This window comes from Triticum urartu, chromosome 3A, assembly GCF_056163025.1.
Source record: "Triticum urartu cultivar PI428250 chromosome 3A, HENAU_Tu73, whole genome shotgun sequence".
NCBI classification, from domain to species: Eukaryota; Viridiplantae; Streptophyta; class Magnoliopsida; order Poales; family Poaceae; genus Triticum; species Triticum urartu.
In genome coordinates, this window is record NC_141875.1 from 686,861,269 (window position 1) to 686,933,357 (window position 72,089).

A 72,089-nucleotide genomic window follows, 5' to 3' on the forward strand; every position below is an offset into this window, starting at 1 on the left:
GTCGAGAAGCTGACACCGGTGTGTGACGTGGTAGTTTGCTTGCTCGACCTGGGCTGTCAGTGCTATGCCAACAACTCGGAGGCAACAACTCTTCACTACCTCCCTCCTCGCGAATACTTGTCGCGGGTATCCTTTTACATCCCATGCATTTTTTTCAAAATGTTGTGTCTCCGCATGCCTCCCATTCATATTTCATAACGAATTGCATCAATCAAACTTATTGTTGATCTTCATTGATCCCTCACTCAGGAGCCTCGACCTTTTTTTTCGATAAAAGGGCCACATGGCCCCCATTTTCATTAAGAAAATAGAAGTCTAGATACAACCACCACACCACTTTTTCCATCAGACCTGATGCATCACCTCATCAACTGATAAGAAACCTACATCCTAGACATATAACCATATCTATAGGATGCCAAATCACCCACTACCGGAGAGAGAACAGACTTTTAAATATCTTTTACAAATTGCACATCGGCCAAAACAATAGGCAAATCTAAAACCAGAACATACTACAGAACCGCCCAATTTCAGGTAGACACAAAACCCAGTCTTAGAGCAGAAGGATTCCACCCATATGTTCTTCTGTAGACTTCATTTGCTACCCGAGATAGCCTCTTGGAAACCTCCCTAAGCATTTTTTGCACACCTTTTCTCTGTAGAATCATCCATGAATCCAACAAAGAACACAGGGTAAATATTACATTGATAGGATTTGAAAGGAAAACACGTTAAAAACAGGATTTGTTCCTTGTTTTCCAAATTGTCCATATCAAAGCAGCAGCACCAATAGAAACAATAGCCCTATCCTTTCTAGAATAGGATGGTATCCAGTTTTGACAAAGATCAAAGAAAGATAAAGGTAATTTCGGGTTACCTAGTGTACCACATATCACATTCCATAAAAACCTAGCACAAGAGCACGAAAAGAATAGATGATCAATGCTCTCAGAAACGCCACAAAACTCGCAGAAATTTGGTGCTTTCCACCCTCGTCTAGATAAGTTATCCTTGGTTAGGATCCTCCCTTTGATCACTAACCATAAGGAGCCTCGACCTCGATCTTGTTTCTTTGCTTGCTAGTACTTTCTATCCTAAGAACATAGCTAGAGGATACCAGGATACTAAAGAAAGAAGTGTGTCCTTTATAAAGTCCGATCATGCTTACACCAAGGGAAGTTGGTGAGCGTATTACCTATCTATACATTAATTTTTTGACCAACTATTAGAGCCTACTTTTTACTCAAGCTATAACTTTCCTTTCGGTTACACATTAGTGCTCTGCAATATTGTCTCGGCTTTCTCTAGCCTCCACACTCAACACCGATTTGCCAGGCTTGTGGGAGATGTGTGTTCAGAGCTTGTACGTACTGAAAACCTGAATCATGCTCAACATTATAGCCTTGTACATCATCGGAAATTTGTGAAAGGAGCAATCTACTCGAATCTTCAGTGACATCACCTCCCACCACTTGCAACCACATGTGTCCATATTGCAAAGGAATTATCATCCATGTTGTAGTGGCATAATAGCCTAATGCTATATTTCTTCATTGTAACTTCAGTTTTCCCTTTTGATACCTGCTAGGTTGGTTTAAATCTTATATCTACATGAATTTACTTCAATCTAAAATCAACATATCATCTAGCACAATAGAAAGCCTTGACATCATGTTGCTTCAGTTTAATGTTTGACTGTGAGATCTAGTGAAAATATGACCATCCATTCCATAACCATCCAGGTTTTATTTGTTTCTCAACGCATGCTACATTGCCTCTCCATGAGTTTGAAAATATAATTCTAGCTTTTGGATTTCATTCCCAACAAAAGGCTATTATACTATCTCACAGCAACCTTTTAGTACTTTTCTCCATTTCAGACAGGTCGTGTCATCTTATTTCTAAGATTCTACAGCAAAACACGCTCCTAGTGCTTTGGCATGTCATCTTTAGTGCCACAGTTGCAGGGAAATAGGTCTTATTTGTGTTTCATTTCAAAGTATTAGAATGTAGGCTTCCAACGCATTTTAAGATATGATTGTGCGTGCTCTAGTGAAAATCTTAATCTAACATTCCAAAACCTTACATATTTTTTCCCAAATGAATGATGCATTACCTATCCATGACTTATATCTGACTGTGTGCTGTTGTGAAAATCTGAATCAGCTATTCCAAGACCTCTCAGATTTTGTTTGTTCCTAAATGCATGTTCCATTGCCTCCCCATGAGTTTGAATCTAGATTTTGGATTTTATTCCCTACTGCAAAGTATTGTACTATCTCGAGGCAAAAAAATTAGTATCCTTCTCCATTCAAAATCAGGATTTCTGCACAATAGTTGATAATTATATATAGACTTTTTATATAAATATACATAGGAATCAGGCAGCACTGAAATGATAGCACTGGCCATGCCGCTGTGCAGTACGATGATGCTCCGGGATACTTGTATCCTTTAGTATGCTGTTTTCTCGATTTCAATGAAAATAAAGAAAATATTTCTGGGATATCATCAAGACTGACTTTTTGGAGTTGTTCAATTATTTTCATGCCGACCGACTAGACCTATTCAAACTTAATTTTGGCGAGATTGTCTTGTTGCCAAAGATTAAAGAGGCCGAACGGATCCAACAGTTCAGACCTATATGCCTCCTTAATGTTAGCTTCAAAATTTTCACCAAAGTGGCTACGAATAGATTAAACCGGTAGCTGACCATGTTGTCCGGCCATCTCAAATGGCATTCATGCAAGGAAGAAATATACTCGATGGTGTAGTAATTTTTGCATGAGACCGTTCATGAGATGCATTGGAAAAACATGAGTGGAGTAGTATTCAAGATCGACCTTGAAAATTCATATGACAAGGTCAAATGGTCTTTCCTCCAACAGGCACTAAGAATGGAAGGTTTCTCAGAGAAATGGCGCCAGTGGATCCAAAATTTTGTAACTGGAGGTAGTGTAGCCATCAAAATCAATGATGATGTAGGCCATTACTTTCAGACAAAAAAAGGACTACGACAGGGTGACTACATGTCTCCAATATTATATAACATTGTCGCTGACATGCTGGCTATTCTGATTGAGCGCGCCAAGCAGGACGGCCAGGTTGCCGAAGTAGTGCCACACCTTGTGGATGGTGGCCTCTCTATTCTGCTATATGCCGATGACATAATTCTTTTTATGAAAAATGACCTGGACAAGGCTCGAAACCTGAAACTCTTACTTTCAGTGTTTGAGCAAATGCCGGGTCGCAAAATTAACTTCCATAAAAGTGAACTTTTCTTCTTTGGAGATGCTGCTGAGACGGCTACCGATTATGCTGACCTGTTTGGTTGCGCACATGGGCAAATCCTGATTAAATATCTGGGAATACCTATTCACTATCGGCGTCTCATCATTGCGGAGTGGAAACATGTAGAGGAGCGTTTAGAGAAATGGTTGAGCAGTTAGAAAGGCAAGATGCTCTCAGTTGGAGGACGGCTGGTTTTGATTAAGTTTGTCCTCACAATTATGGTTCTCTATATGATTTCTTTTTTCCAACTCCCAAAAGGGGTGCTGCAAAGACTGGACTATTTTAGATCCAGATTCTTTTGACAAGGAGATGGTGAAAAGAAAAAGTATAGGCTGGCCAAATGGAGCGTGGTTTGTAGGCCGAAAGACCAAGGTGGCCTTGGAATTCATGACCTGCAGGTCAAGAATGTGTCCCTACTTAGTAAATGGTTGTTCAAACTTCTTACTGACGATCGTGTTTGGCAAACCATGTTGCACAACAAGTATCTAGACCAAAAGGCAGTGGCTCAGGCCTATTGGAAATCTGGCAACTCGCACTTTTGGGCTGGCCTAATGGCAGCAAAGAAACATCTCTTTCGCTTTGGGTCTTCCACGATAAAGAACGGATGCTACTACCGTACTTTCCAGAGGATTAGCTTCCAAGGGTATTTATCCAGCAGTAGATCCTTTAGATTCAACCTCGACTATGGTCGGAAATTAGTTTCTGGGAAGAAATATGGCTAGGCAATTCCAGTCTCCAAGAACAATACCCAACCTTATACACCATTGCTCGCGATAAAAATAATACTATTGCGCACGTGCTCAGTTCGTTTTCGCCGAATATTTCGTTCAGGCGGGACTTGATTGGCCCCTGACTTATGTCATGGCATAATATTTTATCCCGACTGGATTCGATTAACTTGACACACGGCAGGGATGTTTTTTGCTGGAACCTTACTACATCGGGGTCTTTCACAGTAGACTCTATGTATCGTGCGCTAATGCATTCTGAGGTACCAGTGAGTAATAACAAGAAAATTTGAAAGTCAAATATTCCACTAAAAGTTAAAATCTTCATGTGGTATCTTCGTAGGGTTGTTGTGCTACCCAAAGACAACCTTGCACGATGCAACTGGCCAGGAAGTAAGCAGTGTTGCATTTGTGCTCACGACAAGACAATCAAGCACCTCTCTTTCCAATGCAAGTTTGCACGTTCTACATGGTCAGTCATTCAAATAGCATCAAATTTGTATCCGCCCACAAGCGTTGCTAATATATTTGGCCATTGGTTGAAAGGTATTTCAAATAAGTTCAAAATGCTAATAAGGGTGGGAGCGTATGTCTTACTTTGGTCGCTTTGGCTATGCAGAAATGATTTCATTTTAAGGACAAAAATGCTTCTCCTCAACAAGTTATTTTCCGTTGTACGCACTTGCTTTGTATGTGGTCTACGCTACAGCGACCGGAGCACCAACCGTTATTCAAGACGGTGTGTACGCGGTTGGAGCAGGCGGCTATGGAGGTTTTTTCCCAACATTGGTGGCATCATAACCTATGAATTGATCTACCTCCATTTTTGACATAGGCATAGTGTCGGTCCGTAGGACTCTACTGTTGTTGACTTATCATTTTTGTTACTTATCCTTTTGATAGACTTTTGTTGTTTGGCTGTGTGCATCCTAATTATGCAGAGGCCGGGTGATACTTATGATGTTTTGTATCCGTTTGATGCTATATTTTAAGTTAATAAAAGCGCCCTTTATCGAAAAATAGGGATATTTGGAAGATAGAGCTTGTATACATACGGGGAGAAAGATAGGGCCGTGGCCTCTGGCAGTGAACAAGATTTTATTCTAACTTCACCGCACTATTTTATCTCCTAGAATGCTTGGAAATCAGTTCCATTCAGTTGTTTCTACGCCCTTTCACATTGTGACACATTACGTGTTCCCATATGCCTCCCATTCACAGTGTATGGTCGTATTGCACCATAACAAACCATCGTAACTGTCACTGCTTACATCTGCTAGGTTGGTGAGAGCATTAGAAACCATAGTTTCACCCCGCAAAAAAGAAAAGAAAAAAAAAAGAAACCATAGGTTTTTTAAAAAAAAAACCATCCCACACTCTCTCTCGTGTGTCGCCCTCCGTAGCTCGGACATCGCCATATCTGTCCCAGATGATGAATCCCCACTTGCCTATATCTGATTATGCATTAGAAGATTCGTCACACTTAACCTTGAGTCTGTCACCATCAGGGTTTCTTCCAGACAGCCTCGACTTGTTTGTCCCTAGAAAGCACAGACACGCCAGATATTGTCAAATTGTTGTCCTGATACGGCAGGATACGCCGCGAAACACGATTTTTGCAGTATCCCCAAAAGTCAAATTAAAAAAAATACAAGGATACGCCGGGACACGTTTGGGATACGGCCCTGCCCAGAAAACAGCCTCGGCATAAGGAAGAGGTGCTCCCTGCCTCCTAGGTCTCACAGAAGGAGCGGCCACCTCCTGGATCGTCGCCGCCGCCACCTGGACTCGCCGCCGCCGCCGGCGACGCCTAGATTGGGCCGGCGACCGTCCCCTCCAGCACCAGAAGCAGCAATCTCTCCTCGCAGCCGCAGATAACCCAGCAGCCTCTCGTCATTCCTCAGCCTCTTCCACTTTTAATCTTCAGATTTATTCCACTAAGCTATTGGATCTAGATGCTTGCTAGCTTGCTGCTCTTTGCTTGTGCGGCAGCTGTTCTGTTTGCTATCTGTCATAAAAGCAACTTAGTATTATCAAAAGGCAAAAGCCATCATATATACATGTAAAGGGAAGGCCAAAGGCCGAAATGCAAAAGGCCAAAGGCCACCATAAATATAACTCTAACACCCTCCCCCCCTTCCCCCTCAAACTCATGGTGGATCCACAACACTGAGTTTGAAGAGGTAAAATCCATATTGTGCTCTAGTCTGGGCCTTCGTGAAGAAGTCCGCCAGCTGTAACTCGGAAGGCACATACTGAAGAGCAATAACATGGTCTTGTACACCAGTGCGCACAAAGAAAGTATCAACACCAATATGCTTGGTAAGCTCATGCTTCACTGGGTCCCGCGCAATACTGATAGCACATGTACTGTCTGACAATAGTGTAGTAGGTGTAGTAACAGTAACACCAAAATCCTCAAGTAACCAGTGTAACCAAGTCACCTCTGCCGTGAGAAGAGCCATAGCTCGTAACTCAGCCTCTGCACTCGAACGGGAAACTGCAGTCTGTTTCTTCGTCTTCCAGGCAATGAGAGAACCACCAAGAAAGACAGAGTAAGCAGAAAGTAAACGGCGATCCGAATAATCACTAGCCCAGGTAGCATCCGAATAGGCCTGGAGCATTAACGAGCCGGAACGAGGAAAGAAGAGACGGTGAGAAATCGTGCCACGAAGATATCGTAGAACACGAAGAAGGTGACTATAGTGAACCGAGGTGGGAGAAGAAACAAACTGACTTAGGATATGAACAGGATAGAAGATATTCGGACGAGTGACAGCGAGATAGACAAGACTCCCAACAAGATGACGATAACGAGTCGGATCAAACAAGGGCTCACCATCAGAAGCACAAAGGAGAACATTAAGCTCCATAGGAGTCTCAACAGTGCGCTCATCGGTAAGAGCCACACGAGCAAGAAGATCCTGGATATACTTTTCTTGGGAAATAAAAAAGCCATCAGAGGTGGAGGAAATCTCAATCCCAAGAAAGTAACAAAGAGGACCAAGATCAGACATAGAAACTGCTCGCTGAGACGGGCCTTGACAAAGGCAATGTACTCAAGATCATCGCCGGTGATGATCATGTCATCAACATATAGAAGAAGAAGAGTGCGACCACGAGTAGAAAGGTGGATAAACAACGCTTGATCATGGGCACTGGGCGAAAAACCAGCTGCAGTGACCACTGAGGCAAAACGCTCAAACCAAGCGCGGGGGGCTTACTTAAGGCCATAGAGAAAGCGACGAAGACGACAAACCGTGCCATCAGGAACTGAATACCCAGGTGGTGGATGCATATAAACTTCCTCACGCAACTCATCATTAAGAAAGGCATTCTTAACATCAAGCTGAGACACGGACCAATGGCGAACAGAGGCCACGGCGAGAAGTGTGCGAACAGTGGTCATATGGGCCACGGGAGCAAAAGTCTCATCGTAATCACGACCATGCTCATGTTGAAAGCCACGAGCCACAAGACGAGCTTTATAATGCTCAAGAGAACCATCAGAGCGAGTCTTAATCTTATAGACCCACTTACAAGTGATGGGATGAACACGGGAAGGAAGAGAAACCAGATCCCACGTGTCGGTGCGCTCAAGGGCAGCGATCTCTTCTGCCGTGGCAAACTGCCATTTAGGATGAACAATAGCATCTCAATAAAAAGTCGTCTCAACAACAGTCGAAAGACCATAGCGAGAAGGAGAATACCGATCAGGGGGCGGACAAGGCCGAGAACGAAGACCATAAGTCGGCTGAGAGGAGGAAGATGACACATCAGAAGTAGAGGGTACATCAGTAGACTCATCCACAACACGTCGATGACAAGTATAATGGAAAGGAAAGGAGAGGAGAGGTGGAATCACTGGAGGTGGAGACGGGGAATGTATCGGTGATGAGAGTGGAGAAGAGGAAGGTGTCGGTGATGAAGGTGGAGAGGCATGCGATGAGGAAGGAGAAGAAATCATAGGAGAGGACAGCGTCAGATCTGCAACACCGGGACAAGTAGTAGGAATACTGGGCATAGAGGGAGGGGTATCCGGAAACGTAAGAAAAGAGATGTCCTCCATGGAAAAAGCCGGGGAGGATGGACGCGGGTAGAAGGAACAAGACTCATCAAAAGTGACATCCCGGGAAATACGCATCTGGCGACCCACAGGATCCCAACACCGATAGCCCTTATGCTCATCACTGTATCCGGGAAAGACACACTCAACAGACTGAGCGATCAGTTTGGTGCGTTCACGAGGGGCAAGCAAAACATAGCAAACACAACCGAACAAACGAAGCACCGAATAATCAGGAGAGCGACCAGAAAGACGCTCAAGAGGAATACAGCCCTGTAGAGCAGCAGATGGCTGAAGGTTGATGAGATAGGTGGAAGTGGTAACAGCCTCAGCCCAGAAGTGAGGCGGGAGAGAGGCGGCGATCATCATCGCACGCGCCGTCTCAAGAAGTTGACGATGCTTGCGTTCAGCCACACCATTCTGAGCATGAGCACCAGGACAAGAGAATTGAGCAAGAGTAGCCTGCTCAGCAAGGAATCCTCGCAGCGCATGAGAGATATACTCACCAGTTGAATCTGTGCGAAAAACACGGGTAGGAGTGGAAAACTGGGTATGAACCATGGCAGCAAAAAAATTGTATATAAATAAGACCTCACTACGAGAAGACATGAAATAGATCCAAGTGTACCAAAAAAATCATCTATAAAGATAATATAGTAGCGATGACCCCAAACATCAGAGTGAGCGAGATCAAAAGGGCACTTAGAAACTGACTCACTGTGAGGATAGGGTAGCTGAATCTGCTTGCCAAGCCTACAACCTAGACAATCCAGCAAAGCGTTACCAAAGACAGACCCCAGAACACCAAGATGAACCAAAGACGAGAGACGAGAACCACCTAAATGGCCAAGACGATGATGCCACTGCTGAAAAGAGCTGGTAGATGCAGCAACAGGGGCTGTGAGACTAGCGACGGTGGCAGCGGAGGGAAGACGAAGCCAGTCAAGCTCCCATAGACCATCAGAGCGTCGAGGGCCAGCACCAAGCAGATCGCCTGTGCGACGATCCTGAACAGAACACGAATCGAAGTCGAGAATGACCCTACAGCTAGAGTCAACAATTTGACCACCAGATATGAGCTGCATAGTAAGTCTAGGAACATGAGCGACAGAGGGAACATGAAATGAAGAAGTTCTAAGAGTGCCTCGACTAGCAACAGGGAGGGGAGTGCCGTCAGCCGTAAGAACACAAACAAGAGATTCGATAGGTTGAACGGAGGTCAAAGCGGAAGAATCCTAGGTCTTATGAAAAGACGCTCCAGTATCAAAAATCCATGGAGATGTACCTGAATGAGCAGAATGTGATTTCTCAGTGCCAGAAGAGTTAGTCACAGAACTTGGAGAACCTGTCGGTGAAGAATCCCAAGCAGCAATCAGGCACCGCAGCAGCGCAATCTCACGCGCGGACAGGGACACAATGGAAGAGGTCGAGGTAGAAACACATGTTGACAATGAGCAGTCACCACCACCCGTGGAAGCCGCATGGAGAGTCGACGTAGAGCGGCCACCGTCGCGCGCAGAAGCCGCGGACGGAGTCGACGTAGAGCGGCCACCAGCGCGCGCAGAAGCCGCGGGTGCAGTCGATGTAGAGCGGTCACCGGCGCGCACGGAAGCCACGGACGAAGTCGACGTAGAGCGGACATCGGCACGCGCAGAAGCCGCAGACGAAGTTGACATAGAGCGGTCACCGGCGCGCGCGAAAGACGCGGACGGAGTCGACGTAGAACAGCCACCGGCGCATGCAAAAGCCGCGGGCGGATTCGACGTGCCACCGCCACACGCGAAAGCTGCGATAGGAGTCAACAAATAGCGACCCGCAAAGCCTGCTGAAGATGCCATGGAGACCAACGTCACACATGGACGTGCACCAAGCACCGAGCGACGACATATATGTGAGACTGGATCAGTGTAGGGAACCTGGTCGAAAATCACCGGACAACAAGGATGAGAGACCCGCCGCGACATCAAACTGAACAATCCTCAAACCAACAGAAGCAGCCAACAGCCGAACGAGCTGAGCCGAGCCCGTAGTAGCCGAGCTGAGTCGATCCACAGGATCTGAGCCGATCAGAAGCAGAGCAACTGCACATACGCAGTCGATCCGAAGAGAACAGCAGCGCGCGACGATGGGGGCCGGCGGCGGATGCGCAGAGGACCCGCGGCAGGCAGCCGGCGCCGACAGAGACCGGGCAGAGCAGGCTGCCGGCGCCGACGGGGACTGGGCGGAGCAGGCAGCCACCGGCGACGGACACCTGGCGGAGCAGGCAGCCGCCGGCGACGGACACCAGGCGGAGCAGGAAGCCACCGGCGATGGAGACCGGCCAGAGCAGGAGAGCAGACGGCAGCGGGAGGCCCACGCGAAACAGGGCAACGACCTGCTTGGGCAGGACGCATTGTGGCAGAGACGGCCGGCTGGATTGCCATGCTGACCAGGCGAAGAAGAGCTGGAGGTGAGGCGAGATGAGATGATCACCTCGAGCAGTGGATCGAAGCAGCCTGCAGGGATCCAGGCGTTTGACCTGATGCCAAAACGCACTAGCCAGACCAACCCGAAGAGAGCAGCGGCAGCAGAGAAAGACACCGGTGAGTTTGCAGTTCCTGGTCTTCCAGCGGAAGCAGATGAAGAACAGGGGAAAAAATCGATCACGCAAGGCAGATCCGGATCGAGCGTGGAGTTGCGGCACGCAGAGGAGTCCAAAACCTAGGCTCTAATACCATGTCATGAAAGCAACTTAGTATTATCAAGAGGCAAAAGCCATCATATATACATGTACAAGAAAGGCCAAAGGCCGGAATGTAAAAGGCCACCATAAATATAACTCTAACACTATCCACATTACGCTGCTGCTGCTGCCCGCTTGTGTTGCTACTCGCTTGTGCTACTGCTGCTAATTCGCTACGGGTAGCTTAGCCTGGACGGGCTTTCAGCCCGGCTCGCGGCCCGCTATAGACCGGACCATACGGTCCTGGCCCGCTCAAGAAATTGGTCGGTCTGGTTATGTAATATCGGCTCGTAAAAGTCTCGGCCCGGTCCGGTTTTAGCTCGGTTCAACTCGGTTAACCGAAACAATGCAGCTCAAAAACAACCCAGCACCCGATTCTGCGTTGTGCGTAATCAGCGTCTTTTTGTTTTCTTTCCTTTTTATTATGTCCGATCCACACATCTCGGGGATCATGACCAGTCGTTACGCTACGCCTCCCAACGATCCTATTAACCTGTGCCATCTAACTGAAGATCGATCAGAGGCAGACCAAACTTGTACGTGGGCATACCGGTGATAGGCCCTGTTTATTTGCCACATGTAGATGGTAAAGATGATTAATATGGCACATGCAACAACCCTGCAATGCAGACTCCTTTCGGCTCAACAGAGTTAACGTGACAGAAATCAGAATTAACGTGTCGAAAAACAGGAAGCAACGAGGCAACACCATTAATTGCATAACACTACGTCGCAAGTAACAGAGCTGTGTGGCCGTGTCCATGGGCTTCATCCGCTCGGGGGCCTCCCAGGTGAAAAGAACTCCAGCTACCCATGGTAGGAAGGAAGAATAGTGGCACCAGCCAGAACGCACTGACGGTGACACCGCCGCTGCTACTCGAGTCATCCCTGCGCTTCTTCTCAACGAGCTCAGAGAAGGCCATGCCGAGCGTGGCGATGACGAGGCTCGTGGCTGTTTCTTCTCTCCTTCCTCTCCTTCCCATACCCCGTAGACTCCTGCCGACGTGCGCTGCCGCTCGTCGTCGCCGTGCGCCGCACTCGCCGACGCCGTACACCAACATGGACTGTCCACTCGGTCTGGCCTGAGCCTTACCACTGCCGGTCCGGTCCAGGAAAATAGGACCGAGGAGCTGTTCGGTCCGGTCCGGTCTTGTCCGTCGGCGGCTGGTCCAAACGGCGGCTTGGTCAGGGACCGGACCGGCCCGGACCGTGTCGACCCTGGTAGCCCTGCTCAGCTGCTCTCTTTGAATGCTTGTGCTGCTGCTACTTGCCTGAATATATAGTCGAATCAATGCTTTTGCAGTAATGCTTGTGCTATTGTAATGTTATTCAATGTTCATTATTCAATCTTTTGCTTTAATTTTGTTTCTTAGCTCTATATTACATGTCTTTTTTTTTGAAAGATCCAGACTTGCTGGCTTTTCATTGGCTTAGCAGGGGAGAGTTATAAAATATGTGATCAACTAATCAGTGAAGAGAAAATTGTGTTACAGAGGCGTAGGAGGAGGGAGCAGTATGGCCCTTTCCCTCTCCGCTGCCTAGCAAAAATCTAGTCTATTCCTCGCGGTGTATCCATGAACAGGGGCGCTATGGCATGTGCTCCGGCGAGTCTCCATTGCTCGATGTCTCTTCGGCAGGCCTCTGTTATACTGAGTGCACTTGGTGTCTTTCCTCTGAATGTGCATCTGTTTCTCTCAAGTCAGATTTGCCAGGCGACCAATGCCACCATAGTCTTGGCTCCTCTTCTTTCCCTTGGCGCCGCGACATTTAGGATTGCGGTGGCAGCATCTGTTGTAGTGTTGCATGTACTCCAGGATGCTGGGAGAGCGCCGCACAGCCCATCCAGGTGGCTGCCTTAACCCAAACCTCCTTCGATATGTTGCATTTCCAAATTAGGTGGAAGGAGGACTCAAGGTTGCGGCAGCAGAGCTGGCAGAAGTAGGGATTTTCCCAGCCCCTATGTTGTAGGCGATCGTTGCACCAGAGCCGATTTTGGTGGAGAAGCCAGAGAAAAAACTTGATCTTTCCGGGTGCCTAGATCTTCCAAACCAAGCTTTTCATGGCCGAGGTTGGTTGCGGGGGGAGCTGAGAGTGGTATGCTGACCTCGCCGTGTAGTCTCCACCGGTTTTCCAGGTGATCTTGTCCTCGGTCCCTCCATGCAGCGCCAAGTTGGCTTCTCTGATGCGTCGCTGCAATAGCACGACTTGGGGGATGATTTCCAGGCTGCTGCCGCGCCTCAGGTCCATGATCCATCTGTCGTCGCGTAACGCCTTCGCAACAGTGCGGTTCTTTCTGGTTGAGCGCCTGAATAGGTCGGGGTAATCTTGCCGCAGCGGTTGCTCGCCGAGCCAGGAGCAGTGCCAGAAGAGCGCTCTGTGGCCGTCGCCCACTGTCACCGTCGTGGCCGAGGAGAAGAGTGCTCTATCGTTATCGTCGCAGGGCAACTCCAGGTGCGTCCATGGCCTGGCCGGGTCCATCCACGCCAGCCAAAGCCAGCGGAGGCGCAAGGCGCGCGCGAACCGCTCCATGTTGGGAATGCCGAGGCCGCCATGCTTGATCGGGGACGTGACAAGTTGCCAGTTGACTTTGCATCTACCTCCGGTGACCTCCTCGTCTTGTGCCCACAAGAACCGACGACGCGCTTTGTCTACATCTTTGTAGAATCTCTTGGGGATACGTAGCACAGCCATGGCGAAAGCCGTCAGCGCAGATAGGACGCACCTGACAAATACGCGGCGCCCTGCGATCGACATGAGTCGGCCTTTCCAAACTGCTAACCTTGCGCGGATGCGGTCGAGGAGGTACTGAATGTGCACGAGCCGAAGCCTGCCGATGCATAGTGGGAGGCCTAGATATCTGATCTATATTACATGTCATATTTTTATTTTATTTTATATACTCGCTGTATTCTCGAATGGCTGTTTTTGAAGAATGCCGTATCCCGTATCCCCGTCTTTCCATCCCTCTGTCCGTGCTTTTTAGGTTTATCCCATTCCTACGCTGATTTCCACACAGATTGACCGAATCAATGACCATATGACTGATTTCTGCATGAAGTCGATCCACTGGTACAATATTTTCCCCTGCATTTAATTTATTACGCCAACACCACCAACTCCAGAATAGCCACGCAATCAGTACCTTTTTAGGTTCCTACTACAGCTGAAGAGTCACATGCATGAGCTCCATCGCGTCCTTGCATGCACACATGCGCTCACGCTCCTCCTCTAACTAGATACGATAATCCTACACCTACGAAGACTAACCTAAATCTCTTACATAACCTTCTATCAATACTTCTCTTCCCCCTGATTTTAATTGCGGTGGGGCCCGCCTTCTCTCTAACCCCAATCATAACCTGTCAGCTGTCTAATTACGTAATGATTACGTTAAACCATTCGTATGTGTAGCATTGCCCAACTAGATAACACCCCGAACGTTGCCACGGGAAAATTAGTAACCAAGTTGCAAAAAATGCATGATGTGTATTCTTAGAGGACATATAAGAGATAAGAAGGAAATTAAATTTATCACTGAAGTGGGATGTGTGCAAGCTAACGCAAACCACATATCCAAAATGACAGCTCTGTTATTTCAATCCTGCAAACTACAGAAAGCTTGTCAAAACAATATTCATAGTAAGGCGTTCATTCTTGAAAGTCTCATCACAAAGTCCCAACAATTATTAGATGTACGGTTTATGGAGAATAAATTCACTTCATGGACCAGACCTACTTGGCCATGCAAGCATACTTACAACACATACATGTGAAAATATGGCTAGCTTTAAACATACATACATCACCAATGGTATCAGATTAAACAAACTTGATATGTTGTACAAAGATAGATATCAATAAAGAACATGATGTCAACATTTAAATAAACTGAATGGAATAACCAAAATCCATACATACAGATCAATTTAATACACTCTTTTTGCATGGAGAGATATTGGTCCAGAACTTAGGAAATAAATATATTGTAGAACAAACATTTGAGTCAATTAAAAAAAGTAATTCCTTTACATGTACATACACAAAAACACACCAGGTGTTGGCAAGTCTGCTTGCATAATCTTTGTTTGAGTTCGTTTCTGCTTCACCTATATATTTTACTGCATATAAGATATAGGGTTACTGATACAAAAGAGAGATGACCTTAGTAAGGTAGAAGCAAGAAGAATATGACCATAGATTAGCAGGAATAAGACCGTGGGCATAAGACACCTGGTAGTGTACAAGTATGTTTAGTGCCGAGGAATAAACTTTTGAAATCACTCGCTTCTTGGATGCATGCATCAGACTTACAAAAATAATGTCATGTGACAATAATATACTCAACCTTAATTTTTCTTTCTCCATATTGGTTTGCCTACGCATGTGCACTCTGCTCTATTGTACCTAGCTCACCACGCCCTATAAACTCAACACTGTTTCTTTTGGTTTTGTTTTTATAGATTACTTTCGCTACTTCTGTCAAACACGAGTACGACATGCAGAAACAGCGACCTTTTACCTTTCATAAGCATGGAGCAGACAAGAATGAGAGGCCTGAGGACGACCCACTATATCTTATTGTCTCAAGATTTTTTTACCTGTTCTTGGTTAGAGTTTTGATTCATGTGTTGGCTGTTGATGTGTTGCATACTCCCTTTGATATTTTTTTACTTGTTCTTGGTGAGAGTTTTGATGCATGTATCTGCTTGCTAGACTATAGTGCATATAAGTTTTTGATATTTTTTCCATATTACAAAATGTATGCTAGCTCATCTTTGCAAATCACAAAAAAAAAATTAAATAGCAGAAAACAGACAAGTTTTTATTGAGCATATGGACTACATCTAGAAGGCTTGCACATCGAAACTACAACAATAGCTAGGCCCCTTGTAGAAGCGAGGATGCGAGTTAATGGAGGTGCTGAGCTCCCCGCCCTCACCATACTTGACAACGAATGTGGTCAAGCGGAGCACATACATCGACTTGTCCACTCCCTCGGATAGGAGGCGCTCCACAAGGCAATACTTACCACGCACACGCATGTAAACAAGCTTCGCATCCACATGTCTCCAGTGTGAGTCCTCTAGAAAAAGCTTCTCCTTGCTTACTTCCCACTTGGGCGGCTGCCAGCCAGACATGATGCAGCACGCACAAAGGTACCCACTAGCATCATCACTGTAAACAGATTGGTGGTGGAGGCCAACCCATGCGCCAAGGTGATGGTCATAATAGGCATGACCTTTGAATGGCAGCACCCAATCACCACGGTGCTTCCACTGCCCACTACCTCCGATGCCATAGGAAAACGTACCCCAGCGCCAGCTCAGATACCCTTAAGCAGACACGAAGATGGTGCCCGTCCGTGGGTGCACCACGTGTGCAACGATTTTAGAGGCATCTGTTGGAATGAGTGCCCACGTACTTGTCCAACTAATCACGACCGGCATGCCTCGCCTGCCTCCTAGCTTCTAGGGTAGATAGTGGGAGTCTGTTAGTTTGTTAGAAAAGTACGGGTGTGCGTTGTGGTGTTGTAATCTGTATATATATGATCTGAAGCTCAATACAAACAGTGTGTTCAGTCTTTACATGGTATCAGATACTTCCACGATCTCCTTCTTCCTCGCTTCCACTCATCGATGGATCTCTCTGATCTCTCCTCCGCCGGCTCCGGCTCCGGCACAAACCCCTTCGGCGATCCACCCTCCGCCGGCCCCTCCGTGCCTCTACACCTCATCCTCTCTCTCAACATCGCCTCCGCCATGCCCGTCACCCTAGAGCTGCACCCCCCCCCCCTCCAACTACACCACCTGGAGCTCCTTCCTCCATGCCCTTCTCATGTCCTACAACATCCAGGACCATGTCAATGGCACTGTTGACGCCCGAAACCGGCTCACCGACGCCGTCTGGACGCAGGTCGACTGGTGTATCATTCGGTGGCTTCTCGGCTCCATCTCCGCCCAAGTTCGGGGGACGGTCAACCACCGGAACCCCACGGCGTACACGCTCTGGACGGCGATCCGGCAGCTCTTCCTCTCTAATCGGAATCAGCAGGGTATTCTCGCTCTGGAGTGTTATGCATCAAATTGAACTCTCACCGAGGGCCTGCGTAACCTTCTTTTCCACTCTTCCACGCCTCCTAGATTTTGACCCGACGCCCTCGCCACCACAACCTATCTTCTCAACCTGCGCCCGTGCCGGCCTCGCCAACATGTCACACCTTTTGAGCTCCTCTACGGAAAAACCCCATCCTATTCCCACCTACGAGTCTTTGGATGCCTATGTTACCCTAACACTACAGCAACAGCTCCCAACAAACTCTCCCCTCGATCTAAGCCGTGCGTGTTTCTGGGCTACCCTCCCGATCATGCTGGCTACAAGTGCTTCGACCCCACCACAGGCCGGATCATCATATCCCGTCACGTCTTTTTCGACGAGCACTCCTTCCCGTTTGCGCAGGTCTCGGCGTCTCCCTCTGCGTCCGACTACGTCCTCACCAGGGACACCTCGCCGCCACTGCTCCTCGCTGGGTCGCCGCCTCTGCCGCCTGCTGCTCCGACACCCCCGACTACAGCAGCAGCGCACCTCGGATCGGCTGCCTCGGCAGCGACTTCTGCTGCCACGGCTGCGGTTTCGTCGCCCGGATCGGCTGCCATGGCTGCAAATTCGGCTGCCTCGGCCGCGACTACTACTGCCACGACAGCAGTTTCATCGCACGGATCGGCTGCAACTCGTGCGTCGCCTAGGACGGCTGCCATGGCAGCAGATTCGGCCGCCTCGGCAGCGACTTCTGCTGCCACGGCAGCAGTCTCGCCCGGCACAGCTGCAGAATCGCCTGCACCTTCATCGTCGAGCGCGACCAGTGGCTGCAGCTCCCCTGTGGTCTTCGCCGGTGGCTCTACCCCACCTTCGCCGCCCGGCCGAGCTCATCCCATGGTGACACGGGCTCGCGCGGGCATCACTCGCTGCAATACGCAGTACGACGACAATTACATCCTCACTGCCACCGTGCCTTCTCCATCACCTGTTCCCAAGTCGGTTCGAGCAGCCCTCGCGGATGCTCACTGGCGACAGGCCATGCAGGAGGAATTTGACGCCCTCCGCGCCAACGCTACCTGGACCTTGGTTCCTCGGCCGCCCGGCGCCCACGTCATCTCCGGCAAGTGGATTTTTCGCCACAAGCTACATCTCGATAGCACTTTGGATCGGTACAAGGCGAGGTGGGTCGTCCGTGGCTTCACCCAGCGTCACGGCATCGACTACCATGACACCTTCTCGCCCGTCGTCAAGCCGGCGTCCATCCGCATCGTCCTCCAGCTCACCGCCTCTCGGAATTGGCCGGTCCACCAGCTTGACGTTAAAAACGCCTTTCTCCACGGTGAACTAACCGAGCATGTCTACTGTCAGCAGCCAGCGGGTTTTCTCGACGAGGCACGCCCACATGATGTGTGTCTTCTCTCCAAGTCGCTCTACGGCCTCAAGCAGGCTCCACGTGCTTGGTTCACGAAGATCACCACCTGTCTACGTTCCATTGGGTTCACGGCGACTCGCTCCGATGCCTCGCTCTTTGTCTATCGTCACGGCCACGACATCGCCTACCTGCTACTCTACGTCGACGACATCGTCCTCACCGCCTCGTCAGACGTACTGCTCCGCCGTGTCATCGCGCACCTCACCGCCGCCGTCGCGCTGAAGGACTTGGGCGCGCTGCACTTCTTCCTCGGCATCCAAGTGCGGCGCACCTCGGCGGGGTTCTTTCTTCATCAACATCAGTATGCCGAGGACCTGCTACATCGCGCTGGCATGACCAACTGCAGGCCGGTCCAAGATCTCTGCCTCCGACGGAGAACTTGCGGATGATGCCACCTCCTACCGCAGTATCACCGGTGCACTGCAGTATCTCACGTTGACGCGCCCGAATCTTACTTATGCTGTTCAACAGGTGTGCTTATACATGCACGCTCCCCGGCAACCCCACTGGTCCATGGTGAAGCGCATCCTTCGCTATGTCCGCGGGACTGTCAGCCACGGCATAACCATCAGCTCCTCACCGCCGCATGAGCTCGTCGCATACAGTGACGCCGACTGGGCTGGCTGCCCCGACACATGACGTTCCACCTCCGGTTATTGCCTGTTTCTTGGTGGGTCGCTCATCTCTTGGTCGTCCAAGAGGCAACCCACCGTGTCCAGGTCCAGTGCAGAGGCGGAGTACCGCGCTGTGGCCAATGCCGTTGCCGAGTGCTGTTGGACGCGGCAGCTTCTCTAGGAGCTTCACTCCGGCATCGACAAAGCCAGGGTTGTTTACTGTGACAATGTGTCAGCCGTCTACCTTGCTCAGAATCCTGTACATCACCGCCGGACCAAGCACATTGAACTTGACATCCACTTTGTTCGTGAGAAGGTTGCTCTTGGTCAGTTTTCGCGTCCTGCATGTGCCGACCACCTCGCAGTTTGCTGACATCATGACCAAAGGGCTGCCGACCGCCACGTTTGAGGATTTCATGTCCAGCCTGTGCGTCACCAACGGCGACGCCCTGTCTGCGGGGGGGTGTTGGAATGAGTCTGCAGGCCCACGTACTTCTCCAACTAATCACGACCGGCATGCCTCGCCTGCCTCCTAGCTTCTAGGGTAGATATTGGGAGTCTGTTAGTTGTAATCTGTATATATATGATCTGAAGCTCAATACAAACAGTGCGTTCAGTCTCTACATGGAAACTCCGGAGGCCAGTCAGTCCAACTCCAAGAGAACTGTGAAGAACTGAACAAGGGTCGCCACGCCCAGTGCATCTCATCATCATCATTCGGATTTGCCGTGAGGCGGTGTAGGCCTCCACGTACATCTACATCTGTGCGGAAGCTGCTGTCTGAAACTGATTCAAGCACATATAGTCTGTTCCTGACGGCTATGGCAGCCTCATAGCGGCTAGGTAGGCCTCTCGGCCGAATTGGCGACACGCTTAAAGTGGCAGTCTCTTGGTGTCATAGGTGAGGGTGGCTCTGAGAAGCGCCATGGGGTTTCTGCAGAGCAGCCGCTCTCATCCAGGTCGTCATTGTCATCTATGTCCAGTTTGTGGATGCTGAATGAGTCCTCTTGGTCATCAAGGACCAGGTACAAATGTTGCTTCATGGCCTGCAGATTCCTTCGTGGGCGGCCGTTGTCGATGTCCAACCCAGAATGGAAGAACCTTGCTGGCTCGCGCAAGACACAGATCCGATGTTTGCAACATCATGCCTGCTACCGCCAACATCCTGTCGACTTTGACAGAGATCGGGATGTGGTGCCCAATAAGTGGTGGTGCCGGAGGTTAGAAGGAAACGGAACCCGATCTACAAAACAAGAAGGGGAAACCAGACCTTGGGAGGACGAGAAGGGATGAGGCGTCGACCGGCTCTCCATACCGGTGCCTCGCTCATCTCCTGTGACGAAGGACATCTGGAGGAGGAGGTGCTCGTGATCTGAGTAAGCCGCCGCAGATCTGAAATTGACGGCGGCCGCTGCCAAATCGACCGCCATGCCACCGTATATCTGGAAGGAGAGGGTAGTCGCCTGAGTCTGAAGGGAGACGGCGTATTTTATATGCGGAAAAGAGGGGTTGGGGTCTGGTTTGGTCCGGTCTGAGCCAACCAAGGGTGGTCTTTTCCTGGACGGACCGGCTTGGTTCCAGTTCATGAAGCAAGAGATGGCGTGTCAGAGTGTTTCACAAAAAGGCAAGGACGAGTGTTGGTTGAGAACATTAGCCTACATTTTTTGTTGCCTGCAAGTGTGGTTCCACCTGTCTTTGTGCATGTGGCAAAGTCTCAGCAACCTGTCCACTTGACTTTGTAAGACAGTGGTGGTTGCATTTATAAATACTAGCAAGGAACACTTGATATTTAACTAAGAATTTGTATGAAACAAACCTTCTCCATCAGAGCATCAAGTACAGGTTTCCCATGGAGATGCCATTTGGAATAACCAAAATCCATACATACAGATCAATTTAATACACTCTTTTTGCATGGAGAGATATTGGTCCAGAACTTAGGAAATAAATATATTGTAGAACAAACATTTGAGTCAATTAAAAAAAGTAATTCCTTTACATGTACATACACAAAAACACACCAGGTGTTGGCAAGTCTGCTTGCATAATCTTTGTTTGAGTTCGTTTCTGCTTCACCTATATATTTTACTGCATATAAGATATAGGGTTACTGATACAAAAGAGAGATGACCTTAGTAAGGTAGAAGCAAGAAGAATATGACCATAGATTAGCAGGAATAAGACCGTGGGCATAAGACACCTGGTAGTGTACAAGTATGTTTAGTGCCGAGGAATAAACTTTTGAAATCACTCGCTTCTTGGATGCATGCATCAGACTTACAAAAATAATGTCATGTGACAATAATATACTCAACCTTAATTTTTCTTTCTCCATATTGGTTTGCCTACGCATGTGCACTCTGCTCTATTGTACCTAGCTCACCACGCCCTATAAACTCAACACTGTTTCTTTTGGTTTTGTTTTTATAGATTACTTTCGCTACTTCTGTCAAACACGAGTACGACATGCAGAAACAGCGACCTTTTACCTTTCATAAGCATGGAGCAGACAAGAATGAGAGGCCTGAGGACGACCCACTATATCTTATTGTCTCAAGATTTTTTTACCTGTTCTTGGTTAGAGTTTTGATTCATGTGTTGGCTGTTGATGTGTTGCATACTCCCTTTGATATTTTTTTACTTGTTCTTGGTGAGAGTTTTGATGCATGTATCTGCTTGCTAGACTATAGTGCATATAAGTTTTTGATATTTTTTCCATATTACAAAATGTATGCTAGCTCATCTTTGCAAATCACAAAAAAAAAATTAAATAGCAGAAAACAGACAAGTTTTTATTGAGCATATGGACTACATCTAGAAGGCTTGCACATCGAAACTACAACAATAGCTAGGCCCCTTGTAGAAGCGAGGATGCGAGTTAATGGAGGTGCTGAGCTCCCCGCCCTCACCATACTTGACAACGAATGTGGTCAAGCGGAGCACATACATCGACTTGTCCACTCCCTCGGATAGGAGGCGCTCCACAAGGCAATACTTACCACGCACACGCATGTAAACAAGCTTCGCATCCACATGTCTCCAGTGTGAGTCCTCTAGAAAAAGCTTCTCCTTGCTTACTTCCCACTTGGGCGGCTGCCAGCCAGACATGATGCAGCACGCACAAAGGTACCCACTAGCATCATCACTGTAAACAGATTGGTGGTGGAGGCCAACCCATGCGCCAAGGTGATGGTCATAATAGGCATGACCTTTGAATGGCAGCACCCAATCACCACGGTGCTTCCACTGCCCACTACCTCCGATGCCATAGGAAAACGTACCCCAGCGCCAGCTCAGATACCCTTAAGCAGACACGAAGATGGTGCCCGTCCGTGGGTGCACCACGTGTGCAACGATTTTAGAGGCATCTGTTGGAATGAGTGCCCACGTACTTGTCCAACTAATCACGACCGGCATGCCTCGCCTGCCTCCTAGCTTCTAGGGTAGATAGTGGGAGTCTGTTAGTTTGTTAGAAAAGTACGGGTGTGCGTTGTGGTGTTGTAATCTGTATATATATGATCTGAAGCTCAATACAAACAGTGTGTTCAGTCTTTACATGGTATCAGATACTTCCACGATCTCCTTCTTCCTCGCTTCCACTCATCGATGGATCTCTCTGATCTCTCCTCCGCCGGCTCCGGCTCCGGCACAAACCCCTTCGGCGATCCACCCTCCGCCGGCCCCTCCGTGCCTCTACACCTCATCCTCTCTCTCAACATCGCCTCCGCCATGCCCGTCACCCTAGAGCTGCACCCCCCCCCCCTCCAACTACACCACCTGGAGCTCCTTCCTCCATGCCCTTCTCATGTCCTACAACATCCAGGACCATGTCAATGGCACTGTTGACGCCCGAAACCGGCTCACCGACGCCGTCTGGACGCAGGTCGACTGGTGTATCATTCGGTGGCTTCTCGGCTCCATCTCCGCCCAAGTTCGGGGGACGGTCAACCACCGGAACCCCACGGCGTACACGCTCTGGACGGCGATCCGGCAGCTCTTCCTCTCTAATCGGAATCAGCAGGGTATTCTCGCTCTGGAGTGTTATGCATCAAATTGAACTCTCACCGAGGGCCTGCGTAACCTTCTTTTCCACTCTTCCACGCCTCCTAGATTTTGACCCGACGCCCTCGCCACCACAACCTATCTTCTCAACCTGCGCCCGTGCCGGCCTCGCCAACATGTCACACCTTTTGAGCTCCTCTACGGAAAAACCCCATCCTATTCCCACCTACGAGTCTTTGGATGCCTATGTTACCCTAACACTACAGCAACAGCTCCCAACAAACTCTCCCCTCGATCTAAGCCGTGCGTGTTTCTGGGCTACCCTCCCGATCATGCTGGCTACAAGTGCTTCGACCCCACCACAGGCCGGATCATCATATCCCGTCACGTCTTTTTCGACGAGCACTCCTTCCCGTTTGCGCAGGTCTCGGCGTCTCCCTCTGCGTCCGACTACGTCCTCACCAGGGACACCTCGCCGCCACTGCTCCTCGCTGGGTCGCCGCCTCTGCCGCCTGCTGCTCCGACACCCCCGACTACAGCAGCAGCGCACCTCGGATCGGCTGCCTCGGCAGCGACTTCTGCTGCCACGGCTGCGGTTTCGTCGCCCGGATCGGCTGCCATGGCTGCAAATTCGGCTGCCTCGGCCGCGACTACTACTGCCACGACAGCAGTTTCATCGCACGGATCGGCTGCAACTCGTGCGTCGCCCAGGACGGCTGCCATGGCAGCAGATTCGGCCGCCTCGGCAGCGACTTCTGCTGCCACGGCAGCAGTCTCGCCCGGCACAGCTGCAGAATCGCCTGCACCTTCATCGTCGAGCGCGACCAGTGGCTGCAGCTCCCCTGTGGTCTTCGCCGGTGGCTCTACCCCACCTTCGCCGCCCGGCCGAGCTCATCCCATGGTGACACGGGCTCGCGCGGGCATCACTCGCTGCAATACGCAGTACGACGACAATTACATCCTCACTGCCACCGTGCCTTCTCCATCACCTGTTCCCAAGTCGGTTCGAGCAGCCCTCGCGGATGCTCACTGGCGACAGGCCATGCAGGAGGAATTTGACGCCCTCCGCGCCAACGCTACCTGGACCTTGGTTCCTCGGCCGCCCGGCGCCCACGTCATCTCCGGCAAGTGGATTTTTCGCCACAAGCTACATCTCGATAGCACTTTGGATCGGTACAAGGCGAGGTGGGTCGTCCGTGGCTTCACCCAGCGTCACGGCATCGACTACCATGACACCTTCTCGCCCGTCGTCAAGCCGGCGTCCATCCGCATCGTCCTCCAGCTCACCGCCTCTCGGAATTGGCCGGTCCACCAGCTTGACGTTAAAAACGCCTTTCTCCACGGTGAACTAACCGAGCATGTCTACTGTCAGCAGCCAGCGGGTTTTCTCGACGAGGCACGCCCACATGATGTGTGTCTTCTCTCCAAGTCGCTCTACGGCCTCAAGCAGGCTCCACGTGCTTGGTTCACGAAGATCACCACCTGTCTACGTTCCATTGGGTTCACGGCGACTCGCTCCGATGCCTCGCTCTTTGTCTATCGTCACGGCCACGACATCGCCTACCTGCTACTCTACGTCGACGACATCGTCCTCACCGCCTCGTCAGACGTACTGCTCCGCCGTGTCATCGCGCACCTCACCGCCGCCGTCGCGCTGAAGGACTTGGGCGCGCTGCACTTCTTCCTCGGCATCCAAGTGCGGCGCACCTCGGCGGGGTTCTTTCTTCATCAACATCAGTATGCCGAGGACCTGCTACATCGCGCTGGCATGACCAACTGCAGGCCGGTCCAAGATCTCTGCCTCCGACGGAGAACTTGCGGATGATGCCACCTCCTACCGCAGTATCACCGGTGCACTGCAGTATCTCACGTTGACGCGCCCGAATCTTACTTATGCTGTTCAACAGGTGTGCTTATACATGCACGCTCCCCGGCAACCCCACTGGTCCATGGTGAAGCGCATCCTTCGCTATGTCCGCGGGACTGTCAGCCACGGCATAACCATCAGCTCCTCACCGCCGCATGAGCTCGTCGCATACAGTGACGCCGACTGGGCTGGCTGCCCCGACACATGACGTTCCACCTCCGGTTATTGCCTGTTTCTTGGTGGGTCGCTCATCTCTTGGTCGTCCAAGAGGCAACCCACCGTGTCCAGGTCCAGTGCAGAGGCGGAGTACCGCGCTGTGGCCAATGCCGTTGCCGAGTGCTGTTGGACGCGGCAGCTTCTCTAGGAGCTTCACTCCGGCATCGACAAAGCCAGGGTTGTTTACTGTGACAATGTGTCAGCCGTCTACCTTGCTCAGAATCCTGTACATCACCGCCGGACCAAGCACATTGAACTTGACATCCACTTTGTTCGTGAGAAGGTTGCTCTTGGTCAGTTTTCGCGTCCTGCATGTGCCGACCACCTCGCAGTTTGCTGACATCATGACCAAAGGGCTGCCGACCGCCACGTTTGAGGATTTCATGTCCAGCCTGTGCGTCACCAACGGCGACGCCCTGTCTGCGGGGGGGTGTTGGAATGAGTCTGCAGGCCCACGTACTTCTCCAACTAATCACGACCGGCATGCCTCGCCTGCCTCCTAGCTTCTAGGGTAGATATTGGGAGTCTGTTAGTTGTAATCTGTATATATATGATCTGAAGCTCAATACAAACAGTGCGTTCAGTCTCTACATGGAAACTCCGGAGGCCAGTCAGTCCAACTCCAAGAGAACTGTGAAGAACTGAACAAGGGTCGCCACGCCCAGTGCATCTCATCATCATCATTCGGATTTGCCGTGAGGCGGTGTAGGCCTCCACGTACATCTACATCTGTGCGGAAGCTGCTGTCTGAAACTGATTCAAGCACATATAGTCTGTTCCTGACGGCTATGGCAGCCTCATAGCGGCTAGGTAGGCCTCTCGGCCGAATTGGCGACACGCTTAAAGTGGCAGTCTCTTGGTGTCATAGGTGAGGGTGGCTCTGAGAAGCGCCATGGGGTTTCTGCAGAGCAGCCGCTCTCATCCAGGTCGTCATTGTCATCTATGTCCAGTTTGTGGATGCTGAATGAGTCCTCTTGGTCATCAAGGACCAGGTACAAATGTTGCTTCATGGCCTGCAGATTCCTTCGTGGGCGGCCGTTGTCGATGTCCAACCCAGAATGGAAGAACCTTGCTGGCTCGCGCAAGACACAGATCCGATGTTTGCAACATCATGCCTGCTACCGCCAACATCCTGTCGACTTTGACAGAGATCGGGATGTGGTGCCCAATAAGTGGTGGTGCCGGAGGTTAGAAGGAAACGGAACCCGATCTACAAAACAAGAAGGGGAAACCAGACCTTGGGAGGACGAGAAGGGATGAGGCGTCGACCGGCTCTCCATACCGGTGCCTCGCTCATCTCCTGTGACGAAGGACATCTGGAGGAGGAGGTGCTCGTGATCTGAGTAAGCCGCCGCAGATCTGAAATTGACGGCGGCCGCTGCCAAATCGACCGCCATGCCACCGTATATCTGGAAGGAGAGGGTAGTCGCCTGAGTCTGAAGGGAGACGGCGTATTTTATATGCGGAAAAGAGGGGTTGGGGTCTGGTTTGGTCCGGTCTGAGCCAACCAAGGGTGGTCTTTTCCTGGACGGACCGGCTTGGTTCCAGTTCATGAAGCAAGAGATGGCGTGTCAGAGTGTTTCACAAAAAGGCAAGGACGAGTGTTGGTTGAGAACATTAGCCTACATTTTTTGTTGCCTGCAAGTGTGGTTCCACCTGTCTTTGTGCATGTGGCAAAGTCTCAGCAACCTGTCCACTTGACTTTGTAAGACAGTGGTGGTTGCATTTATAAATACTAGCAAGGAACACTTGATATTTAACTAAGAATTTGTATGAAACAAACCTTCTCCATCAGAGCATCAAGTACAGGTTTCCCATGGAGATGCCATTTGGCAGATGCTAGTTCCTGCAAATGCACCAAAGAAACCTAAATCGAAGTCTCGAAAGCTGCATAAAGTTCCATACCACATGATGAATCCACATATACCTAACAATGTACAGAGCGCGATGCGAACCAATACGGAAGCCATATGCCATGAACCTGTAAATGAGCCGTCATGTGTTAAGTTCTCTGCAGATCACTGACGTCTAAGCAAAAATATTGTACTTCTAGTTACGCATACATTTGCCAACTCCTGAACCTTCAATTTTGCTTGTCTTTGCACCCCAGACAGTTTATCCTGAACATGAAGCATTTTTTAGTTGTAAAACACTCAGTTTTTTCTCGTTGATACAGAATAAAACCAGGAAGTTCAATTTTAGAAAGGGAAGTAGTTCGAAAATTATTACAATTAGTTGTAGAACACTCAGTTTTTTCTCGTTGATACAGAATAAAACCAGGAAGTTCAATTGTAGAAAGGGAAGTAGTTCGAAAATTATTACAATACTCGGATTATTCCCGTACAGAAGAACAAAACAAAAAGTACAATGGTATATCACTTGCCCCGTTCCGCTAAATCATGCAAATATATAACAGAGCATTTTATTTTCACATTTTCGAAAAACAACGAGAAGTCCAAATTAAAAAATTAAGAAGTTCGAATTTAAAAACTCGGATTTTACTTGCTACTAAACAAATAAAATCGAGAAGTTTAAATAAAATAACGAAGTACTTCAATGTATATGGAAAACTCAAATTATTTCCTATTATAGGAAACAAAATTATGAAGTTCATTCAAAAATTGTTTGATGCTTATTTAAAAACATATTTTTTCTAAAAAAAAGGTTGAGAAGTTCAAATTAAAATAACAGAGAAGATCGAAGTATATAAAAATTAAAAAAATTCTCGTTAATAAAAATAAAAAGGAGAAGTTCAAATTAAAAAAAAGGAACAACTAAAAAAAGTTATAAAAGATTTTCCCCGCTATAGAAAAAACTAGAAGTTCAAACTAAAACAGCGAAGTGCTCAATGTTTATTTAAAAATATATGATTTTACCTTTTTATAAAACTCATATATATTCGTTGTTATTAAAGAATCAACCATGAAGTGCAAACTAAAAACTGTGAAGTTCGTTGTTTGTTTGAAAAATCACAAAGAAATCTTTACTCAAAAAATGCAAAATGTGAAGTTTAGATAAAAAATAACACACAAGTTCAAAGTGAAAACAACCATCGATTCAACTACTACATTGAGTGTTTTTCATATACGAAAAAGGAATAAAAAGGCAAAGTTAAAAAAACGTTTGCTAAAAGTTTACGTGGTGGGCAAGGAAGTTCAAAACCTCTTATGAAGGAGGTCCGTGTATTTACTTGTGCAAACACACACACACACACACACACAATATGTTTTAACAAAATTCTCTTTATCCATTACAAATTGGAAAACAAAAATTCTCTACATGAAAAAAGTTTCTCCTATTCAACAACTTTCCGAGGGTATATTGTATACTATGTTCCAAAAATAAATGGTAAAAACAAATTGGCGTATGTTGTTCGGAAAGAAAAGTTTACCCGTATTTGAAAAAGTTGCGTCTTTTCAACAAGTTTCTAATGATTTACCATTTCTGGAACTCCGAGGAACGGGTGAGGGATAACATACAAAAAATATGTGGCCAAAGTTCAATATAAAAACAACGAGAAGTTGAACTACTATGCAGAATGCGTTTCGGAATAGGAGTGGGCAATTACAAACAGAAGAAGGGGACAGAAGCTCAAGGTGAAAACAACGAGCAGTTCAATTACTACAAGGCATGCGTTTCAGCAGAGAATAAAAGAATACTAAAATAAAAACCTAAAAGGTTTGTTGCAAGAAGTTCACGTGCTCCTCCTGGTGAATTGCAAGATCTCTAATGCGACACGTCCAACCTTCAATTACATGTTAAAAACAAAGGAAAAATGATGTTGTTTTTGCCATTTTTAATACTGCTCTCAAACGGCAACAAACTTGTGACGGTTGTCTTGATGAAAAATTTAGTTGCTCGAAGTTCAAGTGACCTGCCCGGGAAAATTGAAAAAGGATTTTCGCCATTACTAACAAATAAAACTAAGAATTTCAAATTTAAAAAATGGTGAAGTTCGATGTCTATAAAAAATGTAGGTTTTCTCATAATTTTTCCCGTTACTAACGAAAAAACCAAGAAGTTCAGTTCAAAAATATCCAAGAATTTGTACAATGTTTATTGCAAAATTAGGATTTTTTTTTCTGTTACAAATGAATAACACCAAGAAGTCCAAATTGAAAAAACCAAGAAGTTCAATTTAAAAAAATACAATAGTTCGATGTATATGAAAAAAAATCAGATTTTCCTAGATGATAAATAATAAACCAAGAAGTTCAATTTCAAAAAATGGAGCAGTTCAATATTTATCACAAAAACTTATTTTTTTTACCGTTGCTAACGAATAAACCAAGAAGTTCAGTCCGAAATAACGAAGAAGTTGTATAATGTTTATTACAAAACTAATATTTTTCCCGTATAAAAATCGAATACAATTCTTTACTCAAAATATAAAAAGGTGAAGTTCAAATTGAAATAACAAACAAGTTCGGAGTATACTAAAACCTAGGATTTACCTGTTCAAAAAATAAAAAACACAACGCCATTTTTTGTACTTTTAAAAACAACTCATAAACGGAAAAAAAATGGTTGCTAGAAGTTCAAGTGCTCGACGAGGAAAAGGTCAAAAACTTCTTGTGAGAGAAGTTCATCGTGTATTTAGATGTCCAAAATACGTAAAAAAAATATGTTGTTTTTGGTGTTATAAAATAATTCTCTCAAACCAGAGAGAAATTCAAAGTGATAACAACTGGAAGTTCACGTACTACATGATGTGTATTTTATATAAGAGAAATACAATAAAGTGAAATAGAGTGAAGTTCAAACAAACATACCCTAGAAGTTCAACTACTTCACACAGTGCAAAAAACAACATGTCAAAAACAGAGTGAGGGTCAAACAAACATGCCCGAGAAGTTCAACTACTTCACGCAGTGCGTTTCCATTCGCAATGAAGGCATAAATCATGATCTCGTCATTTCTCTAATTTACTTCAAAACAACAGGAATGTCATTTGTGTAAATTCAAGTCCTTGGTCGGAGAAAGTTAAAAAAAATATTGTGAGAGAGGTTTGTACAAAGAGAATATCATTTGTGTAACACTGACGAAATGGATGGTAAAATTAAAAACGAAAATACGTCACAGAAGTTCAACGTGAAAACAAGACGAAGTTCGACTACTATAGTGAATGAATTTGAGATGAAAAACTTTTAAAATTGTCGCGAGTATGAAAAAACGATCAACACGGGAAAGTTACGTGTTTACAGCAGTTTTTCATCGGTATATCACTTGATCAATTCCGGTGAGTGGATGGAGAGCTACGAACAGTGGCTGGAGAGCTACGGGCAAAAAAAGGACGTGAAAAACAGAGTGAAGTTCAAGTAGACATGCCGAGAAGTTCAGGTTCTTTACGCGGTGCATTTTTGAAGAATCCGTTTCGCGATAAAGGCAGAACGAACGATCTCGCCATTTTCGAAATTACTTTAAAATGGCAAGGAATCACATAAAACCATCAACATGAAAAAGTTTCGAATTTTCCGTAGATTTTCAGCTGTATATTATTTGCCCCATTCCGATAAAGTTGGTAGAAATTACGGCAAAAATATGTTTTTAGCCATTTTCAAAACTGACATAAAACCGTAATGAATTAGGAGAAACAATATATACAAAAAAGTTTCACATTTCTTCAAGCTTTCCAACGCCATATCATCAGCTGCATTTGGACGTACGGTTAAAAAATTAGCTTGAAAATACGAACTCGGTGGAACTTGTACCGTTTTCTAAATTACTTTTAAACCGTTGAAAATTAGAAAAAAACTTTTAACATGAAAAAGTAGCGCATTTTCATAAGCTTTCCAACGCCATATTATTGGCCTCAATTGGATTAGGCGTTTAGAAATGGCATCGAAAATACAAACTCGGGTGCTCCATTTGCGAAATTTTACGATATGCCGAATTAGTTTTTAATCGTAGGTAATTAGGGAAAGCTTTCAACAAGTGGAAGGAGGGATTTTTCAGCAGCTTTCCAACGCCATATTATTTGCCTCATTTCGATAAACGGTCTAAAAATGCGATCGAAAATACGATTCACGTTTTTTGTATGAAGAAAAAAACGGTTTTCAAAACTTCTCTTAAACTGCTTACATTTTGCCAAAAAATTAATTTGGGTCATGATACTGATGTCCATAGCTTTCCAACGGTATATGGCAAGCCCCATTTGGACACATTTTAGCTAAAGTTCAACCTAGTACTCGGGGAAAGTCAGACGCGTTATTCGGGAAGTTCATGTTGTGATCAGAATATTATTTTGATCCCGTGATCAGAATAGTGTTTATGTATATATATATATATATATATATATATATATATATATATATATATATATAGTGTTACTATTCATCACCCAGGGTGCAAAATAAGTTATTGTTCACCCGTAGTAATCTTACGATCATTTCATAATTAAATTACGTTTGGAATTCAAATAGTTACATTCTTATTGATTCACTAGGTAAAATTTGACACAAGAAAAAATAAAAATATAGGTCATAAGACAAGAAATTTACAGTTTATGTGTATTTTGGACTATGTTTTTATGTTTGTTATTTTACATAATATAAAATATTTTTTACGGCGATTATATATTTTCTTACGGTCCCTTTTTGCACCCTGGGTGATGAATAGTAACACTATATATATATATATATATATACTAGCAAAAATGCCCGTGCCTTGCAACGGAAGAAAAAAGATAGTGTTTATCACCGAAATTAATTGGAGTTTTTTCTTTGGCGGAACGCATGTGCTTTACCATAGAATAAACACCAAAGCTGGAGTCTGTCTCGTTTGTTGCGAACTAATGCAAGTGGGTCCAACGAGTCAGGCTTCTTCGTAGAGGCATGGGCTTTGGCGGACACCCTGTCATGCCATCACCCATGCATATGTGTTTCATGAGTGTGGCGACGAGCTAGTCGGGAAACTGTGAGCCGCTCCTCGTCTCCTACAATGCCTCATTGGTTTACAGTATATACATCATATGTCTTCGGATAATGGTCGACAACTCCTTATTTGGAGTAAGAATTTAACCATGGTGAGATCGCCACAATCCACTAGTAGAAAAAGGGTCTAATGTGAGACACATTAGTGTGGGTTTGAAGTTGGCCCGGCACTAAAGGCACTATATACATTAGTACCGGTTCGTGTTGAGCCTTTAGTACCGGTTCGTGCCACGAACCGGTACTAAAGGGGTAGTGGCAGGCTGGCGTCAGGCCGGGTCCCCACGAGCCCCTTTAGTACCAGTTTGTGACACAAACCGGTACTAAAGGTCTAACCTATAGTACTGGTTCGTACCATGAACCCACACTAAAGGGGACAAGCCGTTAGTGTGGGTTCGTGCCACGAACCCACACTAAAGGGGGCAATTTTCAAACTCTACCCCCCTTATCGCCATTTCAGTTTTGAAAAAATCAAAAGAAAATGATAAAAACTTCAAAAAAATAAAATACTTCGAGAGGTAGTTATATTACTACATCTACTAGTTAGGAAAATTTGAAAACTTAAATTTGGACATGTTTTGCAAAAAGTGTAGGGAAAATGTAAAACGGCTATAACTTTTGCATACGATGTCGGAAAAAACGTATAATATATCAAAAAATTCAGCACGAAAATCCGCATCCGATGAAGACCGCCTATGGCCTGTTTGCAATTTTTTACAATCCTCAAATTCCAAAAGGAAAAAAAGATATGGTCAAATTTCAATTTTTTTAAAAAAATTTGATTAAATCTGGTCAAACTACTTATTCAAGAAGTATTAATGTTACTACATAATTATTCAAGAATATTAGTGTTACTAAATAATTATTTCAATTTTTTGAATTTTGGTCAAATCTGGCCAAACTATGGTCAAACTGTGGTCAAACTATGGTCAAAATTATTCAAGAAATATTAGTGTTACTAAATAATTACTGTTTTTTAGAATAATAGTTTCAAACTCAAACGGTGAAACGTGTGACCTAATGCTCAAGCTAAACTGCTGAGGGTTAATAGGATTGACAGTTTACATTTGTCAGGAAAACAATAAGTGCAGACTTGGAATGTAGGGGGAATAGAACTCCGAAGTTAAGAGTGCTCAGGCTAGGGGAGTGAGAGGATGGGTGACCGGCCGAAAAGTTAGGCGATTTGGAATGAGTGATCCACACTTGAGCAGTTAAGAGAGGTGATTAGAGACTAAATCATCAAATAATTCAGAAAAATTAAAAATAAAAAAATCAAAAAAAATTCCAAAATTTTCAAAAAAAAATCAAAAAAAAACCTTTAGTACCGGTTATGGAACCGGCACTAAAGGCCCTTACGAACAGGTTTTAAAGCTCCGTTTTCTACTAGCGATCCTATGATAGCAACCTGGAAGGTGTAGCCCAAATATTCACGTCCTCGACGGTCCGGATACCACTAATGATCAAAAACTGCTAAAATAAGTCTAGGAACTGCAGTGTTATGAATTTAGAAGCATCACCTCCTCTACGTTGTCATGTATGTGTTTGTGAGCGTCGGCGTCTATGTTGTGTCTTTTAAAAAAAAGTTCCACTTACACCTTTGCATGCATTAACTTAATGTGCTTGTGCGTTGCACTGGGAATAAAAATTGTCTACTCAAATATTGCCACTTTTCATATTCACCATCACAGATGATTTTCATGTTCACCACCTCCGTTCATGATGGTATGATTCTTAGTGTCCTCAATTTTTTTTATATTAGCTGAAAGAGTGGTGATGGATCCAAGTGGGATTATTTCTATAAAAAAATTTATATTCGAAAGCAAGTGTGTTTTTACTATCTTATTTTGTTAGGAGAATGTTAGTTGTTTGGTTTACAAGATTATATTGCTTCTTGTTGCACTATTTTTTAAACAGAATATAGACGCAATCGCTCATCCTATGAACGTACACATGCACACCTACTCCTATGAACATCTTGAGATTTACGAAGTCACCGTAGACGTCTTGTCTTCAATGAAAACGTCTCTCCCACTAAAAACACATCGCCGGAAATCCTATAATAAATCTAGAAATAATGTGAGCATCAACCATCTAACCATTCATCTGAACACAAACATTTCATGTAGACAACACATATGCTCTTTGTCTAAAACAGATAGTACCAAAACTGCATGCACATATCTTCCCCTGCCAATTCTCAGTAAGAAAACTTTTCTATGTTTCCCATGAGTAAACTTCTCCCCCGGCCTGTAAACAGTAAACACACACCCATCCACATGTTGTTGCTTCATCCTGTCCACCTCTTGCTTCAGGGAGAGATAAGAGAGAGCCGCCGAGGGAGAGATGGTAGCGGCTGCTGCCCAAATCTTGCTTCAGGAAAGTCCCGCCCCCCTTCTGTTCGGCTCGCCATCGAGCGTATTCCCGCTACGCCTCGAGGTCCTCCGCCGCATCAGCCTGGGCAGCGTGATTCCTCCTTCTCCTCCCTCCCTCGTTAATAGGCCTTCCTTTTCCCTTGTTAATTAGCACATGTGATTCCTCGAATCACGCATCCGTCCTTCTCCCTCGTCAATTACACCTCTTACCGGTCTCTCTTCTTCCCACACGATCCTTTTCCCTGCTTGTATCTCTCTAGATCGTTTGAAATCCTCTTGATTCCTCAGACACCTCCTTGAGACCCAGGAACCTGGAAGACATATATAAATTAGGAGGATTTAGTGGAAGGAAGCGAGGTGGGACTATTAGTATAAGTCAATCTTCTTCTTTTTTTGAGAAAAATATAAGTCAATCTTCTAATTTGAACAATCAATAGAGCTAGCTTATTTGGCCGTAGTCCTTAAGAAAGAAGGGCTAGTCGTGGGTTCGAATATCCATACCGCACCTTCTTTTTGTTTTCCAAAAAAGTAGGACTAGGCCCAGCTCGGCCCATAGGGGTGCCGGGTGGACCAAACCAACGTTTTAACTAGATGGGGTCGCTGGCCTGTTTCTTCGTTCTGGATGGGCTGTAGCGAAATCGATCAACGCTTTAGCACCACATCGCGTATATGTTTTAAATTCAAACTGAAAGCGTAAATTCACAGAAAGAAAGCGTATTGTGACGGTGAACCCACGAAGTCAGTTCATACTTTATTATTAGGTACTGAAGAAACCAATAAAAACAGTACCCTACAAGCAATAAACGCTGACCACATTAGCCAATCTCTTGGAAAAAGAGATGTGCAGGACAGCCTTCTAGGGTGCAGACTGAATCTCAGATCCTTCAGACACTGAACAATGGAGAAAGTCAGCATAGTTGAACTTTTCATGGGAGGCACTCCTGATTTCATTTGTTGGCACTCCTGATGATGTATGCCCTCCCGATTTCACAATACAACACTCAGTTTTGCACACCTGACTTCATTTTACGAAGACATAGCAGCCAATGAAACATCAAATAATGAATGGAAGTATCAGTTCATCAAAGCCCTAATTACTCAGTGGCTACACAAACACACACGTACAATGTTGCAGCTTTCCTGGCATGGGAGCTCCGCCAGACCGGTCATAATGTTGTGATACCTGCTGCCGCACAATAACCACCGCCTGTGGTGCATACGGCCCGCCAGCACTCCTTCACACACTGGCTGGCCTCACTATATCGTTTACAAATGCATCTTCTCTGTTTTTTTTTAATGCAGAGACAATGAATTTGAAGCACCTAACATTGACGTTTCATGCGAGGTTAGTTCCAACACAACACATAGACATATTTTCCAGACTTTTCCATGTTAGCACAATTCATAATATCATAGCACATAATTTTTCTCAACTTTTCCCTCCATAGTCCATAGTCATAAGCACTTCAACACTCGTTTTATGAAATAAACAAAAATAAAACTTACTCCCGCTACTCTTTCATTTTTCCATGTACTAATGGTGAATTATAATAATAAACCTTATTTCTGTCTTTAGCTCCTATATAGCTTCAAATCATTTCTTATATGATGTGGTAATCAATGGCTTTCCCTGGTACAGGCCTGTAGAACTGTAGATGATCTATTCTGGACAAAAGGGTCGAGGAATGGTGCGAAGGAAGCTTCTTCTCTGTTGGAAACTTAGGAAGGATATCGGAGCTAGAATCATGTTTTACTGTTTCTTTTGATGTGAAGTTCGGTTTTTGAAATTGCGTTCTTAAGTTCGTTTGTGGTAATATTTGAAATGCAAGACTGACTTGTGATTGTTCTGTAAATGAGTGTCAGTTTGAATTAGTTAGACAGGTGCTCTCTTGGAGCCAGCTACACACGTGATCGGCACCTTTCTTTCACGTACTTCATGTCTTTGGTCTCGTGGAAACAATTAGCAAGTTATTTGCACGTTGTATGTTCAAATTAACCTCTTGTAATCCCTGCACAACCGAACAACTATAAGGGAAACCTAAAAGGGATTGGCTGACTACGGTTTGACTGCATGTTGTCCTGGCAGCGGCGGCGGCTAAGTCTTAGATGCCGGGCCGATGCCCCTGTGATGTGAGGGTGGATGGATTGGCTCTCCTGTGAGCGGCCCTTCAACAGGTGTTGGTTGTGTGCTTCGGCCATGTGGTTGACAGAGGCGTTCGATGGCGAGTGGTCCCGGCGAACACGTCGCCAGGAGTGGCGTCCTGATACTGATCCGGACCTAGAGTCTGTGCTCCACTGGGTGGGGTGCCCATCATGGTGGTCCTGTTCCCACAATGTTGTGAGTAGGGGAAGTTCGCCGAAAGCTCTGCACCTCTGCGACAGTGGCGGCGATGCCTGCGGGTATCAGCACCCTCTTGGGGTGTCGCCTTGATTCTCTCTCTGCCCTCCGATCGACACTCAGGTGAAAACCTTTTGTACGCTTCGGCTGACACAGTGATCATGTTGCTTCACGCCATGTCCTCTTGAGGGATTCGTGGATGAGTGTTAAGGACCCTCGGGCGTGAGTGCATGACTGAGTGACTCATGTGCTTTTTCTCGGCGACTTGGACGAGGTATTTAGTTGTGCACGCGTGTGCATTTTTACCATTCTCAGCCAGTTTTATCGTGCCTTTATGTTTGCTCAGCTGTTTAGGATTTCGTTAATATCATGTATCATTTGGCCTTGTAGCTTTACTAATATATCAACGTGAAAGCATGTTTCAATGAACAGGGATTTCAGTAAAAAAAATGACAAACACCTGTAATTTTATTCATACTCATAACTATTACAGTTACATGTAAGATCCAAGAAAATAAGAAGTAAACTTTAGGACTAAGAATTACATTCACATCTCTTGGAAACACCTACTATGTGGTGTCAATCCCTGCTAGACGAAATACTCCTAATACTTCAGTAAAGAAGTTGCAGTTAGACCGAACCAATGATATTGTCACTTTCTCACCCGCACGAAAATTAAAAAAAAAGTTTTGAAAGTCCAATGAGTCACCCATCCAAAAAATGGGAAGCCTTGAGCGATGAACATACTTGGGCCGGGTATGATCAACATGTGTAGATCATGGAATCACAATATCTTAACCATAGTGTCTTTGAAATGTTTCACCTCCAGAAAGAATAAAACCAACAAAAAGAAAACTTCATACACTAATATAAACTCTTAAGAGCAAATTATCGAATCTGCGAGCACACCAAACTCTCTAGCTTCGTGGCACCACCAAAAAAAATGAGAGTAATTTACTCTCACAAACCTACGATCACCACTAGATGTTGGCGAAGAACATAGAACACTTGAAGATCCAAGGGCCCCCACCTCACAGGGCCAATACGGCAGCCAGAGGAGAGGGGACCAAAATGTTTCTCTGGCAATTGCAGCTAGAGTAGTTTCGATGTAGTGTAGGTCAATGTAAAAAGAAGTAAATGTTGTAATGATAGATTAATTGGACAGGGGATCCACTCAATCCCTACAGGGCTTAGGACATTTCAAACCTATAAAAATGGTGGAGTAAAACCGTAGTGGAGTATTTTTACTCCACTAAGTTTTGGCCCAACCTAACCGATACCTTATATATAACGGAGTATTTTTTTCATTCGCGTTTCGCTGTCGGAACACATGCTTTGCCTCTTTATTTCGTTCAGTGACATTTTGATACATTGGAGTACATAATTCACCTATTCTTCACTACGAGAGTAAGACAAAAAAAACAAGAACCACAATTAAACATTCTAAAAGATATCCAACTTCCATAACAGTTCCCACTAGTTGGATTAATATCTTCTCTATGTCTTTATTGTTGATCTGCGGCTTCTCGAGCTTGCACACTTTTTTCTTCTTCGGTTTTGAACAAGTAGACGTTGTTTCGCAACTAGTCTCATCTCTAGCATCTAGTCTAGCAACGAGTAAATGAGCATTTATCAATTTTTGTGCTATCAAAACTTGCATCCACCCAACACACAAATTACAGCAAACAATGAGCTACCGAAATTGCATCAAATTCGGTGAACAACCGAATGAAAAGAGGCACATACGCTATCTTTTTTGCACTTGAAGAACAACCATCTGGGATGCTCTAGCATGGCAGAAACTCGGTGCACCACCGGTGTTGGAAATATGCCCTAGAGGCAATAATAAATTAGTTATTATTATATTTCCTTGTTCATGATAATCGTTTATTATCCATGCTAGAATTGTATTGATAGGAAACTCAGATACATGTGTGGATACATAGACAACACCATGTCCCTAGTAAGCCTCTAGTTGACTAGCTCGTTGATCAATAGATGGTTACGGTTTCCTGACCATGGACATTGGATGTCATTGATAACGGGATCACATCATTAGGAGAATGATGTGATGGAGAAGACCCAATCCTAAGCCTAGCACAAGATCATGTAGTTCGTATGCTAAAGCTTTTCTAATGTCAAGTATCATTTCCTTAGACCATGAGATTGTGCAACTCCCGGATACCGTAGGAGTGCTTTGGGTGTGCCAAACGTCACAACGTAACTGGGTGGCTATAAAGGTACACTACAGGTATCTCCGAAAGTGTCTGTTGGGTTGGCACGAATCGAGACTGGGATTTGTCACTCCGTGTAAACGGAGAGGTATCTCTGGGCCCACTCGGTAGGACATCATCATAATGTGCACAATGTGATCAAGGAGTTGATCATGGGATGATGTGTTACGGAACGAGTAAAGAGACTTGCCGGTAACGAGATTGAACAAGGTATCGGGATACTGACGATCGAATCTCGGGCAAGTATCGTACCGCTAGACAAAGGGAATTGTATACGGGATTGATTAAGTCCTTGACATCGTGGTTCATCCGATGAGATCATCGTGGAACATGTGGGAGCCAACATGGGTATCCAGATCCCGCTGTTGGTTATTGACCGGAGAGTCATCTCGGTCATGTCTGCATGTCTCCCGAACCCGTAGGGTCTACACACTTAAGGTTCGGTGATGCTAGGGTTATAGAGATATTAGTATGCGGTAACCCGAAAGTTGTTCGGAATCCCGGATGAGATCCCGGACGTCACGAGGAGTTCCGGAATGGTCCGGAGGTAAAGAATTATATATATTAAGTGCTATTTCGGCCATCGGGACAAGTTTCGGAGTCACCGGTATTGTACCGGGACCACCGGAAGGGTCCCGGGGGTCCACCGGGTGGGGCCACCTGCCCCGGAGGGCCACATGGGCTGTAGGGGGTGCTCCTTGGCCTACATGGGCCAAGGGCACCAGCCCCAAGAGGCCCATGCGCCAAGAATCAAGGGAAAGGGAGAGTCCTAAAAGGGGAAGGCACCTCCGAGGTGCCTTGGGGAGGATGGACTTCTCCCCCCTTGGCCGCACCCTTCCTTGGAGGAAGGGGCAAGGCTGCGCCCTCCCCCTCTCCCTTGGCCCTATATATAGTGGGGGGGAAGGGAGGACAACCATACCCAAGCCCTGGCGCCTCCCTCTCCCTCCCATGACACATCTCCCTCCTCCCGCAGCGCTTGGCGAAGCCCTGTTGGAATCCCGCTACTTCCACCACCACGCCGTCGTGTTGTTGGATCTCCATCAACCTCTCCTCCCCCTTGCTGGATCAAGAAGGAGGAGACGTCGCTGCTCCGTACGTGTGTTGAACGCGGAGGTGCCGTCCGTTCGGCGCTAGGATCATCGGTGATTTGGATCACGACGAGTACGACTCCATCAACCCCGTTCTCTTGAACGCTTCCGCGCGCGATCTACAAGGGTATGTAGATCCACTCCTCCCTCGTTGCTAGATGACTCCATAGATAGATCTTGGTGACACGTAGGAAAATTTTGAATTTATGCTACGTTACCCAACAACCGGCCGCGGGCAATCGTCGCACTTTATGACCGACAATGGTCAGCCGACGAGCCGCTGGGCCACCGCCGAGCCCGAGCGACGGCCGGGCGCGTCTTTGTCGGCGAACCGCCGACGGGAGAGATCTGAGCGACTGGAGGCGGAATCAACACCAGCATGCAACACAGAGGCTTTGCCGGGGCTATGCGGTCCGATACCCGGCCAATCCATGGCAAGGCCTAGTCGTTGGCGACCGGGTGCGCCAAATTCGGCAGTGAACGCGGAAGCCGTAGATCTACTGGTTGTGCACCGGCGACCGGACGAGAGGGGCACAAATCCGGATGCTCAAGGACCGCGACGGAGCATCCGCGGCGGCGGCCGGTGGCCGGTTGGGCGTGGGAGGGGTGGCGCCGGCGTAGATGCGGCACGGAAGTGGAGCGGGGGAGACAGCAGAGGAGAGAGGATTCTTTTTTACTCGGCCGCCAAGTGGTGGAGTAAATATAGAGAGACGGAGCACGGCTGGGGATAATTAATCATCCACTAACGCCGATTGGGGATCGGCTAGGTGCCGCTTAGAGAAGTAAAGCCGAATTTTTACTTCTCTAAACAGTTATTGGGAATTGGTTAGAAATGCCGTTAGTTCACTGTTGGGAATTAATCCCCAAAACCGAACTCGGCCAAAGCCAGGTGGGAGTACGGTTAACATTTGAGAGAGCATAGGCTTTCCTACACCACCTTATCTATCCATTCATTTCTGCAACGCGATTTGTGCAAACACTTTTGTCTTTTTTTGTTTCTTCTAAATAAAACAACGTATGAAATTCAAACTTTGGAGAACAACAAAACATTCTAACTAGAATGTGGGAAAAATACTTTGAGATTTTTTTTTGAACCGTATATACAAAAAAATAGTATTTTTTACTCAAAAAAAATCTCATTTTGTATATTTATGTCGGACCAAAAAATCTGAAAGTTTTTTCCCACATTGCAGTAAGAATGTTTTGTTGTCCTGCGAAGTTTAAAGTTCATATGTTGTTTCGTTTTGAAGAAAAAAAGAGAAAATTGCATGTAGTAAGTTAGTTGTGTAGCATGGATCTCAAAGCAACATTGGACGGTAAAGATAAGAGGTGTCCAGAAACCTGAGCTTTATAAATCCACATTCGTGGGAGTACCTAGCCCAGCCCATTCAAGAGGAGCACAATTTTATAGGCTCCGTCCTTGATATAAGCAGATTGAGCTGCGCTCCCTCTCCTCGGTGGCATGCTGGCATCATATATTCCAACCTTAATAGTGAGCTAGTAGCAAAGTATTCGCCCAATCCTACCATCCCTAGCTTCGATCAACCATGGCCGGCGGCGTCATGATGAACACGGCTGGTGGAAAGCCATACCCTGGCAAGCTCACTCTATACGTCGTCTTCACATGCGTCGTCGCCTCCACCGGCGGCCTCATCTTTGGCTATGACATCGGCATCTCAGGCGGCGTCACGTCCATGGACCCGTTCCTCTTGAAGTTCTTCCCAGAGGTGTACTGGAAGAAGCAGGAGGCGAGCAAGAGCAACCAGTACTGCCGGTACGACAACCAGCTGCTACAGGCCTTCACCTCCTCCCTCTACCTCGCCGCCCTCATCGCCTCGTTCTTTGCATCCACCGTCACCCGCGTCCTAGGCCGCAGGTGGTCCATGTTTGCCGGCGGCTTCGCCTTTCTCGTGGGAGCGGCCCTGAACGGCGCCGCGCAGAACATTGCCATGCTCATCGTTGGACGCACATTGCTCGGAGTCGGCATTGGCTTCGCCAATCAGGTACGAGGTTGTTCACTCCAATGACTTTTTTACATGAGATGAGATGTGTGCGTGTGCAAATATATTTATCTATATCGCCATCAAGGTCACATCACAGTTCCGTATGCAAATATATGTCGCCATGAAGGTCACATCACAGTTCCGTATGCAAATATATGTTGCCCTCAAGGTCACATCAAAATGCCGCCACATGCAAATATATATCGCCCAAGTTGAAGCCAGAAATTTCAAAGAGCTTGACTGCTTTGTTGTTCTGCGTCACTCGTTTGTGTCTTACTACCTCTGTAACTTAATATAGAAGTTTTTTAACACTATGATAGTGTCCAATAACGTCTTATATTTTGATACGCATGGAGTAGTTATTGATTAATTACATTTACAGTTGCATCAACAGGTACGTACACAGAAATGGGAAGAGAATGAGACATATATGGGGCACATTCATTTCTTTGTTTCATTTGTTTAGGATATGCATGGACCAACGGGGAAGATATATGGATTGAAAACCAACTAAACATCAAGTCCCATTGACAATTTTTTAAGTAGTAAAAAATAGTATAAAAGAAAAGCATGAACTGAGGTGGTGCTAGGTGCTGTCTTGTAGTATCTGGTCCATGTCTATCCCACTGCATTACTATGTGCAGAAATAAATCGATAGTTGTGCAAGCAAGTATGAAAGTATATTGATGGTGAGTCAAAATCATCCAATATTATGTGCACGCCACATAATTTCGGGCATATTGTGAGTACACATGATGAATCAAGTGTGTAAAAGTACAATTGAATGATTACTTTGATACGCATGCATGCAGTCTGTGCCGTTGTACATGTCGGAGATGGCACCAGCGCGTCTTCGTGGCATGCTCGGCACTGGTTTCAACCTCATGATCACCACCGGCATCCTGACAGCAGAGCTCATCAACTACGGTACCAACAAGATCAAAGGCGGCCATGGTTGGCGCTTCAGCCTAGGGCTCGCGGCTGTGCCAGCGGCGGTCATCACGCTCGGCTCACTCTTCCTCCCTGACACCCCCAACTCATTGATGGAGCGAGGCCACCCAGAGGCGTCCCGTCGGATGCTACGCCGTATTCGCGGCACCGACGACATCGGTGATGAGTACGCGGACCTGGTGGCAGCAAGGGAGGTGTCAAAGCTAGTGCAACATCCATGGCGCAACATTGTGTTGCGCAAGTACCGTGCGCAGCTCACCATGGCCGTGCTCATCCCCTTCTTCCAGCAGCTCTCTGGCATCAACGTCATCAACTTCTACGCACCCGTGCTTTTTGAGACGCTCGGTTTTAAAGGGGACGCGTCGCTCGTGTCGTCAGTTATGACAGGCGGCGTCCTCGTGCTTGGCTCGCTGGTGACAATGCTCATCGTCGACAGGCTGGGGCGGCGGAAGTTGTTCCTGCAGGGTGGCGCGCAGATGCTAGTGTCTCAGCTCGCGGTGGGGACGCTGATCGCGGCAAGGTTCGGGACAAGCGGCGTTGGAGAGATGCCCAAAGGCTACGCGGCGGCGGTGGTGCTCTTCATCTGCTTGTACGTGGCGGGCTTCGTGTGGTCGTGGGGTGCGCTGGGGTGGCTGGTGCCGAGCGAGATCTTCCCGCTGGAGATCCGGTCGGCGGCGCAGAGCATCAACGTATCGGTGAACATGCTCTTCACCTTCGTCATCGCGCAAGCCTTCCTCACGATGCTCTGCCACATGAAATTCGGGCTCTTCTACTTCTTCGCCGGATGGGGGGTGGTCATGACCGTCTTCGTGGCGCTCTTCCTGCCGGAGACCAAGAACGTCCCCATCGAGGAGATGGTGCTCGTCTGGAAGGGACACTGGTTCTGGAGTAGGTTTGTCGGAGATGACGACATCCACGTTCAAGAGCCTTGAATGGAGATGAATAATGGAATATCATGAAAACCTCATTGTAGATGACAACATCCACGTTCAATATTTCCCTCAAAAACCTCTTCCTATTACCTTTAAGTACGTTTAGGGGTCTGTCCAATAAAGTTATTGGATTTGAATGGTGTGCAGCTGTAAATTCGATCTTATAATTCCTGTTACTCTTTACACTAATGCATACATTTTTACCATAAAAAAATATTTTTATCTTCAACACATACTCCCTTCTTCCCAAAATCTTAGGCGCCTAACCTTTCTCAAAACTTCTAAACATCTAAGGCGTGTTAGCACTGAGCCCCTGATATTCTCTCTTGGATGGTCAGACTAAACTAACCATTGCTAATGGTGGATTAGCCAACCATGTTTGTAAAGGATATCATGGAAGAAGAACGCATCATAACCAATCGATCGGCTCGACCCCTCCGCGAAAAAAGGCTCTTCCCACGTCACCCAGCCCAAGGCGACTCGGGCGCGGCCAGCAATCCACACACCAGCGCCGCTCTTTCCCCTCCTCACGCCGCGCCGCCACTGGGTGAAGCCCCCGCGGCCGACAGCGGTGGCCAGGCTCTCTCCCACGGCGGCTTCCTTCCTGTAGGGCAGCAGGTTGGGAGGTGCAACGGTGCGCACTGGGCCTTAGGATCCCGGCGACCAGTGGCAGACCTCACGTCCTCACATGGGTGTGGCAGCGGCTACCGGCGTCGTGGCCATTTGGGGCTGCATCGGGGGAGGATGTCAAGCGTGACACTGCCCAGATCCGGCCATCGGGATCCAGGCGAGCCCCGAGGTGGTTGGCCCTACTATTCTTCAAGCTCCATAACTACGATCTGCTTCATGCCGGCCTCCTCGATCTGGACAGCTTTTGGCGATTGCATCACTTGATATCTAGATCGGAATTGATCCGGTTGGGAGCGCCCTCATCTTCAGCCAGAGAGGCTTTATGAGGGTGTGGCGCGAAGCTTCGCTGCCTTGTCGGTGCCATGGAGCATGTGGTGAAGAAAGTCACGGTGGCTGCGATCGGAGACTTGTAATAGCGGATAGGAGTTTTGGTTGTGCTGAAGACTGGCGGCATTTTCCTGTGTGTCCGGTGTTGAGCATTTGCAGTGGTGGCCTTGGAAAGAGGGGGCGGCAACATAGGTGAACAACATTTTTGGCGGTGCTTCTCGAGTTCCGAGCCATGATCTCCAGGGTGAAATCCCAAGGTTTGGCTTCCATTGGTTGTACATGGCAATGGTCATTGCGAAGGCATTGTTTTTTGAGATCTCGGACTCTCCAGGGTGATTTTTTTTTAATTTTTGTTCGTAGTTGTGTGCATCCTTGATGTATTTCAATATCTTGTTTGTGGAGAGGCAGGATATAATTGGTATCTTCACGATATTAATATATTCCATTTATCAAAAAAGTGGAAGAAACTTTTTGTAACCATGGCAATAATTTGCGAGAAGCCTTGTGCTAATTTCCTTACCAAAAGCTTACACACCCTACACAATGGGAAGGAGGGAGTATCATTCATCCTAATTTCAAATCTACAAGTATGGAAATTTAAATTCACACATAATAAATGGTCAAAATGCTTTCGAAGTAAACATGAGGAAGTTCAACACCGATGTAGCTCCCACAAGTGCTCCACAAGGTCATCATAAAGTTGTTCATGCCCCGTGGAGTCTTCGATCTATCGATGCACTTGAAAAAAAAATCAAAAGACGATGTTCATCCCTGCTTGGGTTCGACAGAGCTATGTAAATTTTCTTTCCCTCATTCTCATAACAAGATTCATATGGCTGACTTGGTCGGTGTTCTATGGTCATAATGTGCATGATCACACACAGTCATGATGTGCCATAAAAGGTTTTTATCTCAGAATCTTGTTGGGCCACAAACTATGACGAATCAAGCTTGCAACACCCCGAATGCTAGCGCGACATCTCTCCTGCAGCAAGTTGATTCTTCAAGGCATGGCGTCGTGCCGTGCCAAGCAGCAACAAGTAATCAAATTTTTTCACCCACCCACCACCCATCTGATTGCCAACATCGAAGATCTCACCGACATCCTGGAGGACGCAGCCGAGGAACACGCGGAAAAGGACGAGGAGATGTGCAAGTTTGCAGACAGCCTACAACGAGCCATGGCACCGTCATGCACGTGGCATCCGGCCTCGGTCCAGGAGTTCTACATGGTTGATCCGACGAGCTTCATGGCCAGTGATGAAATTTTTAGCATATATGTGGAAATCGACATGGCTACCTTGGATATGACAAAAATTATAGCATATATGTGTATTTTTAGGCGAATTCTAATAAAAATTATGCAATAATTAATTTATGTTATCAAGGGCAAAATACTTCACCTTTTTTTACTTCATGTCTATTTGGAGGATTATTGAGCACTTCTATAAACCATGTGTTGTAATAAAGAAGTTACAGTTCAAGTTCTACGTGTTATGGACTCAGTTTCAAACTACACACACATATCTGACTTCAAATGCCTGTAACTTTTTCATTCGAACTCTGAATTAGGTGAATCTTATTTTGTTGGACAACTTATCTTGTGAACTTTCCAACCCCATTAGATTCACCTTCAAATTCGTCCCGAGCACGTAGATATCACCGAAACAATCTGATGTTGATCCAGAATCCAATTCAAACTACAAATCAAATGGTGATGTGTCACCTTTACTTGGGCCCAAGGGTCTTGCATGACCTACAGTTGGTTTTCACTGCCTTGGAAGTATGTCCATCCCCTTGGTCGTTATGCCTTAGTCCTAGATAAGTAGATCAATTCCCTAGTGTTTTTCTTGGGTTTTATTTAGTTAAAAGTTAGCCATTGCGAGGTACTTCGATTGTGTCCAACGAACTGGACAAGAATACTATCGGAACCCCACTTTTATGAATACTTCATCTATATCTGCAATATTCAGATTGCTTTGATCATATTCTTTCTCGTTCTTCGCTGGCTTCTAGGAACAGATCTTCGGTGTTATGCTAATCTTTTTTTATGGGATCGCCATTAACCTCTAGGAAATTAGTTTGCTGATTTCTAAGTAGCAACGTGGTTGCATGTTGTAATCGGATTGTCAATCGATATTTATCATCTCAATGAAAGATCGTCCCACAAGAGACACATATTGGAATTGATTAGAAAACTGCCCCCGCGTTGCTCCCTCCCCATGGCGACACGTGTGGCGGCGGTGCATCTACCTTCCCTCCCCTCCTCCCCGCCCTCTCCCTCGCTGCCGCCGGCAGCTCCCCTCCAAGAAAAGCCGGGAGGGAGCCGGCGGCGGCGGGCCTTGTTCCTCCGCTCAATGGAGGCTCGCTTGCGGTGGGCTATGCAGCGAGGCGTCAACTAGTGGCGGGTTGTGCGGTGCTAATCTAGGCGTCGTGCTGGTTGCGTGGAGGAATGCCAAGGAGGCATCGGTGCTTGGCGTTCGTTGTGGCTGCGCGCGCGATGGCTCTTTGGCCAAGATCATGGAAACCCGATTTTCCTGCTCTAGCGTTTGCGTTCGAGGTCTTATGTCACGCGGTTGTGCTCCTGCGCTTGCGGCATGGAGGCATTCTGTTGGGTGTGGCAGCGTGGCACGGCGCGCACACGGTGGTGGTGGCGGCTTGATTTGGGTCACGGATGGCCCCATATTTGCCCGAATGGGCTGCGGCCGGAGTAAGCTTTGGCAAACGAGCGTCCTCTCTGTTGTCACTCGTTTGTGGTTCCGATCATGGCAAGTTGGTGTCACGGTATGCTTTGGTTGTGGCTTGCGTTGTGGCCGGGCATGCACCATACAACATGATTGGCCTCGGTGATGCCGCAGCTATGTGTTGCTGTTGGCATATAGGCGGCGATGTGGCTTGTGGGAGCCCTCGTTGTTGTGGTGATGGTGGTGGTGCCAGCATCGATGTATGCAATCCACCATGGCGATGTGGAGGCCATTGCGTCCTTCTGTTCATTCTGGTCATGCTTGCCACTGCTGAATGCCAGCGGAGCCGCGATTTGGTATAGTTAGGTTCACAGCGGCCTGGTGCCCACCCTAGGTGAGAGGTGGCGAGGCATAAGGCTTTGGGCGAAAGCTTTTGTTCTTTGACAGGGGTCATTGCTGGTGATTTTGGCGCCCATGGGTGTCCTCCTCCATGGAGGCATTTTGGAAGAGTACTTGCTTACACTGGGCCATGACCGGTTGTGGTGGAATGGACATTGGAGGCTGTTGGCTTGGCCGAACCACTGGCATGGTTCGGTGGGGCGGTGGAGCGCAGGGCTGGGCGAAAGCTTTGTGTTCGACCGGGATCGATGCCACTAATGGCGATGTCCTTGGCCGTCATTCGCCTTCTTGAACGTGTTTCTGAAGATCTTGCTCTCGATCTCTGGGGCAGAGGCGATGTTAGGAGTTGGTGGTCTGCTTTGATTGTCGTTGGCGGTTATTTTCTTTTCTTTTCTTTGTTGTTATTGTGGTTTTCCGGCCTAGCTTCGCTTATATACTGGGTCACTCTGTATTTGTTTCTTGCACGTCCAAAAGAAAAGGATCCTGCCACCTTTGCCTATCAATTGGTATCAGGCCTTATATCACACGATCAAACCCACCCTGATCTAGTCGGACTCCTTTGGGGCACTATTTATTCTTTCTAGGAATATGTTGGCATGTTCCGTTTATAGACATCTCACAGTGAAAACCAAAGCACTCATGGGTTGCAGATCGGCTAGTTAATTATAGTCATACGGAGTCTACTACTGTTGTATTGATGCATAGACACTAGTAGAAAAAGGGCCATTTGTCCCGGTTCGTAAGGCCCATCTGTCCCGGTTGACGAACGAACCGGGACTAAAGGGTCGTTACTAATGCCCTAGGCCTTTAGTCCCGGTTCTTACACGAACCGGGACAGATGGGCCGCTGCGGCGAGCCCAGGCAGAAGGGCCTTTGGTCTCGGTTGGTGGCACCAACCGGGACCAAAAGACATCCACGCATCAGCAGCTAGCAAGAGCTGAGGTTTTTTTTTTGAAAGGGGGTGGTTTAGGGGTTTTCGGGGTTAATTTAGGTTGTTAGCTAGCTAATAGAGAGAAGTGCCCTCTCTTATCTCCGTGCTTGGTTTACCAACGCTACTGCTATGCCTAAACATGTCTTAGATTGAAGTGAACGCAATATGTGGTGCATGTCGAGAGTAATACTAGTCCTAACTTGATCAAGTTTGGATTGTACTACTTTCGACATGCACCACATGCATGTTGCCTTCACTTCAATCCAATCCATGTTCATGCACCACATGCATGTTGCCTTCACTTCAATCCAATCCATGTTCATTTCACTCACTGATATATAATAACTCTTCATGCTCGCATCATACATCATCATAATAACAAGTCCTACTAATCATCATCATACAACTTCTACTCGTTATTAGTAACAAGTCATACGATCATCATCCTCATAGTCATCGAATCAACCCTACTTACTTGTTCTTAGCACATGATCATCAGTATTAGGTAGGACATAAATACCCTCTTTAAGGTAAAATAGCATAAAACAATATAGATCATGTCTCCAATTCTTGCGCTTCGCTTCCTTTTGCTTTTAAGAACCTCCTTACGACTGTCCATACATTTTTTCCATTCTTTGATTAGCATGTCTCCAATTCTTTTAGAAATCCGGTATGGACGGTTCAGATTCGTAGGATGACCTGGATGTATGTTCAAAACATCAAGGCTACCTTTCTGATACATCAAATGAGGCACACAATCCATCGGGATTCTCTGTTGAAAAACATAGTAATAACTTCATAGTTAGCAATGATGTACTAGTTTTAGAAGTACGCAAAAGATGCACGGATGTCGTAATAGTAAAAAATCTTATCAGGGTATCTCCATGGTAGTTATCGTGGTTCAACACGTGCACTAGTGGCACGTATTGACCATAATGTTGAGGAGTTTGATTGTAGATATTGTAATTCTCAATATCAGTACAAAATGCAATTAGATGATTGCTACCTCTTGAGCATTGCGTTGGATTTCCCCGAAGAGGAGAGGATAATGCAGCAAAGTAGCGTAAGTATTTCCCTCGGTTTTTGAGAACTAAGGTATCAATGCAGTAGGAGGCTACGCGCGAGTCCCTCGTACCTACACAAAAACAATAGCTCAACGCAACCAACGCGCTTAGGGGGTTGTCAATCCCTTCAGGTCACTTACGAAAGTGAGATCTGATAGAGATGATAGATAATATTTTTGGTATTTCTGGTATAGAGATGCAAAGTAAATAGTAAAAGGGCAAAGTAAAAAAAGCAAAGCAATAATAAAGTGATAGAGATTGATATGATGAGAAAGAGACCCGGGGGCCATAGATTTCATGGTGGGTGAACAAATTACTGTTGAGCAATTGACAGAATTGAGCATAGTTATGAGAATATCTAGGTATGATCATGTATATAGACATTACGTCCGAGACAAGTAGACCGACTCCTGCCTGCATCTACTACTATTACTCCACTCATCGACCGCTATCCAGCATGCATCTAGAGTATTAAGTTAAAAATAGAGTAACGCCTTAAGCAAGATGACATGATGTAGAGGGATACTTTCATGCAATATGATAAAAACCCCATCTTGTTATCCTCGATGGAAACAATACAATACGTGCCTTGCTGCCCCTTTTGTCACTGGGAAAGGACACCGCAAGATCGAACCCAAAGCTAAGCACTTCTCCCATGGCAAGAAAAACCAATCTAGTAGGCCAAACCAAACTGATAATTTGAAGAGACTTGCAAAGATAACCAATCATACATAAAAGAATTCAGAGAAGATTCAAATATTATTCATAGATAGACTGGATCATAAACCCACAATTCATCGGTCTCAACAAACACACCGCAAAAAGAAGGTTACATCGAATAGATCTCCACGAGAGAGGGGGAGAACATTGTATTGAGATCCAAAAAGAGAGAAGAAGCCATCTAGCTACTAACTATGGACCCGTAGGTCTGAAGTAAACTACTCACACTTCATCGGAGGGGCTTGGATGATGATGTAGAAGGCCTCCGTGATCGATGCCCCCTCCGGCGGAGCTCCGGAACAGGCCCCAAGATGGGATCTCGTGGATACATAAAGTTGCAGTGGTGGAATTAGATTTTTAGCTCCATCTCTGATCGTTTGGGGGTACGTAGGTATATTTAGGAGGAATGAGTACGTCGGTGGAGCTTCGAGGGGCCCACGAGGCAGGGGGCGCGCCCTAGGGGGGGCGCCCTCCACCCTCGTGACCGCCTCGTGGCTTTCTTGATGGAGGGTCCAAGTCTCCTGGGTCTTATCTGATGAGAAAATCGCGTTCCCGAAGGTTTCATTCCATTTGGACTCCGTTTGATATTCTGTTTCTCCGAAATACTGAAATAGGCAAAAAAACATCAATTCTGGGCTGGGCCTCCGGTTAATAGGTTAGTCCCAAAAATAATATAAAAGTGGAAAATAAATCCCAATATAGTCCAAAACAGTAGGTAATATAGCATGGAACAATCAAAAATTATAGATACGTTGGAGACGTATCAATGATTTTTCTCCTGATAAGTTAATTCGGAGCCATCGATGTAGTGGGTTTTGTCTACCATCTTCCGCACATTCTTTGAATAATGAAAATAATTTGTCAACTATTTTGAAATAAACAATATAAATTAGTTAATAACTATGTTTGAGAAACTCACATAACGGTAGAATTGGAGGCGTATCAACAAGGACCCAAATGTCCATATTGTCTTGCTCTATTTCAGGATCACCAAGATCCATGGTGACAAGCATATCCTCATGAAAACCATATATCTTGCAAAGTGCTTTCCATTTTTTGCAACCAAAATGGGTTACGCTCTCAGAATTGTACAGCTTTCCTTTGAAATCCATACCATGATGGGCCCTTAGGTGAATTTTCTTTGTTTCCATCCTTTCATGGTCTTCAAAACCCATCCTCTCCAAGACATAGCGTCATGCATGGCATGGGATAAGCTAGTTGAATTGTAAAAGATGAAAATTACACGTTGAAATAGTTGAAGTCGTGCTTAATTACGAAAAAAACACTTGTCGTCGTTGCGTACCGTTTCAGCATCGAAGGTCTCCTCGAGCTTAATGTTGAAGCGTCGATCTTCGTCTAGGTGAGTCCTGTCGCACAAACCTCGGGCGTCGTGGCACCAGTCGCACTCCCCCGGGAGACTTTCGTCATCCGAGTACGACATTTCCTATGTTCATAATTCAAATATTAAACTTCTACATCATATGAGCATTCAAACTTGATGGCCATTACATTTCAATGGTTGAAAATATGAGAAAAAACATTTCAAAATATCTTATAGGACTCATATTGACATGGAGATTTGGCTGGTCTCACCTCGAGGTCGGAGGGGGGTCGGTGACGGGGGCGATGGTGGGGATGATGGAGGGGGCTCCTAGATTTCTGCAAAAACAAAAACCCTATAAGCTATCAACTAATCAAATGCATACACCTTGCATAGTGCTCTCCAATTTTAGCATTCAAAGTAGGAGTAGTTTTTCCAATTTGAGCATTCAATAAGCAAAACCAAATCGTAAAATAATGTAGTATTCAAATTAGCATGCATTCAATTATAAGCAAAACTACATCATCTCTTGCGTCCGTACATCTTCGAATATTATCACTAATACACCTCGAATACTATCATAAATATAGAATCGCTAATATAGCTAGAACCGTAGCGCCTGACAGATATCGGCGCGGGCGGTGGACACCCAAAGAGAAGGAACCATCACAGGATCATAGCTCCAGTGAGATCCCTGAAGAACCTGTCAGGTATTGTTGAACCTGCCCTCCAACGCAACCATGTAGCGACGGACGTGCTCGTCCTCCTCGCTGACACGGTGACGTACCACCTCCGCGGTGTCCGGAAGCCTCGGCACCGTTACTGGCCCACGCGACCGCCACCAAATAAGTATCGGGTTAATGACGGGCTAGCTCCTCACCAACCTACGCCCCCCCCCCCCCCCCGGAAGGTAGCACCTGCCAATACCAGTGTAGCGACCCGACTAGGTAAGAGTCGAAGTCTCTGTGCTTACCGTGCTAGTACCTGGATCGACTTGCTAGCACACACAGTACTCGATGAAATAACAGAAATAACACACATCTCTTTATTACATCGATAGTCCAGGAGCAATACATTTATTACAAAATAGGGCATAGAGCCAATAAGCAAAACTGTGGAAGCAAAGAAGTACATGAGTCCAACTCCACGAGCAAGGTTGAGTGTAGAACATCGACCTATCGCACCTTAATCCTCGTCGGATATATCTGCAACGTGATAAGTTGCAGCCAAATTGGTCAGTACATTGAATGTACTGGCAAGTCACATCATAGTGTAATGAACCTACTTTTACATGCAATTTGGCTGGTGGAAAGCTCTAAGTTTAGTTTTTGCATAAAGCTAGTTTTTCCCTATTAGAAAAGATGTTATTCTACTACTACACATTTGCATAGGATGAGTTGGCAAACCCAACTCCATCCATTCCCAAGTTTCATTTAAAACCCAACTGTTTAATTTAAAGGTGAGGAGATCTCCCGGCATTTCCACTACTAGATGCTCAAGTTGTCCGTAACCGGGGACACGGCTAATCGATTAGGTCGAAACTCTGCAGAGGTTGTGCACTTTTCCCCACAAGACTCGACCACCTCCATGATCGAAAGATCGAGACATAGCCGTTCGAAAATGTTCCCCCTTAACCCACGGATAGGCCGGTACACCTACTTCATTCTACATCTGCTAGCCCATCCCGGAAGGGGTCACACTAACTACTCAACTAAGCCAGATCCCATATTGGCCTGTGGCTGCACACGTAAGCTTCTAGACATGGGAATACGATTGATCTCTTTGAGCCTAAGCGGACGGTCCACTAGTGGTGCACCACCATGGATTTCCCATGCGTGCCCCACTGTACTTAGCCACCATTCCCACAAGTTTCCGCCTAGGTAGTTAATTAATTAACTTAGGTCCTATTTACTACATTGTCACTCAAACTTTACAATGGTCACTCCCCAATCCACGTCTACTTAGCATAGCAACATAAAGTAAAACGATGGTGACAAAGTTATATGGTTCAGACCTACCTCAATGAACTACTGGGTGAAAAGCAAGGTCATGCGGCACCAGTTTCCTACCATGTAGTCCTACCGCAAAGAACTAAGTGCATAATTAAAAACATAGGTAATGAAACATGATCAAGATGCAACTTGCCTTGGTACTGCTGGTTGAATTCTAAAGACTGGTAATATTCTGCTTCGCACTCCGGGCAATCTATCGCGAAGAAGATAACAAACATAAGCAAACATTCCAGAGAACCAAAAGAACATGCATAGCAAAAAGTCTCGGAAAAACCAAATGAACATACAACACACTAAGCTAATACAGAAATACTCTAAGTGCAAAACATCATAGGACTATGGTTCAAAGGGTGATGTGAAATATAGTGCATACTATGCATACTAGTAAAAATATTAAAGGGCAAATTCTAGTATGTGAAAAATTATTGTGACAAAGGTCTAGGTGATAGGGTTTTGCTACGGTGACAGCATGCAAAAGGAATCAACTTAATCGGAGCTACGGTTTGGGAGATATGGCTATTTGAAGTTTGAATTCGAATCTGAATAAATTCAAATTTGAATCTAACAAAAGTTTGCAAAAACTATGCTACTGGATAGATCTAGACAATACGAAGAATTTGTCGCTGGTTTCATCGAGTTTGGATCTACGGTTAAAAAGTTATGGCTAATCTAAGATCAGGGACTAATCTGCTATTTACAGGGACTAAACAGAAAAAGAATTATCGCAAACAAGTCCCTGGCCACGTGGCAGCTCCTGGCTGGCCGAGCAGCGTCCGCTGCGGAGGCTATATGGCGAACGGCCGCTAAATAAAAAAAACAACGGCGGTGGCTAACTAAAGAAAAACCGACGCTCAGTTTAAATAAACCGCACGGTCCAAGGGAACCGCGGTTAACCGCGTACCTCTTCGCGAAATAAAAAAAATGGACCTAATCTAATCTGGGCCGTGGATCTTCGATCTAACGAACGAGGGGAGGTGCGCCGGCTTACAGCGGCTGGCGACGTCGGCGACGTCGGTGATGGAGGGGACGACGGCTGCGGTGGTCCTCGTCGACGGGGAGGTGCGGCGCGGCTTGGGCATCCGGATGGCGGCATCGGGGCTCCTCAGGGGCGTCGGGGTCGGCGAGGTGAAGGCGGCGGCGCTCCGTGGGCTCCGGCGAGGTCGGGCGTCGTCGGGGCGTCGTCTCTGGCGGGACCTAGGCGAGGAAAAGGTGTCAAACGGGTGCGTTTTGCCGCGGGGAGCCATTTGACGAAGAAGGGGAGGCCATGGTGGCTTACTGGCGACGGCAGGGACGACAGAGCGGCGTGGCTCCGACGAGATGTAAACGGCGACAGCGGCGGCTATGGGCGGCGTGGGGAGAAGCGGGACGGCGAGGTCGACTGAGGGGATCTCGGGGCATTTATAAGCGAGGGGAGGGCGTGCGGGTGCCGCGGATATGCATTATCCACGAGGGGCTCGCCCGGCGGTTGCGGGAGCGCGGCGGCGACCTCACCCGTGCGGGGAAAGCGGGAGGTTGGGGGAGATGAGGTGGAGCGGGGCCCACCCGTCATTGGCGGCGGCGGTAGCGAGCGAGGTGAGGCTGCGGGCGGTCGACCGGTGCGGGAGGTTGGGGCGCGCGGGCGACCTTGGGCCGAAATGGCCAGCTGGGCCGGTCGGGCGCTCCTGGGCCGAATCCAGTTTCGGTCCAGGCTGCGTGTGTGTGTGTGTTTTTTTTAATAGGAGACCAAAATGCTCATAACTAAAATTAATTTCTAAAATAACTACATAATATTTAGAGCCTAATGAACATTAACTTAAGCACAGAACATTTTGAAAATAGATTTCCTAATGCAACTAATGCACTTTTTGCAAATAAAATAAATACCAAACAACTCCAAAACTTAAAGTAATATTCAAAATAAAATTTTCCACTCTTTTTATATTTTGAGGAAGTCATCTTATCCCCTCTCATTTGTTTTTCTCGAGTGGAAAACTATTATTTGAATATTTCAAAAACTCCAAAATGCAAAGAAATATGATATGCATTGAATGATTTTATTAACATCCAAATTTAATAAAATTGGGATGTTACAAACAGCCCGACGGAGCCCAGCCCCGGACATGGCCCCCCTGATCAAGCCGGCCTCCTCCGCCGAGTCGCCGACGAGGATGCGGGATAGGCATCGACGGCGTCGATGCGGGAATAATTGCTTGAACTAAAAAAATAAACTAGTTCTATTAATTTTCTTACTACAAATAAACTACTTCTATAGTAAAATAAGGTAGTTTTATCAAATCAACTAGTTCAACTATTAAGCACTTACTATAAATAAAATAAAGTAGTACTTACTAAAAATAAACTACTTCTATAGTAAAATAAAGTAGTTTTATTAAATCAACTAGTTCAACTACTAAGCACTTACTATAAATAAAATAAAGTAGTACTTACCAAAAATAAACTACTTCTATAGTGAAATAAAGTAGTTTTATTAAATCAAGTAGTTCAACTACTAAGCAGTTACTAAAAAAACTAGTTTAACTAGTCTATTATTTTTCTAACTAATTATATTAAACACTTTCTAAATATTAGTTACTAAAAGTTATCGGGGAGGGGGAGTATATCGACAACGACATACCCGATAAAAAATAAGAAGAGGAAGAAGAATACATACACAATATGAACAAAAAAACATCATATATGAACATTCTGTATATACATCCATATCGATCCATCCATACATACATCCATACATCTTCCTTGCTAAAAAAATCTGAATTTTGAGCACTAACAAGTTTTTTTCTTTTATCAAACCAACTTGACCATCTTCACTAACATCCATGGAGACATCATCCTGCCAAGTTTCTCATAAAACAAAGTTCCCTAGCTAGCCCTAGCATTCCATCAAACACCTTGTGAACATGGCTGAAAACATGCAATTCTCTGAAATTTTGCACTGAACCAACTTCACCATCATCGCATACATGGAGGAAGGACAGAGGAGAGGGGTGGGAGGGAGGAGGGAGTACCGGCCTGTCCGACGGGCAATGGGGCGGCGGTGTTGATGGCAAGGCAGGGGCGCGGCGCAACGTCGGGGCAGGACAGGGGTGCGGCGCAACGTCGGGGCAGGACAGGGGCGCGGCGGCGTTCGCGTCGAGGTCGAGGCAGGGGCACATGGCGGCGGCGGTGAGGTCGAGGCAGGGAAGGGGCGCACGGCGGCGGCGGTTAGGTCGAGGCAGGGCAGGGGCACACGACGGCGGCGGTGAGGTCGAGGCAGGGCAGGGGCGCACGGCCTCGGCGTCAGGGCAGGGGCACGGCGGTATCGGGGCAGGCAAGGCGTGGCGACGACGTCGAGGTCCGGCAACCTGGCTGCGTCGAGGTGTTCGGCGGCAAAGAGACGGGGCGCGGAGAGGCAGATCGAAGAACTAAATGAAAAATTTGACAAGTGCTGCTTATATACACTCAGCATTTGTCCCAGTTTGTGGCACCAACCTGGACCAATGCACGCTAGCTAAGAGAGCTCGAAAGTGGTTTATAAGCGCTGTTACGCCAACCCTCTCGAGCTCCTCTCAATAGTATGTTTTTGGGCCTAACCTGACACTGTTTGCCTGTGGGCATATTGGGCCTGTAGCGGGTAGGCCTGGGCATTCGGTATAAACCAAAAATTCGGTTTCTACCGTTGGGTATTTTAGTAAAATCGGTTAGCAAAGATGAAAACCGAAAAAAGCATCCAAAACTAGCTAACCAAAAATTCGGTTAACCGAGTTTTTCGGTTCGGTAATCGGTGTATACTGTATTTGCTGAATGTGCAGAAGATTCAGCTACGTGCCTTTGATTCCTCTCCACCCGCACTCTTATATAGGCTAGCTAACCACGTCCTTGTGTGTTGCTGGCCGAGGTGGGACTAAACCACTAGACGGGAGCGCCGGTGCTGCTTTCATAAGTAGGTGCGTGCAAGTATACTACATCAGCCTCACAACTGAAAAAGAAGCCCACGACAGCTTGTCAGCTTGGGCCTTGCTTGTAGGTCCTCGATTTAGCCCATAAATTTTTGTCGCGAGCACACGCACGCTCTCGAGGCTACCTAGCGCGGGAGCAGATTATAAAAATAAAAAACCAAGCGCGAGAGCAGCTCCTTTCGCTGTAGGTTCAAGTGCCCTTGCGTATGTTCGGTTTCCTGTTCGGTTACAGGTGGTAATACCGAACCGAAGGAATCAAGTTCGGTTAGCAGAGTGGAAAACCGAATTTTTCTATAGGAACAAGAAAAACCGAACTTTTGGTTTTTTCGGTTTCGGCTTTGGTCCGGTGTTCGGTTTGTCGGTTTTCATGCCCACCCCTAGTAGCGGGCTGAATTCTGGCCCATGATTGGGTTTCTACTCATATTCAGGCCGTGGTGGCCCAGTAGGTGGCATTTATTTTTATTTTTTTCTAACTTTTTTGTTTTCTTTGTTCTTTAATTTTTTATTTTGTTTGTACTTACAACAAAATACTGACTGTTGCTATTTTTATTTATTTTATTAAGGTTTATTTATTTTATTTTATTTTGTTTTATTTTGTTTCTACTTATTTATTTTATAAAAGTTTATTTTATTTTATTTCGTTTCTACTTATATATTTTTAAAAAAGTTTACTTTATTTTATTTTGTTTCTACTTATTTATTTTATTCTATTTTATTTCTACTTATTTATAAAAGTATATTTTGTTTATACTTATTTATTTTATTTTATTTTTTGCTTTTCGTATTTATTTTATGAATTTTTTTTGCTTTTAATGTTTTGAACAGAAAATACTTTGGTAATTTTAGTTGCATAAATTCTATATAATTTTAGTTTCAATAATACTAGAGGTTTATAAAAGCTTTAGTACCGTCCTTTTTAGTTGATTCCTCTGAGACGTGTTTCCAACCAACTGCTGAAAGTCTCTATGTGTTCACATGTAATCAAGTCATCACACTGTTCCGGTTGTTTGGAGCGCAGAATGTTCTTATGTTCATCGACATACGGGGTCACCAAGGTAGAGTTCTGTAGGACCGTGTAGTGTGCTTAAGACCAAGAATGTCCATCCCTGCATATTATTGAGTCCCCTTCAAGCGTGCCTTTTCTAGTCAGTCTCCCCTTATACCGCGATTTAGGTTGACCTATCTTCTTAAGGCCAGGAATGAAGTCAACATAAAACCCAATGACATCCTCTGTTTGATGGCCCATGGAGATGCTTCCTTCTGGCCTAGCACGGTTACAGACATATTTTTTAGAACTCCCATGAACCTTTCAAAGGGGAACATATTGTGTAGAAATACGGGCCCCAGAACGACAATCTCGTCGACTAGATGAACCAGGATGTGCATCATGATATTGAAGAAGGATGGTGGGAACATCAGCTCGAAACTCACAAAACATTGCGCCACATCACTCCTTAGTCTTGGTATGATTTCTGGATCGATCACCTTCTGAGAGATTGCATTGAGGAATGCACATAGCTTCACAATGGCTAATCGGACGTTTTCCAGTAGAAGCCCCCTCAATGCAACCGGAAGCAGTTGCGTCACAATCACCTGGCAGTCACGAGACTTTAGGTTCTGGAACTTTTCCTCTGGCATATTTATTATTCCCTTTATATTCGACGAGAAGCCAGTCAGGACCTTCATACTGAGCAGGAATTGAAAGAAGATTTTCTTCTTTTCTTTGGTAAGAGCGTAGCTGGCAGGACCTTCATACTGCTTTGGAGGCATGCCATCTTTTTCGTGCAAACATTGCAGGTCCTCCCGTGCCTCGGGTGTATCTTTTGTCTTCCCATACACATCCAAGAAGCTTAGCAGATTCACTCAAAGGTTCTTCGTCACGTGCATCACGTTGATTGAAGAGCGGACCTCTAGGACTTTCAAGTACGGTAGGTCCCAAAATATAGATTTCTTCTTCCATATGGGTGCACGTCCCTCAGCGTTATTCGAAACAGCTAGTCCGCCGGGACCCTTTTCGAAGATTACGTGTAAATCATTGACCATAGAAAGTATGTGATCACCAGTACGCATGGCGGGCTTCTTCCGGTGATATTCGTCGCCTTTGAAATGCTTGGCTTTCTTTCGACATTGATGGTTGGTCGAAAGAAATCGACGTTGTCCCAGGTACACATTCTTCCTGCATTTGTCCAGGTATACACTTTCGGTGTCAGCTATACAATGCGTGCATGCGTGGTATCCCTTATTTGTCTGTCCTGAAAGGTTACTGGGGGCGGGCTAATCGTTGATGGTTACAAACAGCAACACGTGCAGGTTAAATTCCTCCTGTTTGTGCTCATCCCACACACGTACACCGTTTTCATTCCACGGATGTAAAAGTTCTTCAACTAATGGCCTTAGGTACACGTCAATGTCGTTGTCGGGTTGCTTAGGGCCTTGGATGAGAATTGGCATCATAATGAACTTCCACTTCATGCACATCCAAGGAGGAAGGTTATACATACATAGAGTCACGGGCTAGGTGCTGTGATTGCTGCTCTGCTCCCCGAAAGGATTAATGCCATCCGCGCTTAAACCAAACCATACGTTCCTTGGTTCACCTGCAAACTCAGCCCAGTACTTTCTCTCGATTTTTCTCCACTGCGACTCGTCAGCGGGTGCTCTCAACTTCCCGTCTTTCTTATGGCCCTCTCTGTGCCATCGCATCAACTTGGCATGCTCTTCGTTTCTGAATAGACGTTTCAACCGTGGTATTATAGGAGCATATCACATCACCTTCGCAGGAACCCTCTTCCTAGGGGGCTCGCCGTCAACATCACCAGGGTCATCTCGTCTGATCTTATACCGCAATGCACCGCATACCGAGCATGCGTTCGAATCCTCGTACGCACCGCGGTAGAGGATGCAGTCATTAGGGCACGCATGTATCTTCTGCACCTCCAATTCTATAGGGCACACGACCTTCTTTGCTGCGTACATACTGTCGGACAATTCGTTATCCTTTGAAAACTTCTTCTTCAATATTTTCAGTAACTTCTCAAATCCTTTCTCAGGCACAGCATTCTCTGCCTTCCACTACAGCAATTCCAGTATGGTACCGAGCTTTGTGTTGCCATCATCGCAATTGGGGTACAACCCTTTTTTGTGATCCTCTAACATGCGATCAAACTTCAACTTCTTCTTTTGACTTTTGCACTATGTCCTTGCATCAATAATGACCCGGTGGAGATCATTATCATCGGGCACATCGTCTGGTTCATCTTGATCTTCAACAGCTTCCCCCGTTGCAGCATCACGGTATTCAGGGGGCACATAGTTGTCATCGTCCTCTTCTTCTTCGCTATCTTCTATCATAACCTTATTTCTCCATACTTCGTCCAAACATTATAGTGTGGTATGAAACCCTTATAAAGCATGTGGGTGTGAAGGATTTTCCGGTTAGAGTAAGACTTCGTATTCCCATATATAGGGCATGGACAACACATAAAACCATTCTATTTGTTTGCCTCAGCCACTTCGAGAAAATTATGCAGGCCCTTAATGTACTCGTAGGTGTGTATGTCACCGTACATCCATTGCCGGTTCATCTGCGGGCTTTATATATAATTATGTGTGTCAAAAGTAAGAAAATTAGACAAGTATCTATCTAAAGTAAGAATTGTTTTTCTTTCAGAAAGAAGATAAGAACAAGAGGCTCACCACGGTGGTGTCGGTGACGAGATCAGCGCGGGCGATCAACGGCAGTGAAGACGGGGACGGGACGTGACAGACCGCTAAACCTATGCAAATCTTGGGGAAATGGAGGAGGTCCAGCTTCGAGAGGAGAAAACATAACTAGCATGGCTCAGACATTTCATCGAACACCTCATGTGTATTGGAGGTGAGCTAGAGCACCCAAATGCCCTCCTCTCGCCGGTCAAAAAAACAGAGCAGTGTGGAGTGCTCTGCTTGTCGGCGAGGGGATATATAGGCAACTCATTTGTCCCGGTTCGTGGCTGGAACCGAGACTAAAGGCCCGCCTTCTGTCCCAGTTCTAGGCACGAACCGGGACCAATGGCTGTGGGTTAGGAGCGAGGCCCATTGATCCCGGTTCGTGCCTAGAACCGAAACAAATGGGTCCACATAAACCGGGACAAATGCCTCCCAAGGATCGGCCGGGCCTCTGGACGCACGAACCAGGACGTATGTCCTCATGGGTCCCGGTTCTTAACCGAACCGGGACTAATAGGCTTGGCAGGCTCTAATCACAGCCCTATTTTCTACTAGTGAGAGGTCCTAGGTGTATCAAGGTACGGTAGCTCCTGACCGCACCCTCTGGAGAGCAGGATGCCGGCCGAGACGCGGTGCCAATCAGACTTTTTCTTGACTTGTGTTGCACCAATATATAAATAAAGGGCTGGCGCCGGAAAGGAAGGATGATGCGGCTTCATTTAGCTTATTCCTCCATTCGTTATTTGTTTGCTTCACGTACCAGACACCGACATTGTGAAATCGAATCAGTGGTTTATCTTGGTGGGAGCACTAAGTACATACTCCTGACAATTTGCTTTGCCAACTATTGCAAAGAGAAACACCTGTAACCACCACGTGACATATGTGGTAAACAATCCAAACAACTCAAAAAAAAACACCTATAACCCTTCAGTTTCCGTAGCTCTAATTATGCGCAACCATACATGTTGTAGCCTATATAAAATGACACTAGTAGAAAACGGGCCATTAGCACCGGTTTGTAAGGGCCTTTAGTGCCGGTTATGGAACCGGCACTAACGTTTCGGCACTAAAGGCCCCCCCCCTTTAGTACCGGTTCAGCACGAACCGGTGCTAAAGGGGAACCACGTGGCACGAGCCAGCTCCGGGGGCCGGGAGCCCTTTAGTACCGGTTGGTAACACCAACCGGTACTAAATGGTTGTTGGTTTTTGTTTTATTTTGTATTTTTCAATTAAATTTGTGTTATCAATTTAATTTAGGATTGTTTTACGTTATAATGAGTTGTAGTCGTCATCATCATCATCATCATCGCATATTAATAAATAAATAAACTCTAGCTAGCTAAAAATCATCGTAGTTGTCTAATTACCACTATTTAATCATCATAGTCATTACCGCGCTAGCTATCTAATCATCATCAACGCTGGCTAGCTTAAAGAGGAAACATTCACTTTGTAACAGAAGCAAAGATATTATCAAGTTCAACATAATCGTCACCAAGATCAAAGTTCAGGACACGGACATGAGACAAGTACTAATTAAGAGCATGAACTAGTAGCTACTGATCCTGCTGCTCCCTCTCAGGTAGAATAGCATAGAACATGTATAGCTCTCCTGATTCATCATACTGGAGCATGCAGATGAATCTGTCTCCTAATCTTGGGTTGCGCTTCACCTTACTGCCCCCTAGTACTTCTCTGCGATCGTTAACAATTTTGCTCCAATCTTTCACTATTAAGCATTCTTCGCTTTCAGAAATCCTGAATGCACTCATGTGCAATGTAGGAAATCTTGGTCGTAAGCTAACCATTGACATGCGACCTTTTGTCTCGATCCACTGAGGCACAACTGTCATCGGAAGTCCCTGTTGAACAACATCGTATAGTAATTAATATACTAAGCAATGAAAGTTTAGCTTCAAAAATAATGTATGCAAAAGATGCACTAATCAAGGACAAATATTTAAAATCTTACCATCTTTTGATTATAGATGTGACCGTAGTTCAATACGATCACCATTGGTCGCACGTTTTGAGTACTAACATTTCTAAGTTTAGGAAAAATATTTGTCTTGACAGTATTAAGATCCTCAAGCCATGAAACATAATGACTTATCTCCTTGCAGTTTAGTTGAGCCCCGGGGCAGTAGTAGGTCCTGTCTACCAAGCGCCGGACATGTTTGCTTGAACCGAAATAAGCTGACAATACAAATTAGTTGTCAACTATTTTTGAATAAACTGTATGAAAGACATAAACATATGCATGCATGGTTGAGAAAAACTCACCAAATGGTAGAACTGGAGGCATTTGCACATCGACCCAGATGTCTATATTACCTTCAATATCATCTTCCGGACGAATATCAAAGGTGATAACCATATCAGGCTCAAATGCATAAGCCTTGCATAGTGCTTGCCAAGTTTTGCATTCAAAATGGGTGTATGTGTCTCCATTATATAATTTGACGTTGAAAGTATACCCATGCTCCGTCTTCAAGTAAACTCTCTTTACCTCCATATCATCTATAGCACTAAAACCTATCTTATCCAAGACAAAAATTCTTGCATGGCAGGGGATGCGCTATAGTAGAATAGTGAAAATTTAAAATTATAAGTTGAAGCAAATGAAGCATAAGTTTTGCATTCAAATAATAATTGACAAAGTGACTTACTGTATCAACTTCGAATGTCTCATCCAGCTTGATGCTGAAGCGCCTACCATCAACAAGGAAATTTTGGTCGCACAGGCCGCGCTGGTCTTCACAGTGTTCGCACAAAATAAAATCTTTTTCGTTGTCAGATGACATTTCCTATGTTCATATAGGTGAAACATTAAACACCTATATCTAGCCAAATATATATTCATCTAACATTTGACATTAATATATCTAACTATATATTCAATTGACATTACTATATATTTAACTTTTCTATCTAATTCATCTAACATTCGACATTAATCTAACATTTATATAAACTCAAAATATATAAAAAAATTAAATAAACAGAAAAACTCATTAACAAATAATATTTTAATTAGATCATCAAATCTCAGATACCTAAATTTTTCTTACTAAAAATAAACTAGTTATATTAATTATTGAACTAGTTCAAATCTCATATACCTAAATTTTTCTTACTAAAAATAAACTAGTTATATTAATTATTGAACTAGTTCAAATCTCATATACCTAAATTTTTCTTACTAAAAATAAACTAGTTATATTAATTATTGAACTAGTTCAAATCTCATATACCTAAATTTTCTTACTAAAAATAAACTAGTTATATTAATTATTGAACTAGTTCAAATCTCATATACCTAAATTTTCTTACTAAAAATAAACTAGTTATATTAATTATTGAACTAGTTCAAATCTCATATACATAAATTTTCTTACTAAAAATAAACTAGTTATATTAATTATTCAACTAGTTCTAATCTCTAGTTCGACAATTTTTCTATCTAGCTAATTCATCTAACATTCGACATTAATCTAACATTCGATCATCTAATTAACTTTTCTGAAAAACAAAAAATAAGAAAAAAAATGTGTGTGTATGTGTGTGTATACGTATATGTGTGTACGTATGTGTGTATGTGTGTGTATGCGTGTGTGGTATATGCATGTGTGTGTGTGTGCATGCGCGCCGCCCCGTAAGTACGAGCGGGGGCGCCGGCGTTCGGGGCGGCGGCGGGGACGGACGGCGGCGCGCGGCGTTCGGGGCGGACGGCGCGCGGCGCGGCGGCCGGGTACGCGCGAGGAGAGAGCGAGATACGTACGGACGGCAGCGCGGGACGACGACGGGACCGCGTCGCGGGACGACGACGGACGGCGGCGCGTGGCGTTCGGGGCGGCGGCGGGGACGACGACGACGACGGGCGACGGGCGGCGACGACGGGAGCGGCGCGCGAGAGGTTGACGAAAAAAGTGGGGAGATGTAAGGCCTACTTTGGCCAGGCAAAGAGGCGGGAAGAGCAGGCCTTTAATACCGGTTGGAACCACCAACCGGTACTAAAGGGGGGCCTTTAGTACCGGTTGGAGCCACCGACCGGTACTAAAGGCCTTGCGCTGCTACCCCAAAGTTTAGTCCCACCTCGCCCGGCGAAGGGCAGCTGCACTGGTTTATAAACCCAACCGCGGCTACCTCTTCGAACTCCTCTATATAGCAGGCTTCTGGGCCTAATTAATTAGGGCACGCTGCCCTGTGGGTCTGCTGGCCCTCCTGGGCCTGCATTTGCACACCCTAGGTCTGGTAGACCCACAGGGCAGTGTGCCAACAAATTTGCTATATAGTTTTTTCTTTTCTGCATTACTTATTTTCTTTGATTTATTTTTGATTAGTTTTTATATAGTTTTTTCTTTTCTGCATTATTTATTTTCTTCTATTTATTTTTGAGTAATTTTTTTGTATGGTTTTTTTATTTTCTGCATTATTTATTTTTGTATAGTCCGAAACCCTGATACTCGTGTAGACCCACAGGGCAGTGTGCCAACAAATTTGCTATATAGTTTTTCTTTTCTGCATTACTTATTTTCTTTTATTTATTTTTGATTAGTTTTTATATAGTTTTTTCTTTTCTGCATTATTTATTTTCTTCTATTTATTTTTGAGTAATTTTTTTGTATGGTTTTTTTATTTTCTGCATTATTTATTTTTGTATAGTCCGAAACTCTGATACTCGGAAAGAGTTTGTCCAATTTGTACACGAAGTGCGTCCAGTTTTTGCCGTGACCCTCTCTACTCTTTCGCGCATGCTATGCGGGTGATATGATAATACCATGCTAAGTTTCAACATTTTCAGGATTCATTTTGTAGTGATTTTCAATTTCACGGTCATTTAGCTCTATAAACAATTAGGTAAATGACCGACAAACAAAAAATGATGTCAGAACATGTTCGAAATTGATGATGCCGCTTTAAATGCTGCATACTGAACACAAAAGAAGTCCGGAGTTTAAATAAGTTATTAAAAATAAAAAAGAGGTGCAATGCTGGTTAATTTGCTTCAAGCCATTCGGAATAGTGTAGACTGCACTGCACATAGCTCAGTGCAATCTATAATATTCCGCAAGGCTTGAAGCTAATCAACATGTAGGTGAGCATTGCAACTCTTCGTCATTGTCTGTGCACTCACGGCTTATAAACCGCTCATACTGCCTCTCTCTTGGCGAAGATCACAAGATAGTTTGGTTAAATTGCATTACTTGTAAGTCCAGTTAACATGGATGCTTATGATGCAAGAGCAACAGCAAAAGTGAAAATTTGGCACAAATAGGTAGTTGTGTAACTAAAATAGGTAGGAGGAGAGATAGCTCTTATGTCACAAAAAAGAAGTTGTATCAAATCTTTTATGTCGGATCTAGAACAAACCAACCGGTATCGCCATCATACAGCCCAACCGTGGCTCGTGATGCATATATATGCATATCAAATGCACGGTTGGACGTATGATGGCGAATCCGAATGATTTGTATTCAGTCGATGAACTGGTAGATGTATGCAGTCGATGAACTGGTAGATGTATGTAGTCGATGAACTGAAAGACTTATGCAGGGAAGGCGAGAGGTGGGCTAGCTATATATAGGGTCGTCTGGCTCACAAAGTGATTGTGGTAGTTTCGATCCAACGACTCACATGAGCTAGGAAGAAACACACCCTTGATCCAACGACTCGCAAGAGCTAGAAAGAAACACACGATCCGTGTGATTCTTCCTGATTGGTGGGATGCACATTAGTACCCACTCCGGACTCCGAAACCCTGATACTCGGAAAGAGTTTGTCCAGTTTGTACACGAAGTGCGTCCAGTTTTTGCCGTGACCCTCTCTACTCTTTCGCGCATGCTATGCGAGTGATATGATGATACCATGCCAAGTTTCAACATTTTCAGGATTCATTTTGTAGTGATTTTCAATTTCACGGTCATTTAGCTCTCTAAACAATTAGGTAAATGACCGAAAAACAACAAATGATGTCAGAACATGTTGGAAATTGATGACGTCGCTTTAAATGCTGCATACTGAACACAAAAGAAGTCCGGAGTTTAAATAAGTTATTAAAAATAAAAAAGAGGTGCAATGCTGGTTAATTTGCTTCAAGCCATTCGGAATAGTGTAGACTGCACTGCACATAGCTCAGTGCAATCTATGCTATTCCGCAAGGCTTGAAGCTAATCAACATGTAGGTGAGCATTGCAACTCTTCATCATTGTCTGTGCACTCACGGCTTATAAACCGCTCATACTGCCTCTCTCTTGGCGAGGTGGGACTAAAAACAGCTTGCCATAAACTCATTAGTACCGATTCGTGGTAAGAACCGACACTAAATGGTGATGGTGGGGCCATAGCCTGACCGCAGGCTGATGCAGCCTCTTTAGTACCGATTCGTGGCATGAACCAGTACTAAAGGTTCGCCACGAACCGGTACTATTGATCGCCGCCACGAACCGGCACTAATGTACACATTAGTGCCGGCTCTAATTCAAACCGGCACTAACGTGCTTCACGTTTGACCCTTTTTCTACTAGTGTGAGTATATAAACGAAGACAAATATCCATTTTTTCTGACTTCGTCTGTGGAATAAGCAGACAACAGACTGAGTTAAGCTCCGCTCCTCGGTGGCCTGACGGAAGCCCGGCATTATATATTCAACTTCGGGAAGCTCGTAGTCAGTAACTTAGTATTCGTCCATCCGTAGCTGTGATCAGACAGCTATGGCCGGCGGCGCCATTGTGAACACGGCCACCGGAAAGCAATACCTTGGCAAGCTTACCCTGTATGTCGTCTTCGCCTGCGTCGTTGCCTCCACCGGTGGCGGCCTCATTTTTCGGTACGATATCGGCATCTCAGGTGGCGTAACATCCATGGACACCTTCCTCTTAAAGTTTTTCCCAGAGGTGTACCGGCAGAAGCAGGCTGCGAGCAAGACCAACCAGTATTGCCAGTACGACAACCAGCTGCTGCAGGCCTTCACCTCCTCACTCTACCTCGCTGCCCTCGTCACCTCCTTCTTCGCGTCTGCTGTCACCCGCATCCTCGGCCGCAAGTGGTCCATGTTAGCCAGCGGCTTCACCTTCCTTGTGGGAGCCGCCCTGAATGGCGCCGCCCAGAACCTCGCGATGCTCATCGTTGGACACATTCTGCTTGGCATCGGCATCGGGTTCACCAATCAGGTACGAGACTGTTCACTACGTTGATTCTTGTATATGTTGCCATGAGCCCATGACATGAGATGTGTGTGGATCCCGAAAATTCAAAACAGGCTGATTCATTTAGCTATTTCAGTTGTGTATATGTCACCCTCAAGTTAACATCGCAATCCCTTATGCAAATATATGTCGCCCTCAAGGTCACATCAAAATGCTGCCGTATGCAAATATATGTCTCCCAAGTGCAACCAAGAAATTTCCAACAGGTTTGACTGCTTTGTTGTTTGCCTCATCACTAGGTGGTTTGTATCTTAATTATTATTAATTAACTAGATGATGTATGCATCGTGCATTGATGTAGGAATCGTGTGAAAATAAATACATAAAAAGTAGTTGTTTAAAACAATCTTATTTTATATTTACTAATTGAAAGCACCATACGAGGCACACCATATGAGGCTCCACGTTAAATCTAGAGGTTAGGAAATTCCATCCATAGGATTAACTAATGATGAAAAAATAACAATCCGATGATGTGCCCTACATGGCCGCTTCCACCCACGTGAGAGAGGAGGACTCTAATAACTTTTTTATGTGGACGCGGGGACTCTAATCTCTTTCCATCTCACTCGGTAATAAAAAAATTGGAAATACAGGATTAAATACGTCTAATCCTCACTGCAGCTACTAATTAATTCCTGTCCTCAACAAGCCGCCGTGTACATCTAATCCGCTGGAGGACAAATTGCCTCCTGTCGTCAACACCCTCCACGTGCGGCATCACCAATCGATCTTTCTGAGATCCAACGTCGCAGCCATGTAATCGGATCTCGCTGTACGCACCAGCAGTCGTGTGTTTTTAAAAAACCATGACTTTTAAACGCTAGTGAATTCATGACCATCCAATAGATGAGGTGAAGTGCTTAAGAGGTCCATGCCACGAGATGACGGGGGGCACTGGGCTACTGGCCGGCAGCAGGCCAACAACACCAGTATATTCTTTGGTCTAACTGCACAAGCCGGCTTCATCGTTCCTTCGGTTGTGGCTATCTCATGTTCATGCTTTTGCTCTTTGTGAGCCTTTTTGTTATTTGGGACTTGGAGACGTTGTTGAACTTTGCTTATTAATAAGATGGCCGCATGCATCACTCCGATGCAGAGGCCGGGGGATAACCTCCTTTTCGGAAAAAAAATGTGTGCTCCAGATTTGTGGTAGTTCAGATGATTGGATACATGTGTCAAATTTTCTGATACTTTGATGGAAGGCGTGGTAACTACATAATTTTCTCTATTTTCTCTGAATTAGGAGAAATAAATATTAATAATGATTATATCCTAAAATCTCCATGCCAATATACTGACATAAGGTAATAAAAGTAAGCCTTATGTCTGTCAGCCGTTAGAAAAATAAATATAATCTGATGTTGCGTAACAGAAAAAAAACTAAGAAAACAATACAACAATATCTATTGACGCAGATATTGTTGCTAGGATCTGCTCAGTATCATATATGTGGCTCGAGTATCACATATTTGTAGAAGAAATTAAAATCATATTATCTATCTGATGTAGTTTAAGAGAAAAAACTAAGAAAAAATTATTGCATTTCATGTAATATAAATGGGCTCAGTATCACATCTGTCCGGACAGAAAACAGTGCATGGATTCACTATGTATCATGAGTGAAATGAATTACATCATGTACTCCTGAATAAAACATTTTGCGTGCATATTTTATGTAAATATGATCTCAAAAACAATATGATATAATAAAGGTAATTTTTTTACCGACGGCATGCTGAAAGTCTTCAAACCATAACACCAAACTTCATCATAATTTTTGGGGAAAAGGGCAAGAAATGATACATCCACCGAATTTTGTATTTGCAACACTATAGCCACCAATACGGAGGCAACCTTTATAAAACTGGAACGGTGTTATAACTATTATAAAACCAAACTTCCCCGGGCATGGCGTCACACAACAAGAATATCACCCACATAAGTGTGACATAATTGATGGTTGGAAAGGATATGCATGCAAACAGTACATTCACAAGGGGGTGGAGTGGTTTAACTCAATTTTTTTCGTATAGCAAATCAGAAAATAAATACTTCTACAATGATCGAATAGCATCCCAAATGCCCCTACGTTTAAATAAAAAAATACTAGCCCGTGCAGATGCACAGGTTTGATGACTAGTTAAACCTAATGGAAATAAAAATGTAAAATTATTCTCGGTACACATTTCAAAAGCAATAGAATAAGTGCATCAGAAAGTGATGTATCAAAAGAGAATCATTGAAACAGAACTTAACATGATGTCATCTTTAAAAAAATGTGAGCAATGAATTATCTCGTTTTTGCTCCGAGGTCCAACACAGATGCCGTTCATGACCATACAATAATCAAAGAAAAAATAATAAATTGTGACTCACATGCATAACTTGATACCCCTAAAAATACTTGCATGACTTGGTGAGGTGGCATGGCTCACATGAAAAATATTAATGCAAAGTTGAAGATGTTGGCATGTGTGTATATTCGTCTTCTGGAGGTACTGCTGTGGAAGAACCTCTCACGGTTCTTGTACTTTCAAATGTGGTGGTCAGTGTTGTTTTATGTTGTTGTGCGCTGTCGTTTGTTTTCAGCATGATTTTTCTGGGTCGTCTCTTTTTGTTCTACGTGCATCCTTGATGTCTTGACTAACTATACATCATGTTCTTGGGTGAAATTAGAATCACTCTCTACGAACGAGAAATGTGTTGGCCTATGTAAAAATATAGTCAACGTCTATCTCATATTGTGATCTAAAAAGGGGGAAATCAAGCACACCAGCTAATTTAGTTGAATGATTTTACTGGTATGCATGGATGCAGTCTGTGCCGGTGTACTTGTTCGGAGATGGCACCGGCGCATCTCCGTGGCATGCTCAACATCGGTTTCCAGCTCATGCTCAACATCGGCATCCTCGCAGTGGCCCTCATCAACTATGGCACTAACAAGATCAAAGGCGGCCACGGTTGGCACGTCAGCTTGGCACTCGCGGCCGTGCCTGCAGCCATCTTCACCGTCGGCTCACTCTTACTCCCTGACACCCCTAACTCACTGATGGAGGAGTGCGCGGACCTGGTGGCGGCGAGGGAAGTATCAAAGCTAGTACAATATCCGTGGCGCAATCACTACCAAAAAAACTGGGGTTGCCGACGGCCAAATCTATGCCGACGGCCCCCGTCGGCATCTATGGACCTATGCCGACGGCCAAGGATAGGCCGTAGGCGTAGAAAAGCCGTCGGCATAGACCTGACACGTGGCGAGCAGGCGTTGGTCAGGACTTGACGGCGGCCACCGTTTGGAGGTAACGTTGCCGACGGCCAGGGC

General features: G+C 45.7%; 4 protein-coding genes and 2 pseudogenes across 4 annotated transcripts in view; 3 read left to right on the forward strand and 3 right to left on the reverse strand.

The window, feature by feature from the left end:
- Positions 1–12,844: 12,844 nt before the first annotated feature.
- LOC147981607 (uncharacterized) lies at positions 12,845–13,501 on the reverse strand. Its single transcript, XM_087516010.1, has one exon. It carries the CDS (start codon positions 13,499–13,501, stop codon positions 12,845–12,847), a length of 657 nt encoding a protein of 218 aa, XP_087372136.1.
- A 2,153-nt stretch (positions 13,502–15,654) lies between these two features.
- On the reverse strand, positions 15,655–20,319 carry LOC147981608 (uncharacterized; annotated as a pseudogene).
- A 1,387-nt stretch (positions 20,320–21,706) lies between these two features.
- On the reverse strand, positions 21,707–26,371 carry LOC147981609 (uncharacterized; annotated as a pseudogene).
- A 14,738-nt stretch (positions 26,372–41,109) lies between these two features.
- LOC125549238 (sugar transport protein MST3-like) lies at positions 41,110–43,991 on the forward strand. The gene is made up of 2 exons (XM_048712698.2): positions 41,110–41,941; positions 42,754–43,991. The coding sequence occupies exons 1-2, from the start codon at positions 41,486–41,488 to the stop codon at positions 43,822–43,824; spliced, it is 1,527 nt and encodes a 508-aa protein (XP_048568655.1). The 5' UTR covers positions 41,110–41,485; the 3' UTR covers positions 43,825–43,991.
- Positions 43,992–68,272: 24,281 nt separating this feature from the next.
- Positions 68,273–69,966, forward strand: LOC125549239 (sugar transport protein MST3-like). The gene is made up of 2 exons (XM_087517177.1): positions 68,273–68,731; positions 69,913–69,966. The coding sequence occupies exons 1-2, from the start codon at positions 68,273–68,275 to the stop codon at positions 69,964–69,966; spliced, it is 513 nt and encodes a 170-aa protein (XP_087373303.1).
- A 1,631-nt stretch (positions 69,967–71,597) lies between these two features.
- The window catches only part of LOC147981610 (sugar transport protein MST3-like), a 1,403-nt gene continuing 911 nt past the window's right edge, over positions 71,598–72,089 (forward strand). The window contains exon 1 of the mRNA XM_087517176.1: positions 71,598–71,883. Coding sequence (XP_087373302.1) covers positions 71,613–71,883 — 271 coding nt within the window. The 5' untranslated portion in view covers positions 71,598–71,612. The remainder of the gene's footprint in view (positions 71,884–72,089) is intronic.

Excerpts from the sequence above, each read along its gene's own strand:
- LOC125549239 (XM_087517177.1), top strand. The coding sequence starts at position 68,273 with ATGGCCGGCGGCGCCATTGTGAACACGGCCACCGGAAAGCAATACCTT. Across the intron at positions 68,732-69,912 it reads GCATCGGGTTCACCAATCAG|ATTTGTGGTAGTTCAGATGA; the intron begins GTACGAGACTGT and ends TGTGTGCTCCAG.
- LOC147981607 (XM_087516010.1), bottom strand. The coding sequence starts at position 13,501 with ATGGCTGTGCTACGTATCCCCAAGAGATTCTACAAAGATGTAGACAAA.
- LOC125549238 (XM_048712698.2), top strand. The coding sequence starts at position 41,486 with ATGGCCGGCGGCGTCATGATGAACACGGCTGGTGGAAAGCCATACCCT. Across the intron at positions 41,942-42,753 it reads GCATTGGCTTCGCCAATCAG|TCTGTGCCGTTGTACATGTC; the intron begins GTACGAGGTTGT and ends GCATGCATGCAG.